Raw genomic sequence first — 50,992 nt, 5'->3', positions numbered from 1 at the left:
TTTATGAATGACGAAATGAATATGAAAATGTATCTTATCACAACGATGGTGTAGCGTCTCCCCAAAAATGTGCACCATCCGTCAGCCCAACAATGCAGAAGTAGCCCACCGCACTTCTTCCTTGTGGCTCGACACCCTCTCCCCACCTCATTAAGGATTCTTTTAATTGCTTTGTAATCTGTTATAGCAATTGTTCTTTACTAAACAATAACAATATTTAATTTTAGTTTGATAATATAGATATCTTTTGATTAATCGAAAAAATTCGAGTCGATAGGAGAAGCAAAGATTCGAGACAAGCGGTGGTCAAAAGCAAGACCGCAATCAACCAAAATCACAAAGGCCGTGCTATGTTCCTTCATCTCGATAATACACAAAGTTGGGCATCCTACTAGTGGGCTTGGTTAATGGATGTGCTATAAGTTTTAAGTAATAAACGAAGGCCCAAGCCCATTTAACATTGTCGGCCGATAGAAGGAGTTTACCGACGTCACCGATAGAGTTAATTTTATAATTAAACTCTAAAAAATGGCTCTTGAAAAAATAAAAAAATAGTAGTTCGTGGTAAAAACTATGATAATAATAGTAAAATAGTAGAGTACGTGGTAAAAACTATGATAATAAAGCCATGAATCATGTTTGGCATAAAATTATTTTTCTCACATCCAATATCAATTTTTACACTGCCGTTCAATAACAGTTTTATACACCATTATATGTCAAATTTGTGTTCTATATAAAGAAATACACAAAAAGAAGCGTGAAAATATTTTTCTGTAACTTCACAATTCATAAATGTTATGAAGTTATGATCACGAACTTACTTGGAGTATAATAATATGCTCATAAAATTTCGCTCCATTTTTTCTATTTTTCATGGCCTGATAAAGGGAATATAAAAGGTATTATGACGAAAAAAGTGAGAATTTAGTTTGAAATTCGAATGAATATGTATAAATCTGATTGAAATTATCATGGTATAATTCATGTTAATTTTGTGAAAATTAGAAACCTATGCATTTTTTTTGGGGTTAAAGATGTTCATCGTAATTTCATTTATCTTAACTAAGAATAGAAAAATGATACATTACTCAATAGATAAAATAAAACTATATAGAAAAATGATAAAGACATTGTAACATAAAGACACTGTGTCCAAAAAATCATCATGTAAAATGTACTGTGAATGATAACAACAACTAAATCTAATCAACTGTAATTGATCCTAAAATCTATTCAAAGCAACCAGGGTTGAATGCTTCCGCATATCTATATAATCATGCTCCAAAACACCAAGATCATGCACCATCCCATCATGTTCATTCTCCAAGACACTGCGGTCTTACTCATTCTCCAAAACATCATGGTCATGCTCCTGCCCCTGTTCTTCAACATGCTCAGTCTCTAAAACAGCATGGTCTTGGCCATGCTCCTGCCTCTGCTCCTCAACATGCTCATTCTCCAAGAGACCATGGTCATGTTTCTAACCCTGCTCATTCTCCAAAACACCAAGACATGCTCCTGCCCCTACTCCTCCGCATGTTCATTCTCCAAGACACTACGGTCATGCTCATTCTCCAAAACATCATGGTCATTCTCATTCTCCAAAACATCATGGTCATGCTCCTGCCTCTGCTCCTCAACACGCTCAGTCTCCAAAACAGTATGGTCATGCTCCTGCCCCTGCTCCTCAACATGTTCATACTCCAAAACAGCATGGTCATGCTCCTGCCCCTGCTCCTCAACATGCTCATTCTCCAAAAGACCATGGTCATGCTCCTACCCTTGCTCATTCTCCAAAACACCAAGATCATGCTCCTGCCCCTACTCCTCAGCATGTTCATTCTCCAAGTGGTCATGCTCATTCTTAAAAACAACATGGTCATACTCCTGCCCATGCACCTCAACATGCTCATTCCCCAAAACAGCATTGTCTTGCTCTTGCCCCTGTTCCTCTACATGCTCATTCTCCAAAATATCATGGTCATGTCCCTGCCTCTGCTCCTCAATACGTTCATCCTCCAAGACACTGCAGTCATGCTCATTCTCCAAAACATCATGGTCATGCTCTTGCCCCTGCTCCTCAACATGCTCATTCTTCAAAATACCATAGTCGTGCTCGTGCCCCTGCTCCTCAACAATTCTCATTCTCCAAAACAGCATGATCATGATCCTACCCCGGCTCCTCAATACGCTCATTCTCTAACACACTGTGGTCATGGTCATTCTTCAAAACATCATGGTCATGCTTTTGTCCCTACTCCTCAACATACTCATTCTCCAAGATAACATGGTCATGATCTTACTCCTTCTCAACTCTATTAATGAAAATTCAAAAACGTAGTATATTCGAATAAAAATTTAGTTAATTATCATTGTAATAGCTTCAAAGTGTAATAGCTTCAAATAAATAAAGGCTATTACTTTCTTATATGACATAATACTTTTCTGATTAAGTGTCGAAGTTAGTTCGTGTTGAAGATTTTTGTGAAATCTATTTAAATATTGGGGCAAATATTTTGACAAATAAATTGTAGGCTAACTAATCAATAAAATTTTACGAAACTCAATCTTGTCTGTACATTAATTAAAATGAAAAGTATAAATTGCAGAACCCTAAATATGTACTTTTAGCAAGCTGTGTCACATAGATTATCACATTATCACATCATCTAAAATTCTAAACTAATTGAATTTACGTAAAAACTAAAAAATCACTTCATTAAATTAATACATGCAAGTGTTGAAAAATTATAATAAAATAATTATAAAAATTGAATTTTTGTAATTTTAAATTATATTGAGCTTGTGGAAGCTTAATGAATATGGAAAAAGACCGAGGATTGAAGTGCAAATACTTGAGCTCACAGGAGTGAGTTGTAACGGTATTTGTTTGAATCCAGTTTATCCAAGGGAACGGTTTTGATGTAGGAGATCGTAGGAAATCGGCAATAACAACGTACTAATTTTTACTACTAAGTTTTAAGTTAAAGAGAAAATTCGAAATTGATTTGTACCTGCCATATTAGCTGTCAATTATCCTTTTACTAAAATAAGAAGATAATAGTATAGTATTAATAATTATAAAAAAAATTATAGACGTTCTTACGAAATTAGGTATTCTCTTATTCTTTTAATTTAGCAATAATTAAAATTCTAATTTGTATATTTCATAAAGATAAACTAACTAGATTTTCGGGACAAATTAACTAGATTTCAGTTAGATATGATAATTAAACTATAGATATTGTCACAACAAAATCAATAACTAATTTTCAGTCTAACACATATTTTTTGTTTCATTGAGTTCTAGTAATTAAGAAAAGGACAATAAGCCATCTATATAAACTAACCAAAATTAAGCTATAGCGACAGATTTTGAGATTAATTTCTCAAAATTACCCAATGCCTAATTAATTAGGCCTCTCGCCAAAGCTTCTTTTCGATCATGGCGGATTACGGTCTCCCCGAAAATCCCTTCGATTTCGAAAACCGGAACGGGCAGTGGGATGACGAAGTTGAAGTTAAATATGACTACGTGATTCTGAACGTGATCAACCGAGGTTCCTTCGGGGTGGTTTACCAAGCCCGCGACACGAGAACCAAGGAGACCGTGGCGCTCAAGGAGGAGCTCCGCGGCCTCACCCGCTCAACCAAGATGGAGATCGGAATCCTCGAATTCCTCCAGCCCCACCCCAACATCGTCGGGTTCAAGAGACCCTTGTTGGCCAACGGCCGCATCTTCGTCGTGATGGAGCACGTCGAATCCGACCTAAAAACCCTAAGGGAGCAAATGGAGAATCCCTTCCCGCCAAAATTAATAAAAACCCTAATTTTTGAGATACTAAAGGGCGTGGCGTACCTCCACGAGAATGGGGTGATGCATAGGGATCTCAAGCCGGCCAACGTTCTCTACGGGAGAGAGGGTAGGGTCAAGATCTGCGACTTTGGGCTCGCGGCCGATGTTAGACTTCCCTGGGGCCTGGGAGTGGGGACAAGGATCTACAAGGCCCCTGAGACTCTATGTGAATGGGAAGGGTGTACGGATAAGGTCGATATCTGGTCAGTGGGGTGCATGATGGCGCAATTTGTGTTGGATGCGCCCCTCTTTCATGGGCGGTCGGACGAACATCAGCTTGAATGCATACAGGATGTGCTCTGCGGCCGGACCAACCTAATAGAGCTCATAGTGTCTATTTCAGGGGAGACAATGCTCAGTCAATCGGGATTGAATTTGCTTAAGAAGCTTCTCGCGTACTACCCGTGCGAGAGGATATCAGCCATAGAGGCTCTCGAACACCCTTGGTTCACTGAAGTTTGAACAAAGGGTCTAGGGTTAGGAGTGAAGCATTTTCTTTGTTTTTTGTTTCTGGGATTGTTTACTAAAATACTATGCCTTGAATCTACACTGTTTGCTTTTAGCCAAAGGGGGGTCTCGCTATGTTTTTGTATTGGGTCCTATTTGTTGTATTGGGCCTAGCCCGTCTTGTGTGTCTATTTATATAGAAGTAGGACACATAACTAACTCTATCATAATACAATCTGTAGCTTTCTAAACTCATGGAAAAGAGTAACACAAAGTTTTTCTATAAGATTTCTAAAAAAAATACACAACTCTATTTACCTGCAATCAATTATTCCACTCACGCAGTTTAATAATTGCCCAATTGCTTGTCTGTAGCTTTCACTTATTCTATCTCGAAATTTACTCATTTTTCGCTAAGTGTGGTCCAGTTTGTTTGCCTTAATTTCAAGTTCGTTTATTTCTCAACTAGTTTCCACTCTAGTGTAGTCGTTTATATTTCATACTCACTGGGTCCACGAAAAACAGATTCAAAATATTTCGTAAATGTAACTTCATAGCCAAATAACCGGTGAAATTTCCCTACACAAAAATAATGGATTCATCGGAGAAAGCTGTGCTGATAAGAAACATGGAATGCAGAAGAGAATATTCGAGGGGCAAATGTTAGAAAGAATTTTTTTTTCTTGACACAGCAGAAAAATATCGGAGGGGTAGGCTCTGAAAATGTAACTGTTGTAAGTGGGAATAGATACATGGGCCTCGTTCATTTCACGGGCCCGACAGTTTGTACTCATGAGTATCAAACGTTTGAGTTTGACTAGAAACAAGCCATTTTTCTAGGCTATACAGGGGTATCAAACGAACCAAAAATGATATTAGAGGCATGGGAAAAAAGGAGTATCTATGGTAAGGAGTATCCCTAACAATATTCTTGATTGATATGATTTGATTCTCCATAATTTTCTCTTCATTCTAAAATTATTATCTAATTACTTGTTTATTTTATTCAGCCCACTATTTTATTTGCACTCCACTTATTTCAATAAATATTTATTCCTTAATCTGCGCCAAGAGACACGACTCAACACTAACGGGACAAAGATAGGAATATACTAGAGCGTTAATTGTAGCATTTACCTGTCCTTTTTACTCTTAGTTAATTCTTGTAATCCTTTTCTTTTAGAAATTCGATTTGCCGTCTCATAAATTATTTCAGGTTTTCAATAAATTTCAAAGAATGACATTGTTTGAGTTTCTTTTTTAACTTAAAAATTATATTACTTCAATATGGTAATGACTTGGAAATTATTGATATCGTTGAATACTGCATTGACTGAAAAATTACTCCAATTCTTAATGAGAAAATCTAATCAATTGAATTTGGATATTATTGATTTTATTGAATATCCTACTACAATATGGTAATTGGTAACGGCATGGAAATTATTCCCTGAATATAACACGATTGATTCTACAGCTATATATATGAATATATGATAGCAATACCTAAAATCTAATCACTTAATTAACATAGTTGATTTCTTTTTTTTCTCTCGACCTTCACATATATACTAGGTCTATTCTCGACTCCAAATTCTACCACTAATATTTAACATACAGCAATGAACAACGATGTGTTGACAGAGATTCTGTTGCATCTACCTGTGTAGTGTCTGTTGATATTTAGAACTGTCTGCAAATATTGGTGTCGCGTCATCGATTCTCAGTGTTTCAAAAACTGAGAAGACACAATCACAACAACAATTGCAAAAACTTCACAATCACAACAACAATTGCAACAAATCAGAAGACACATTGTTTCTACACGTTATTTTCTCTGGTAATGGAATTCGAGTGCAACACAACAGGCAGTCATTAGTCGCGTACGAGACCACCCGTTTTAACGATTTTCATGGGCCAGTTAACGGTCTAATCTGCTTCAACAACTCATATCTCAGGGGGCCCATAGCTATATGCAACCCTTTTCTAGGCCAATTCATGAATCTCCCATCATTTACACCCTGTTCCAACAGCTCGTGTCAAATATCCAAATGCTCAGCTGCTGTTGGTTACGACGATGAAGATTACAAAGTTGTGTAACTGTTGGAATGCAAGACACACAGCAGTCACCACGCCCATGTTTACTCAAGAATGACTGGTGCATGGAAGGAGTTGGCTGGAGACGCCCGCGTCGTCCTTGACAATATGGAATTATACCCGGATGTTAGAGTCCACTATAAGGCGGACACCCCAATAGCCCCGCCCCAGTTTTTGTCCACAGCCCCAAAATTATTGTCCACAGCCCCAAAAATTTGTTTCCACCACTATGATGGACACTTCCAATAGCCCTCAAATTTTATAATCAATTTTCATTTTAAAATATATTCAGTTTCAATCAGGTAAAATTAAAATTATCGCAATGTAAATAATTAGAAAACGAGGTAATAAGGACTGAATATTCGTTGTATTGAAAATTGTAAAATTATACAACGAATATTTAAAATAAAATACAAATAAAAACTCCGCCACCGTCTACTCGGTGTCGGAGTCTTCTTCTTCTTCTCCTCCTCCTCCTCCTCCTCCTCCTCCTTCTTCTTCTTCTCCTCCTCCTCCTCCTCCTCCTCCTCCCTCGCTGCTGCCGGCCGCGGTTGCCCCAGGAGCATCATCATCCAACCCTAGACGACGCTCAATCCGAATGATGAGCTTTTGGTATATATTCCTGATGTACGGGTCATCGGTGGCTAGGTATTTGCTGCAGACGTTCTGCAGTTGTTGCATCAACTGCACATCGAGGTTCTCCCTCAAGACCTCGTGGGGACCAGGAACCATGGGCTGTGCGAATGGGGAGGGCTGCGGGATGCGCGATCCAGACGCGGCCGACGATGGGCGGGAGGCACTTCTAGCCCCTCTGGCGCTGCGGATAGAGGCATGTTGTCCCCGGGGCCGTCTTCGCCTAGTGTGTGTAGCGGCAGTCTCTTCGACTTTCTCGTCGTTCTGCTCGAACGAATGCGAGCCGCTTCCGCTACTGTAGTCCCTGGCAAGGTTGTGTCTTGTATGCTTCGGCCCAGGAGCTCCAGTGACCTCTTGCACGCAGATGTCCTTGAATTTTGGACAATCCGCGAGGACTAGATACTCCTCCCACATTGTAAACTTCGGACCTCCTCAGCGACTCCGCCTTGATGGAGATGGAAGTCTTCCAGTCCCTCCCGCGCCTCGTGGTGGAGTATGTAGAATCGGACCTCAAGAAAGCGCGGGAGAAATTGGATAATCCCTTCCGCCAAAATTAATCAAAACCCTAATTTTTGAAATACTAAACGGCTTCGTTTTTCTCCACGACCAGGGCTTTGTGCACAGGGATCTCAAGCCGGCCAACATCCTATTCGGGGGAAAGAATAGGGTTAAGATATGCGATTTTGGCCACTCGGCCCAGCTTGAGTCCCTGTGGGGAGGTGGGGTCGGGACGATGTTTTACAAGGCTCCGGAGATTCTTGATGATTCAGACACGTATACGAGTGCGGTGGATGTTTGGTCCGTGGGATGCATGATGGCGGAGTTTGTGTTGGATAAGCCCCTTTTTCGCGGGCGGTCGGATGGTCAACAACTTAAGTGCATACGTAGGTTGGTCTGTGGCCAGACAAACCTAGTACGGATGTACATCATGTCTAAGTCTGCCTCGTTATTAGGCACGACGAGGCTCAGTGAATCGGGATTGGATCTGCTCGAGAAGCTTTTGGCGTTCGATCCGTCGGATAGGATATCAGCCAGAGACGCTCTCAATCACCCATGGTTAGAGAAGGAGTTTGAAGATTGAAGATATTTTGCATGTTTTCTCTACTTACAATGTGTGGAGATATTATTGAACTATTAATCAATATATACTACAGGTTTAGAATTACTCTTCATCAGTGACATTGTGCTCTTTTGTTTTATTTATCCTGCTTATTAGTATCATTAAAAAAATAAGTATTTAAATCAAGAAATTTGGTCAAAATTGATAACAAACAACTTGGAAACAAATTAAAAATCAGAATGTTTCAGTTTTTCTCAACTATTAAGTCAAGATATTAAAAAAAACAATTTAGTAATTAATATTATAGTACTGTTAATTAAAGATAAGAGTTTGGATAATTAAGTTATGGTTGTATTGGGCTATATTATTGGTAAAAATAAGAAGGGGCCCACTACTTCTAGCCCAACAAAGAGAAATAAATAATGGTTACTAAACCGTAAGAGTAGGGGTGTATCGGTACGGTATAGAACGTCATATCGTATACCGTATCGAAAACTGCGGTATGATAATATATCATACTTAATGGTTGACACGTGAGACATGTTTAATGAACTCTTTTCCTCTAGAAATCCACTGTTTTGCAGCTAATGAATTGAACTTTCAATACCTTGTTTATTACTCCCTCCGTCCCCGAATAAGAGTCGCTAATTTCCATTTTGGGCCGTCCCCCATTAAGAGTCACTCTTCATTTTTACCATAAATGGTAGTAGGCCCCACATTCCACTAACTCACTCCACTCACATTTTATTATAAAACCAATATAAAAATGTGGGTCCCACATTCCACTAACTTTTTCAACCAACTTTTCTCTACATTTCTTAAAACTCGTGCCCGGTCAAAGAGCGACTCCTATTAGGGGACGGAGGGAGTAGTAATTTTCTATGTAAAGTAGGATATGTTGGGAAATTACAGGTGAATTAGAGGTCGTTTGCTAAGTTTGGAAAATCTCCAAACACAGTTGATAAAAACTGCCTCGTTTTGAGGGATAATGGGAAAACGGTCGTATCTTCCAAGCCGCTTGGAATTTTTGAATGAACTTTTATTTAAATGAAACTAGACATCAGTGGCTTTCTGATGATATAAGAAACACCTCCTAACTCTTTCGGACCAGTGTGAAACGATTCCAAAATCTTCTGTTGTGAAAAGAGGATATCTATGAGATTTGCCCAAATTTTCCATTTTGAGTCTAAAGCTTTCAAGCTTTTCCTCAAGCGATGCTATGCTTGTTTTAACCCACATTGTGAGCTTTTAAATGTGTAATAAGAATGGTTTGATATCCTTAGCATGTCCACATTCCTAGTAGTAATCTATAATGCTACATGAGTCATATATTGATGTGTAATGTTGTTTTGTTCTTGGTGAGTTGATAACTCCATAATGTGTTACCTCGTGGTATTTTCTTTGTTGTTTTGCATTTTTGTGTAAATATTGGGTTTTGATAGTATGGTGCAAGGTAATTACCATATCATATATGATTGGCAATTCCAATAAGGTTGCTATTGCATAATTCTGAAGTTAGACAATTTTGAACGTATGAAAACATCTCAATCCAAGACAACCAGTTTCTGATATTTTTCTCCAGCAATTGCAGCATCCATCACCTCCACTGGATCTATTATTCTTCCCTTTTCTAGAAATATTTTCATCAAATTCTTCGAGTATCCGCTCACTAGCGCCACCCCTTTCTGGTTCCCCGCCACAGGCGTCGCCATCGAATCCCTCAAATTCCAAAACACAATCTCCGGCACACATTCTCCGTATCCCTTCTCCTTAAACTTCCTCACTATAGCCTCATAGTCCGTCTCCCATGGATTCGATGATGCCTGATCGAATTCCATATCACTGAACACAAACAACCTCTTTATCATCTCCTCCGCCTTCAGCTTCCCTTTCACCGCCACTTCAAGTATCACATCAAACACCTTCTGGAAATCAGTGTTCATTCCCCATTCCATACGTTCAACAAACTCTGACTTCGATTTCAAGCTCTCCCCTTCCACTTTTTGAAGCTTTGGATTTCTGCTGAAAGTGATGAGCTTCCCCTTCCATGGCTCCTCGCTCAATTCCGATACCAAAATCCCTAGCGCCACCGATACCTTCATCGGAATCCCTTCCATACTCCCTGAAACATCACTGATTGCTAGGCAATTGCTCAATTTCCCGATCTTCGCCATGTCATCCACCATTCTCCTCCACTGCAGCTCCGCCACTTCGCCTTCGTCTCCATCATTCAACGATTCAATTATCTCATGAGGAAGCAATGCGCCGGCGGCTATAGTGGCTTCGCCGGACTTCACTTTCTGGAGATACTCTTTAAACCTTTTTTCGTCATGGTTGTAGAATTGAGTCTTGTATGTTTTCATCGCGACGGAAGCGACTCTGTTGTAAGGCAGAGATCCCCAATCGTTGGCGCCGATGTAAACCTCCGGCAGCTGCAACGCCTTCCGCAGCGGCACGAGCACTTCCTTCCTCAGCCGATCCCTCACTCGATACGCGTAATGCGCCTCTTCCACCCCTTCATACTCTGGAAACTCCGCCACCGGAAACACCTTCTTCGCAATGGTTTCACACAGCAGCGTGATTCTGTCGAACGACGAATCGAGAGAGGGGCACTATTTCGCGGCGAGGCTGATTTTGTTCAATTCCCCCAATTTCAACATCTCCATATCTGATCTCAGCAGCTGCGCGAAGAGATCGGAAATGCAATTGTGCAGGAACCGGAAATCGGCGTCGTTATTGAATCTCTCCACCACTCTCCTCGCTCTCTCAATCCTCCTCTCTTCAGGCGTCGAATTCTTCCCACCGCGAAACTCCGCCATTGCTTTAAAGGCCTCCTTTCTTCTTCTCTTCTTCTCCTCATTTCTTCTTTTCTTCCCGATTCTTCTTTTCTTCCCCCTGCCGTTAAGCATATAAATTTGCCAATAAATTCCAATCCGTTTGGCCGATTTTCGCGACTCGGCTCCTTCAAGGATACGGAAGAGGATCTCGAGCAAATCCTTGAAATAGCCGAAGTCAGCGAAAGCGGCCACGTTGCCGGCTAGGGTTTTGGGGTGGTGCTGGTGCAGCCACAGCGCGGTGGTGTAGAAGCCCTCTCTGTCAGATTTGCCGGTGCCTCTGACTTTGCGGAGATTGCAGATGAGTTTGAGAGCCTTGAGCGGATCATGATCCCACGCGAGCTTCAGGCGATCGGCAACTTCTCCGGGCGGCGTTGTTGGCAAACTTGGAAATCACCATCAACAAGCCATGGTCATCGAGCTGAAGGATGTTGACATGGATGCAAATCCTGGGCAAATAATCAAGACAGTGAGTGAGCTTGCCTTGGATGACAAGATGCCTACACGGCGCTCCACGTCGCACAATGTGGTTCCTATGCTGAGCTGGAAGGATGTGCTCCTGAGAGGAAAGCAAGGACCGGGCAACATGTTGACAACACGTGAAAGTGTGGCCGGATGAAGACAAGTTTGTTATTGTGTCTTGTCTCTTTGTTTGAGCTGTCATATTGTTGCAGCTAGGGATTAGTAGACTAGTTCTAGATCCTTCCCTAGATGAATATAAATAGCCTCTGTAATTGTCACGACCGCCCCTTAGGGTTAATAAAAGCGGGCGATCGCGACTTAAAGGGGTTTAGATGAACGGCATAGAAGACTAGGGTTTTCAATAAAATTTGACTAAAAACTAAGTCTAATAAATAATGCGACCAAGAGTATTAGGGTTTAATGAATAAAGACTAGGGTTTAGCATTTATTCAAAAAGTGTAACGAGTTTCAAACATCCCATCATAAAATAGTTTCAGAATTTAAATGAAAAGTATTCTAAGAAAAATATCACAGCGGAAGCATCCAAGAGAAGAGTGACGTCATGTGTGAAGACACAACGACACTCGGAATTTCAAAACCAAAACAACCACAGTTCATTATTAGTTCCTGCTCAACACCGCCAACCGCCCGTCGCCGCTCAACCTACATATAGGGAAAACATATGCAGGGCTGAGTACTATGAAATAATACTCAGTGGCTCATGCCGAAAACATTGTAAATACAGTTTATGATATCATGCCGTACGTAAGTAACCGTCGGGGTTTTTCTTTAGAAAGGCCCGAGGCACTCAAAATCATTTTTCCATTTCAAACATCGACTGATCAGTCATTTTTCCCATAGACGTTAACCATATCTGCCAATACATGACAAGGAATGCGGCCGCAAACCAGGTCACTAGACCGGCCAGCCCGTACGCTAGCACACAGTCTACCATAGGTGTACACTAATCCAAGTAGGGTTTGCTGCCCTACGGGGACCCGAATTCGATTTATAAATAGTGGCAAAAACCACATCAGATAGGCACGTAAAAACCAAAACAAGGCATGAAGTCACATTTATTCTCATTGATAAAACATTAGGACATGGTCCTTATTTAAAAAGGAAGAGAGCCCACCTCGATCCTTTAGTTTTCAAGTTTCGCTTTTCCTTTGGTATCACGCGTCTCGCACAAAATTTCACCTTTGGATAATGTGTCCCGATTAGTCACTAACATGGACTAAAATCATGCATGTCCTAGATCACTCCCCTTTCCCAATCAACAATAGGAATCACATCATATCACCCATCTTTGCATATCACATCACCTCATCACATATGTAAACTCATGTATGTCATTCAAGCATACAAATATAGTTGTTTAACCAAAGTAGAGATCTGGCAGCCCTGCGCAACTTTTTTGTAAAAATTATTTAAAAATCATCCGACCTCCGATGGGGCTAAAACTTTATGACAAGGCAGTAGACTCATCAAATAACATTCAGTTTAAATTTCATGTCAAAATACCACTTTTAAGTCGGGCAAACCAAAGGCGTAACCTACTGGTCGAGAAAACACGTTTTTGGCAGAATCGCGCAGTCAACTTTAAAAATTCACCATAAATTCATCGTTTAGCCAAATGGGTCGAAATTTACACACAATATAGAAGACATCACGAAGTTTACACAGGAAGAAGAATCGGTCAAATCGGAGTTCGTTTGGTTGGTCAAAAATACATCAGAACACACTGTTCGGAAATCACAGATTTTCATACTGATAGCAATTCGAATTAGGGTTTATCCCTACTCATTCAAAATCAATCTTTTCATGGTTTTGATATACAATCATGCTCAAAAGAGTCCTTAAACACATATTTTCATGAAATCGCACATCAATCACCGAGGATTCAATAAATCAACAAGTAATTGCAATCAAAACGCACTCACACATATGATTTCACATTCCCACCGATTAAACCCTTAGATCTTCATTCCCTACACTCTCTACATGCATGAGGGAGTCAAAGAAAGTCTAGATGGAGAGGATTGAAGAATATGGGTTTGAATTTACCTTTTCTTGGATGAAATAATCGGTAGGAAGCAATTAAAACCTTGGTTCTTCAACAATCTCTTGGAAAATTGATAGGATCTTGAGTGAAATGGATAACAAGTGGGAGAAGAGATGAAAAAGGGGGTGGGGCGTGTGGTTTGAAGAAGTGGGCGTGTGATTTGTGTGTTAGGTTTAGGGGTTGATCCTTTGTTTATAGGATTAAGAAATATCCCACAATTAATTGAAGATTTGGGAGAATAATTGAAATAAATGATTGAGATATTTGGGAAGATTTTGGGGGAGGAAATGGCGTGTCATTGATGGAGAAATAAGGAGGATATTTTGTAAATCATGGCTATTTAATTAGCCATTGATTTAATTTAGTATTTTCACGGAGCAGAATAAAATAATACGGAGCAAGAAAATCAATAAAAGCCCTCCCAAATAATATGAAAATAAGCGTGTTATTCAATTCCTCCCACAAGGAATAATTTCCAAATATTGATAAATAAAGTAGGGAAAGATTTGCTAGGATATTCCAATTAAAACATGGAAGGAAATAATTGAGGGATCAAAATAATTAGTGAATAATTTCTTCTTCCACAAGCTAGGAGATTTCGAAATCTCCCTAATCAAAACAATAGGGGCCGATTTTATCAAGAAATAAATAAGATAATTAGGCTTTAGGATTTAATTTGGATAATTATCCCAAAACAAATAATTAAATCCAAGAAAAATAAATTCCTCTCCAAATAATAATAGTGGTCGAAAATTCCCTTCATAAAAGGGCAAGGTAATTATTTATGATCCTAATTAAATCTCACTCCCCGAAATAATATAATTCACCATGATATATTTCATTCCACATTAATTAATTTAAGCCACTTCATAAAATCAACGAATTTGACTCGATCAAATCAAAATTAGGTCACCATTTCAATCACATAATAAATCCGTCATTTAATTCGGCAATCAAAGCAATAAGTACAACATCTTAGGGTTCGAAAAATTAGGGTTCGAAAAGTGGGGCGTTACATCCTACCACTCTTAAAAGAAATTTCGTCCCGAAATTTGGTACTCTCATGGGAAGAGTTCTGGGTATAACTCCATCATCTTGACCTCAAGCTCCCATGTGGCTTCTTCGTGCCCGTGGTTTCTCCACTGCACTTTCACGTAGGCAACTTGCTTATTTCTCACGTTCTGGACTTTTCGGTCTAAAATCGTTTGGGGTCTCTCCTCATAGCTCAGGTCCGAATTCAACGCGACCTCCTCGTAGTGAATCACGTGCTTTGGGTCGAACACGTATTTACGTAACTGTGACACATGAAAGACATTGTGCACGTTCCCAAGGTTCGGAGGTAGCGCCAAGCGATATGCAACAGGACCCACTCCTTCAAGGATTTCATACGGTCCAATAAATCGCGGTTTCAATTTTCCCTTGACGCCGAAACGTGTTATCCCTTTCGACGGGGATACTTTGAGGAAGACTTTGTCTCCAGCTTGAAATTGCAAGTCGGTTCGCCGTGCATCCGCGTATGACTTCTGTCTGTCTTGAGCTTCTTTTATCCTTTCACGAATTTGTCGAACGATTGCAACCATTTCTTCGACTGCGTCGGGCCCGAGTACCCTTCTCTCGCCAACTTCGTCCCAGTAGAGCGGGGATCTACACTTTCTCCCGTACAAGGCTTCGTACGGCGCCATGTTTATCGTTGCCTGGAAGCTGTTGTTGTAGGCGAATTCGATCAAGGGGAGTGCGGACTCCCAACTTCCTCCTCGGTCTAACACTACGGCTCTCAACATATCCTCGAGGGTTTGGATCGTCCTCTCGGATTGTCCGTCCGTCTGCGGGTGAAACGCCGTGCTAAAATTCAAACGAGTCCCTAGCTCCCGTTGTAGGCTGATCCAAAATCTTGAAGTGAACTTCGGGTCACGATCAGACGTGATCGTCACTGGGACTCCATGCAGTCGCACTATTTCCCTTATATAAATTTGAGCTAGCTTATTTGATCCATAGGTTATGGGAATCGGTATGAAGTGCGCACTCTTGGTGAGTCGGTCTATAACTACCCAGATGGCAGTATTCCCTCTTTGCGTCTTTGGCAATGCTGTCACAAAATCCATGGCGATATGCTCCCATTTCCACTCGGGAATTTCTAGTGGTTGCAACTTTCCGTACGGTCGTTGATGTAGAGCCTTCACCTGTTGGCAGGCTAAGCAGCGCTCCACAAATGCCGCTATATCCCTCTTCATACCATTCCACCAAAAGGTCTTCTTCAAGTCTTGATACATCTTCGTACTCCCTGGGTGGGCGGTGTAAGGAGTCTCATGTGCTTCACTCATGATTTCGTTTTTGAGTCCTTCGTCACTCGGTATGCAGAGTCTCCCTTCGAATGTGAGAGCATTGTCGGATTCCTCACGGAAATTCCCAGATTCGCCAGTTCTTACTTCGACTCGAATTTCTTCCAATTTCGCGTCCATGCGCTGGGCTTCAACAATTCTTGTTCTTAGATCAGGTGTAACCATCAAGGTGGCAATTCGACCCTTCACTGTTTCGGGTGCCCTTACCACTTCCAAACGCATCTTGCTAAATTCGCGTATCAAGCTTTCTTCTTTGGTGAGAAAAGCAGCCAGTTGGGAATGACTCTTCCGGCTCAAGGCATCTGCCACTACATTTGCCTTGCCGGGGTGGTAGTTGATGCCACAATGATAGTCCTTTACCAATTCGAGCCATCTTCGTTGTCGCATGTTCAAATCCTTTTGCTCGAAGAAATATTTCAGGCTCTTGTGGTCCGTAAAGATCTCACACCGAACTCCGTAGAGATGATGTCTCCAAATCTTTAAGGCATGTACCACCGCTGCCAGTTCCAAATCGTGGGTTGGATAGTTCAACTCGTGTGGCCTCAATTGCCGGGATGCGTAAGCAATCACCTTGTTGTTTTGCATCAACACACATCCAAGTCCCACCTTCGAAGCGTCCGTGTATACCACGTAGCTCATTCCAGGCTCTGGCACGGCTAAGATTGGTGCGGTGGTCAGTTTATCCTTCAAAAGTTGAAAACTTGCCTCACACTCCGGGGTCCAATTGACTTTTACCCCCTTCTTGAGTTGTTGGGTCATTGGTCTCGCTATCTTGGAAAATCCCTCTATAAATCTTCGGTAGTATCCTGCCAAACCCAGGAAGCTTCGAATCTCGTTTGGTGTCGAAGGTGCCTTCCATTGTTGTACCGCCTCAACCTTGGCGGGATCCACTCGGATTCCTTCTGCCGACACAATGTGACCTAGAAAGTTGACTTCTTTCAGCCAAAACTCACACTTGCTGAATTTGGCGTATAGCTTCTCGGTCCTCAACGTCTCCAAGGTAATTCGCAGATGCTCCTCGTGCTCTTTCTCATCCTTCGAGTAAACAAGTACGTCATCTATGAAGACCAAGACGAATTTATCCAAGTATGGGTGGAATACTCGGTTCATCAAATCCATGAATACTGCGGGTGCATTTGTCAATCCGAACGGCATTACAACAAACTCATAGTGACCATATCTTGTGCGAAAAGCGGTCTTTGGTATGTCCTCCCTTCGGACTCTCAATTGATGGTATCCGGACCTTAGGTCCATCTTTGAGAACACACCGGCTCCTCGGAGTTGATCGAATAGGTCATCTATTCTCGGCAGTGGGTACTTGTTTTTTTTAGGGTCATTTTGTTCAACTCCCTATAGTCGATACACATCCTCATCGACCCATCCTTCTTCTTGACAAAGAGCACCGGAGTGCCCCACGGTGAGACACTGGGTCTAATGAAACCCAGGTCCATAAGCTCTTGAAGTTGTATCTTGAGTTCCTCTAACTCTTTAGGCGCCATTCGGTATGGTGCCTTGGACACGGGTGCCGACCCTGGCTCTAGGTCGATTGTGAACTCCAATTGTCGATCTGGCGGTGGTCCAGGCAAAGCTTCGGGGAAGACGTCTGGAAACTCTCGTACAACGGCAACATCTTCCACTTTCATTTCTCCTTTCTCCTCTCCTTGTAGATAGACAAGATAAGCAGGACGCCCTTTTCTCACCATCGCACTAGCTTGAAGAGCGGAGATGATAGACGTTCGCCGGTTCATCGAGATTCCATAGTATATGGTGGGTTCCTTCCCCGGGGCTTGCAGAGATATTTGTCTCTCCTTGCAACGAATAGTAGCAAAATTCGTAGCTGACCAATCCATTCCCAAAATTATGTCAATATCCCCCATTGCCATGACTTGTAGGTTGTGAGCGATTAACTTAAGTCCTCCCATAACAATTTCTACGTTCGAGCATGTTCGAGAAACCTCTATTACCCCTCCCACTGGTGAGGACACCATCATCTTATGTTCAGATTTGTAAGCAGGTAAACTTAAGGTGTCCACACACAATTCAGATATGAATGAATGTGATGCGCCCGTATCAAACAATACAACAATGGGTGTGTCGAGGATTTTGCCCATACCTGTCAGGTTTCCCTTCTCGTGACTCCCATGTTCAGTCTTGGGTTGTTTCTGACTCAAGGCATATGCTCTAGCCTGAGAAGGGAGTCTTGGGCGGTAAGGTTGTTGTTGTCGCGTAGGTTGATCGCGATTTCCCCTTGATTCAATTTGCAGTGCCCTTGGCTGCTGGCGGGATCCTTGAGTGTTCTGCCTCGACCCCATTCCCACATTCTTGCTCGGACACTCTCTAGAGAAGTGGCCATTTCCCCCACAGTTAAAGCACTTGGTGGTGTTCTGAATTCTACACTCTCCAAAATGGTACTTGGAGCACACATTGCATTGGGGTGGCTTGGGCCGGAAGTCGCCTCTCTGGTTGGATGAGTTTTGCCCTCCACCATACTGTGGTCGGTTCTGGATGGGCTGGTACCTCTTGTTGTCATATGGGGTCCGATTCCCCTCCCACTTCCTCTTCTCTCGAGAGTGGTGTGGTGGAGGTAGTGCCAAAGTAGTGTTTTCCTTCATCCTCTCCTTGGGCATAGCTGCCTCAATATCTAGCGCAAGGGCTAACGCTTCCGCGTAGGAGAGTCTCCCACGACTAGCCAACGACATCCTTATCTCATGCCTTAGTCCCTCACGGAACTTTTCAGCCAGCTTCTCGTCAGTATCGACTTGGTCAGGTGCGTACCGGGTCATGTTGTTGAGCGCACGGTCATATTCGGTCACAGTCATGCGCCCTTGGGTCAAATTGTAGAATTCAGATGCCTTTGCCTTCCGGTAGCTCTTGGGCACGTACTTATTATATATTTCTGTCTTGAAGCCTTCCCAAGTCATCCCCGCTGCTTGATCTCGGGGCATTGTCTTCATCCTGGTATCCCACCAGAAGTCAGCAGACTCGGTTAGTTGGTAGGTCACACAACTCAACCGTTCCCTATCATTGCACCCTAAGATTGCAAAAATGCGCTCCAATGCGCGTATCCATGATTCAGCCTGGGCCGGTTCTCCCATTCCATCAAAGACGGGAGGTTTTTGCTCTAGAAAAAGCTTCACAGTTTCACGGTCAACCGGAGGTGGAGGAGGCGGTGGTGGAGGGATGGGTTGTGTCACACTCTCTTCCATCGTCTGAGGGGTAGGTTCGGGATTGTTACGTCTTATGTTGCGTCTTGGCGGCATTCTGATTCAGTACCACACGAGTTACTATCGCATTTATTCAAAATCCAAGAATAGTCATGTGGCATAGTTGAAAAGTGGAGATCAAGGGGCAATTGCATCATAAAGAGCTTTTGCAAAGGTATCAAATACAATTGCACAGAATGATAACAAGAGAGCAATTGCAAAATAGCATAGCAGGAGGTGATTGTAGAAGAAGGCGATTGCTCAACAGGGTAGAAAAAGGTAATTGTTTAATAATGTAACAAAAGACAATTGTACAATAGAATAGCAAAACATAAGGGCACAATTGGGATAGAAAAAGGCAGTTGCACAACAGAATAATACAATTGCATAATAAGACGGCAAAAGGCAATTGTACAATGGAGTGGTCAAAAGATAGTTGCGCAATAGTACATCAAAGGTAATTGTGCAATATGATAGAAAATGACAATTACAATATAGTATAGCAAGAGGCCATTGCGTCATAGGCTAGCAAAAGATAATCGCACAAAAGATAATAAGGGATGGTACCAAATCATTACACAATAGGATAGCAAAAGACAAGAATTTCCCATAGAAATATGAAAAGTTGCCTCGAAGAGGTCTTAGTTCCATTATAACGAAAACAAAGGACAAAACGATGTCAAGGTCAAGCAAAAACGGTAAAGTATCCAAAACATGGGAAATCGTAGTAAAATATTATAGAATTATTATGTTTAATCCCTTCCATCCTCATCTTCCTTCTCCTCGGTCTCTCCAACGCTCTCTCTAATTGGGTCCTCCTCCTCTACGGGATCCTCTTCCTCGGGATCCTCTTCCTCACTTTCCTCCTCGACACCCGCAGGTGGAGGGGTCATCCCAAACCTCCCATTGACCTCTCTGTTGCTTCTTTGAGGGGCTGCGACACGCATCCCGAGTCTCCTTCTCTTAGGAACACGGGAGACGCGTGGCTCCTCGTCGCATCGATACTTCCGCATGCGGGCTGTACCCGGCGGATAGATATGTGGAGGTGGATCACGTGGCGGTCCATCAAATGCCGCTGTCATGGCCGGAAGCAGCACCTTTATAAGGCCAACCAAATCCCCTCGCGCGGTGTAATCGAGCGGGCTATACCATATGAAAAACTGAGACGCCTGAGCGGTCCACTCGCTCCAAGGAGATGGTAGAGTGTGGATGAGCTTTTGGATCCCCTCGTGATGGGTAGCTCCCCCATATGCATAGGCGTTCATCCATTTACTGTAAAACTCGGTGACGTAGGTCATGAGGAAGAGCTCCCCGTCCCACTCGTAATCTCGGTAGCGCTCAACCGGGTGGTCCCTTTCGCTGGAGTAGCGATTACGCATCAGAGCATAATACCGTTGGGCCATAAAAACTCAGCATCAGCACAAGGATCGAAAGAAATAACGGTGTATGAGGTTTCGAATGATGCTGAGAATATGATGGGTGCGTATATATAAATCTCCAATGATGGAGGTGTGCGGGTAGTATCATATCAAGAATGAATGGAATTTCATTTCCGAAAAAAGGTTCGTGCGTTTTCGCATTTCGTTAAGTCGCGATATATATCCCCACGCGTCGCTTGCCTTGCGTTAGGCTTTTCCTGCCTCCACGTTCGACACTATCTCAAAATTCTTCATTCATACATGATTTACAATTATGTATAGCAGCATGCTCAAGTTCTTTCACATATTGCCTCATAAAGCAATTGAATAATCACAATCATATAACTTCATTCATCCAACGTATATAGAGTTATCACATATTTGCCAATTTTTCCTTATCAAGTAAAATACAAGTTCATCGCATAACGACATTCATCATCTTGGGCATAAGCGCAAATATCAATTCCATATCCATGCATTTTCATCCATTCATATTCCAAGCAAAAATTTCGAAAATATCATATCAACTTTGTTCCCCATCGAAAATTTCAACTTCGGTTAATCAAATCCAAAACTCACAAAAGTATTTTTACCTCTTTTTTTTTGTGGTTGGGCGGAGACGAGTTGTGGTGTTGAGCTATCGATGTTTATCAATTTATCAAATTACACATGCATAGATTTTGACTCAAACAAGACTCTTGGGTCCAGAGCAGAAAGAACTGAGGCTCTGATACCAAACTGTCACGACCGCCCCTTAGGGTTAATAAAAGCGGGCGATCGCGACTTAAAGGGGTTTAGATGAACGGCATAGAAGACTAGGGTTTTCAATAAAATTTGACTAAAAACTAAGTCTAATAAATAATGCGACCAAGAGTATTAGGGTTTAATGAATAAAGACTATGGTTTAGCATTTATTCAAAAAGTGTAACGAGTTTCAAACATCCCATCATAAAATAGTTTCAGAATTTAAATGAAAAGTATTCTAAGAAAAATATCACAGCGGAAGCATCCAAGAGAAGAGTGACGTCATGTGTGAAGACACAACGACACTCGGAATTTCAAAACCAAAACAACCACAGTTCATTATTAGTTCCTGCTCAACACCGCCAACCGCCCGTCGCCGCTCAACCTACATATAGGGAAAACATATGCAGGGCTGAGTACTATGAAATAATACTCAGTGGCTCATGCCGAAAACATTGTAAATACAGTTTATGATATCATGCCGTACGTAAGTAACCGTCGGGGTTTTTCTTTAGAAAGGCCCGAGGCACTCAAAATCATTTTTCCATTTCAAACATCGACTGATCAGTCATTTTTCCCATAGACGTTAACCATATCTGCCAATACATGACAAGGAATGCGGCCGCAAACCAGGTCACTAGACCGGCCAGCCCGTACGCTAGCACACAGTCTACCATAGGTGTACACTAATCCAAGTAGGGTTTGCTGCCCTACGGGGACCCGAATTCGATTTATAAATAGTGGCAAAAACCACATCAGATAGGCACGTAAAAACCAAAACAAGGCATGAAGTCACATTTATTCTCATTGATAAAACATTAGGACATGGTCCTTATTTAAAAAGGAAGAGAGCCCACCTCGATCCTTTAGTTTTCAAGTTTCGCTTTTCCTTTGGTATCACGCGTCTCGCACAAAATTTCACCTTTGGATAATGTGTCCCCGATTAGTCACTAACATGGACTAAAATCATGCATGTCCTAGATCACTCCCCTTTCCCAATCAACAATAGGAATCACATCATATCACCCATCTTTGCATATCACATCACCTCATCACATATGTAAACTCATGTATGTCATTCAAGCATACAAATATAGTTGTTTAACCAAAGTAGAGATCTGGCAGCCCTGCGCAACTTTTTTGTAAAAATTATTTAAAAATCATCCGACCTCCGATGGGGCTAAAACTTTATGACAAGGCAGTAGACTCATCAAATAACATTCAGTTTAAATTTCATGTCAAAATACCACTTTTAAGTCGGGCAAACCAAAGGCGTAACCTACTGGTCGAGAAAACACGTTTTTGGCAGAATCGCGCAGTCAACTTTAAAAATTCACCATAAATTCATCGTTTAGCCAAATGGGTCGAAATTTACACACAATATAGAAGACATCACGAAGTTTACACAGGAAGAAGAATCGGTCAAATCGGAGTTCGTTTGGTTGGTCAAAAATACATCAGAACACACTGTTCGGAAATCACAGATTTTCATACTGATAGCAATTCGAATTAGGGTTTATCCCTACTCATTCAAAATCAATCTTTTCATGGTTTTGATATACAATCATGCTCAAAAGAGTCCTTAAACACATATTTTCATGAAATCGCACATCAATCACCGAGGATTCAATAAATCAACAAGTAATTGCAATCAAAACGCACTCACACATATGATTTCACATTCCCACCGATTAAACCCTTAGATCTTCATTCCCTACACTCTCTACATGCATGAGGGAGTCAAAGAAAGTCTAGATGGAGAGGATTGAAGAATATGGGTTTGAATTTACCTTTTCTTGGACGAAATAATCGGTAGGAAGCAATTAAAACCTTGGTTCTTCAACAATCTCTTGGAAAATTGATAGGATCTTGAGTGAAATGGATAACAAGTGGGAGAAGAGATGAAAAAGGGGGTGGGGCGTGTGGTTTGAAGAAGTGGGCGTGTGATTTGTGTGTTAGGTTTAGGGGTTGATCCTTTGTTTATAGGATTAAGAAATATCCCACAATTAATTGAAGATTTGGGAGAATAATTGAAATAAATGATTGAGATATTTGGGAAGATTTTGGGGGAGGAAATGGCGTGTCATTGATGGAGAAATAAGGAGGATATTTTGTAAATCATGGCTATTTAATTAGCCATTGATTTAATTTAGTATTTTCACGGAGCAGAATAAAATAATACGGAGCAAGAAAATCAATAAAAGCCCTCCCAAATAATATGAAAATAAGCGTGTTATTCAATTCCTCCCACAAGGAATAATTTCCAAATATTGATAAATAAAGTAGGGAAAGATTTGCTAGGATATTCCAATTAAAACATGGAAGGAAATAATTGAGGGATCAAAATAATTAGTGAATAATTTCTTCTTCCACAAGCTAGGAGATTTCGAAATCTCCCTAATCAAAACAATAGGGGCCGATTTTATCAAGAAATAAATAAGATAATTAGGCTTTAGGATTTAATTTGGATAATTATCCCAAAACAAATAATTAAATCCAAGAAAAATAAATTCCTCTCCAAATAATAATAGTGGTCGAAAATTCCCTTCATAAAAAGGCAAGGTAATTATTTATGATCCTAATTAAATCTCACTCCCCGAAATAATATAATTCACCATGATATATTTCATTCCACATTAATTAATTTAAGCCACTTCATAAAATCAACGAATTTGACTCGATCAAATCAAAATTAGGTCACCATTTCAATCACATAATAAATCCGTCATTTAATTCGGCAATCAAAGCAATAAGTACAACATCTTAGGGTTCGAAAAATTAGGGTTCGAAAAGTGGGGCGTTACAGTAATAGAGCATGAACCGATGAAAAATCTGAATACACAGTTTGAGCTCAAAAACAATGTCTTCTTTATATTTATTTATTGCTTCTTTACATGAAAGTTTCCTATTTCATCACGTGTCTGGCACGACGTGGAAGAAGAAATCCAAACATGGATTTCCCGACGTCAGAAGCGTCGGAGAGTTGTTTTCCGTCAAGCCTCTCAGCGTTGCTGTTTTGTTAAAATCTTTGACCATGAATGCATCTCCCGTGGCAGTAGGGGGGGCGGCGGCGGAGGTGAGTTTAGGTGGTTGTTGATGGATCTCCGGTGGTCCGACGAGGAGGGCGGCGGCCATGACTGGGGTTTTGAGAAAATGTATGTAGAAAATGTTGATAGAGTTTTTGAGAAAATGTGATATGTTTTGAAGCGAAATCGATTGGAATTTATAGCAGAAGATGGCCGTGGAGGCTAAGCATAATGAAAATAAAATTAAAACTTGGAAGCTACGCATAAATAAAACAATGTAATTAGATAAATCTTATTCGTGACATGCGAACGATTTAGTTCATAGTTATTGCACCGATATTTGATTTCAATAGTTCATAATTGAGATGTTCGGTTTGCAAGATTGTATCATGAATTAAATATGTATGGTATTGTGTTTGGTTAATGAGATTCAATTCAACAACTCAATCCTATATAGATAATTATGGGATAATTAAATAATGAAAATTATATCGTGCTATCTGGTTTTGTATAAGGTGAGTAGCTCCAACAAAACACCCGGTCGGGTGAAATGTAGAAAGCATTCGGAGTCCAGAAACTTCGCCCGGTCGGGCGATTTTGTGGTACGAAACGCCCGGTCGGGCGATTTCAGGAAATCAGGAGGAGTCCAGAGAGAACACCCGGTCGGGTGTTCTGACATCACCAAATCATCCGGTCGGGTGTTTTCCACGATGCATCCAGCAGCAGTTCGCCCGGTCGGGCGATTTTGTGGTACGAAACGCCCGGTCGGGCGATTTCAGGAAATCAGGAGGAGTCCAGAGAGAACACCCGGTCGGGTGTTCTGACATCACCAAATCATCCGGTCGGGTGTTTTCCACGATGCATTCAGCAGCAGTTCGCCCGGTCGGGCGATTCTATCTTCTAATTTCACCCGGTCGGGTGTTTTGGTGCTCCAACTGCTAATTAGCAGTTTACTCTCGGCAGTTTGAGGAATTAAATTAGGAAAAAGGAGGCGAGACAGAGGGAAACCAGAGGAGGAAGGAAGAAAAGAAGGAGAAGCTTGGTGGAGAGAATTTACGTGAGAAAGTTTAGAGAATTGGGGCTGAAGACTAAAATGCAAAGAAGAGAACTTCATTTATTCACCATCCTCAACTTCTCCGAAATTGATCCATGGTTTCATTCGACATTGTTGTTCCTAGTTTAATTACGATAGGCTAAGAACTCCATTGTTGCTCCAAACATGTTGTTAGACAAATACATTTCATGATTTATCCTATGTTCGTTTCTATTTCATACTTGTCTTTGCTACTTGTACATTGAATGAAATTATCCCCTAAGGTGCATCTCTTGTGATAGTTTTACTTTCTTATTTTGATGCCTCTTTAGCTTGAAATAATATGGACCAAAGTAGTATTGAATTATCATTTGAATTCGTTTAGATGACAAATTGATAATGAATGTTGAGCATATTTGAAACTGTTATATGAATCTAGCGCTTCCGTAGGGTTTTAGAATTGTGAAACTTGGTTTTATGAATATGTGTTTAGCTATTCCTTAACCATTGGTGTTTAGCATGTTTAGTGCCTTCGCCTTAGTTTGCTCTTGTGTGTCCCGTTTATCTTGAGATAGAATCGAATTATAAGATAAACCCTCTTGTTGTCTACAATTGTTTGGAGTAACAATTTCTTCTCTTCATTTGTCTTGCTCGTTTTATTCCTTTTAATTGTTTTAGCATAATATTGAAATCAAAATCTTCAAATCAAATTACCTCGTTAGTATGTGTTTTCTATGTTTTAGAGTTAAATAATATTTCCTTCCCTGTGGATCGACACCTTAAATTACTACACACGAAGCTGTAATCTTGCAGTGAAGTGGTAATATTTGAGTTAATTAATTGAACTTGAGTGCTATATGATCTTATTGTAATAAACCTAAAATTACACATCAATAAGCGCCCCCTGAGTTGGCTCGGAAAAGGGTAGCTTATGGGCACAAAATATCGTTTCGCGTAGTCAATGCTGATTAGACCCTTAACTGACCCGTACAACCAAACTCGGTCGTCATTGCTATCCCATAAATTTAACCCTAACTGCTTCAAGTGGTCGGAATCATACGACATTAATGACTTCATATTGTGTTGGACTCGAATCGAATTCCACCATTGGATAAAATTACTTCTAGACATACCGTGTTATCTAATTTGTTGTTGTTGAGAGTGTGCAGTTTTCGAAAAAACGAAGAATCGATAAAGTCACCCCAAAATTTGCGGACATCTCCGAGCCTCAAAAGAGATTGGATAGGCAAATGCAAGAGAATCTCCGTCAACACATCGTTGTTCATGGTGAAATAATAGAATTTTCCGAGAAAAGAATATAACTATCGATGGATATAAATAGATTTTGTTTAGCTCTGATTGTAAAGGGAATGAGTTTGCTATAGCGATGGACATCTCGTAAAATCCTGAATACGATAAGGAAACTAATGCAACTTTCTTTATAATTGTATATAGTGTTAGATTCGATATTCTTTTTTTCTAGTTTCAGGATTTTTACGAATTTATGTGCTTAATTTTATTTTTATTATTTTATTAAACACGAATCATAAATTTTATTTTCTCACTAATTTCACCTCCTAGTCCCCATGAACTTGATGTTAACCAAAAAAGTATGTATATATCTACCTAAAATTAAATACAATTATTTGAATTAAATGCGATATATAATGTGATCAACCAATTCTTATTCTTCGCCATAGATTTAAATTATTTAATTATATTCAATGGAAGTTGTCAATTAGTAGTAGCAATATAAGTAATAATAAGTTGCATACATTTCTAAAAAAAGTTGCATACATTTCTTTTAGTTTAATATCTCAAATATTTTGTTAATATTATTAATTCTTTAATTTAAAAAAAAGATTTATATTTTTTTCAAACTAATTAACTTTAAATAAATGAATAGTACTATAAAGAATTGATTTTTTATTTAGGAACCATGGAAATTAGACACGTGCAATAACTAGTCAGAAAGTACGATTATATACATGGAAATTCCATCTAAATACGCAACAAAATCAGAAGTAATAAGTACTTAATTAGAATTAAAGGTTAATGCGTAATCCCTACTCACGTATTCCTATCTGTTATGTTATGTGACAAATTAACCAGATTTCAGTTTGACACGGTAGTTCTTATATATGGAAAATTAAACAAAATAAACTACCATCACAAGAAAATCAAGAATATAGCTTGCGTAGTCACTGAGTTCTAGTAGGTTTAGGATAATAATCTCTCTTTATAAACTAATCAAACTAAACAAAAAAAGTTTAGATTTCACAATTATCAACCAATATTCTTAATTTCCGATCATGGTTGATTACGTGCTTCTGGAGGTGATCAACCACGGATCCTTCGGCGTCGTCTACAAAGCCCGCGACAATGCGACCGGCGAGATTGTGGCGATCAAGGAGGAGCTTCGTGGCCTGAGCGACTCGACCAAGATGGAAATCCAAATCCTCGACTCCCTCCGGCCCCACCCGAACATCGTCGAGTTCAAGAAGGTGGTGCTGGACGGGAGCGACGTCTTCGTCGTGATGGAGCACGTCGAATCCGACCTCGAAAAACTGAGGGAGGAATTGGGGAAACCCTTCCCGCCAAAATTGGTCAAAACCCTAATTTTCGAGATACTGAAGGGCGTGGCGTTCCTCCACGAGAACGGGGTGATGCATAGGGATCTCAAGCCGGCCAACGTGCTCTACGGGGGCGAGGGGAGGGTCAAGATCTGCGACTTTGGGCTCTCGGCCCGCGTTGGGTCCCTGTGGGGCCGGGGAGTGGGGACGAGGATTTACAAGGCCCCTGAGAGTCTTGTGGAGTGGGAAGGGTGTACGGGTAAGGTCGATATCTGGTCAGTGGGGTGCATGATGGCGCAGTTTGTGTTGGATGCGCCCATCTTTCAGGGGCGGTCGGATGATCATCAGCTTGAGTGCATACGGGCGGGGCTCTGGGGCCGGACCAACGTGATAGGTGTGGTGATGTCCGATACGAGGCTCGGTGAATCGGGATTGGATCTGCTTAAGAGGCTTCTCGCGTACTACCCGTGGGAGAGGATATCAGCTAGAGACGCTCTTGTTCACCCTTGGTTCACTAAAGAATGAAGCAATTCTTGGTTTTTTATTTGGGATTGTTTCCTAAAATTATGTGAATTTATCGTTGCCTAGCTATCTATGTATTACCAACTGATTCATTCGCATATATGCTACCAATTATCCAATTATTATTTTGTTTGTGTAGCCTTCTAGTTTTTAATCTTATTTAGTACTTATATAATGTATTAAGCTTCTAGGTTCAACAATTAGTAACAGTAGAGTTCGTGACAAATATAATATCGTGGCTAATGTCACAAATTATCTACTTTTCATTGGCTTAGGAAGTGAATTTTAATTAAATTTTATCAACTCTTCTTCGTCCTATGATATTAGAAAGAAGATGCACCTCATTGGTGAAAGCTCACTAATGATGTAACATCAATAAATATGTGAAGCTCACCTCGAATATACAGTCTGATACATACATGTAAATTATCATAATAACCAAACAAACAAAACGGTCCAACAAGAAATCTTATCTTTATAAATTTTGAAACTGCATATATTAATACTCCCTCTGTTCCTTTATAGTTGAGGTATTTTTCCATTTCGAGAATTTCCCTCATAATTGAGTCATTTCTATATATAGTACTCCCTCTGTCCGCCATTAGGAGTCCCGGTTTACCATTTTAGTTTGTCCGCCATTAGGAGTCCTGGTTCACTTTGACTATAAATGATAGGTACACCTCACTTTCCACTAACTCATTCCATTCAGATTCTATTCTAAAACTTATATATAAAAATGGACCTCACATTCCACTATCTTTTCTCGCCCACTTTTATTTATATTTCTTAAAACTCGTGCCAAACTCAAATGGGACTCCTAATGGCGGACGGAGGGGGTAACTTTTTTCTCTTTCTTACTTTACTCTCTGTTACTTTATTATCTCTATTTTATTCACTCTCTACTTTATTCTCTACTTTTTTCTCTCGTTTCCTTTTTTATCTATTTATTTAACACACTAAACATCCATTTTCTAAATTTATTGTGTATTAATTAACTTCATTATTAGGGAAGGGGAGTGTTATTATTCTATTCATCCCTTAGATCCTTTAATCTTCTTAATATGAGCCGTTAGATCTCATTCATCAACGGTCCAGATGATCTGCATTATTACACTATAATGGTGCATTATTGGTCGGTGTGCATTATTCAACTGAAAATCTGCATTATGACACTATAATGGTGCATTATTAGCCGGTGTGCATTATTCAAAGGGAAAATCTGCATTATTAAATGACACGTGGCACTAATCTAACCGTCGGATGACAAAATCGTGGGGCTGAGATTGAGAAGGAAAAAGAGAAAATATGCAAAAAGGAAATGAATACATCCCTCTATATATATATATATATATATAATAAAAATATAACATAGTTATAAATATAACCAATATCATTTGTGTTGAGCAATTAGATTATAAATTTTATAATTTTTTAAATCGGATCAGATTTCATAGTTCGGATTTTGGATTTCCTGGCAATTTGTATCGGATCAAATTCATTTATCGTCAATTTTAAATTTTCGAATGGCATGGCAAACAAGCATTCGATTTGAATTCTAAACGATCACCCCTACCGTTTAATATAACTAATTAAACTGCGTTAGTAAAATTAATAATCTTATTTGCCATTATATATGTGAAATCAAACATTCCTAAAATTCATTGGTTGGCCAGAATATTTTATAGGATTATGATTTTAAGTGCGAGAAAAATGACTAGCTACTCACCGTATACAAAACCAGATAGCACGATATAATTTTCATTATTTAATTATCCCATAATTATCTATATAGGATTGAGTTGTGGAATTGAATCTCATTAACCAAACACAATACCATACATATTTAATTCATGATACAATCTTGCAAACCGAACATCTCAATTATGAACTATTGAAATCAAATATCGGTGCAATAACTATGAACTAAATCGTTCGCATGTCACGAATAAGATTTATCTAATTACATTGTTTTATTTATGCGTAGCTTCCAAGTTTTAATTTTATTTTCATTATGCTTAGCCTCCACGGCCATCTTCTGCTATAAATTCCAATCGATTTCGCTTCAAAACATATCACATTTTCTCAAAAACTCTATCAACATTTTCTACATACATTTTCTCAAAACCCCAGTCATGGCCGCCGCCCTCCTCGTCGGACCACCGGAGATCCATCAACAACCACCTAAATTCACCTCCGCCGCCGCCCCTACCGCCACGGGAGATGCATTCATGGTCGAAGATTTTAACAAAACAGCAACGCTGAGAGGCTTGACGGAAAACAACTCTCCGACGCTTCTGACGTCGGGAAATCCATGTTTGGATTTCTTCTTCCACGTCGTGCCAGACACGCCGCCCGGAGAAGTTGCCGATCGCCTGAAGCTCGCGTGGGATCATGATCCGCTCAAGGCTCTCAAACTCATCTGCAATCTCCGCGAAGTCAGAGGCACCGGCAAATCTGACAGAGAGGGCTTCTACACCACCGCGCTGTGGCTGCACCAGCACCACCCCAAAACCCTAGCCGGCAACGCGGCCGCTTTCACTGACTTCGGCTATTTCAAGGATTTGCTCGAGATCCTCTTCCGTATCCTTGAAGGAGCCGAGGCGCGAAAATCGGCCAAACGGATTGGAATTTATTGGCAAATTTATATGCTTAACGGCACGGGGAAGAAAAGAAGAATTGGGAAGAAAAGAAGAAATGAGGAGAAGAAGAGAAGAAGAAAGGAGGCATTTAAAGCAATGGCGGAGTTTCGCGGTGGGAAGAATTCGACGCCTGAAGAGAGGAGGATTGAGAGAGCGAGGAGAGTGGTGGAGAGATTCAATCACGACGCCGATTTCCAGTTCCTGCACAATTGCATTTCCGATCTCTTCGCGCAGCTGCTGAGATCAGATATGGAGATGTTGAAATTGGGGGAATTGAACAAAATCAGCCTCGCCGCGAAATGGTGCCCCTCTCTCGATTCGTCGTTCGACAGAATCACGCTGCTGTGTGAAACCATTGCGAAGAAGGTGTTTCCGGTGGCGGAGTTTCCTGAGTATGAAGGGGTGGAAGAGGCGCATTACGCGTATCGAGTGAGGGATCGGCTGAGGAAGGAAGTGCTCGTGCCGCTGCGGAAGGCGTTGCAGCTGCCGGAGGTTTACATCGGCGCCAACGATTGGGGATCTCTGCCTTACAACAGAGTCGCTTCCGTCGCGATGAAAACATACAAGACTCAATTCTACAACCATGACGAAAAAAGGTTTAAAGAGTATCTCCAGAAAGTGAAGTCCGGCGAAGCCACTATAGCCGCCGGCGCATTGCTTCCTCATGAGATAATTGAATCGTTGAATGATGGAGACGAAGGCGAAGTGGCGGAGCTGCAGTGGAGGAGAATGGTGGATGACATGGCGAAGATCGGGAAATTGAGCAATTGCCTAGCAATCTGTGATGTTTCAGGGAGTATGGAAGGGATTCCGATGAAGGTATCGGTGGCGCTAGGGATTTTGGTATCGGAATTGAGCGAGGAGCCATGGAAGGGGAAGCTCATCACTTTCAGCAGAAATCCAAAGCTTCATAAAGTGGAAGGGGAGAGCTTGAAATCGAAGTCAGAGTTTGTTGAACGTATGGAATGGGGAATGAACACTGATTTCCAGAAGGTGTTTGATGTGATACTTGAAGTGGCGGTGAAAGGGAAGCTGAAGGCGGAGGAGATGATAAAGAGGTTGTTTGTGTTCAGTGATATGGAATTCGATCAGGCATCATCGAATCCATGGGAGACGGACTATGAGGCTATAGTGAGGAAGTTTAAGGAGAAGGGATACGGAGAATGTGTGCCGGAGATTGTGTTTTGGAATTTGAGGGATTCGATGGCGACGCCTGTGGCGGGGAACCAGAAAGGGGTGGCGCTAGTGAGCGGATACTCGAAGAATTTGATGAAAATATTTCTAGAAAAGGGAAGAATAATAGATCCAGTGGAGGTGATGGATGCTGCAATTGCTGGAGAAAAATATCAGAAACTGGTTGTCTTGGATTGAGATGTTTTTATCAACTGTGTTTGGAGATTTTCCAAACTTAGCAAATGACCTCTAATTCACCTGTAATTTCCCAACATATCCTACTTTACATAGAAAATTACTAATAAAACAAGGTATTGAAAGTTCAATTCATTATCTGCAAAACAGTCGATTTCTAGAGGAAAAGAGTTCATTAAACATGTCTCAAGTCTCAACCATTAATATGATATATTATCATACCGCAGTTTTCGGTACAGTATACGGTATGACGTTCTATACCGTACCAATCCACCCCTACTCTTACCGTTAGTAATCATTATTTATTTCTCTTTGTTGGGCTAGAAGTAGTGGGCCCATTCTTATTTTTAGCAATAATATAGCCCGATACAACCATAACTTAATTAGCCAAACTCTTATCTTTAATTAACAGTACATATAATATTAATTACTAAATTGTTTTTTTTAAATATCTTGACTTAATAGTTGAGAAAAACTGAACATTCTGAATTTTAATTTGTTTCCAAGTTGTTTGTTATATATTTTGACCAAATTTCTTGGTTTAAATAGTTATCTTTTTAATGATACTAATAAGCAGGATAAATAAAACAAAAGAGCACAATGTCACTGATGAAGAGTAATTCTAAACCTGTAGTATATATTGATTAATAGTTCAATTATATCTCCACACATTGTAAGTTGAGAAAACATGCAAAATATCTTCAATCTTCAAACTCCTCTAACCATGGGTGATTGAGAGCGTCTCTGGCTGATATCCTATCTGACGGATCGAACGCCAAAAGCTTCTTGAGCAGATCCAATCCCGATTCACTGAGCCTCGTCGAGCCTAATAACGAGGCAGACTTAGACATGATGTACATCCGTACTAGGTTGGTCTGGCCACAGACCAACCTACGTATGCACTTAAGTTGTTGACCATCCGACCGCCCGCGAAAAAGGGGCTTATCCAACACAAACTCCGCCATCATGCATCCCATGGACCAAACATCCACCCCACTCGTATACGCGTCTGAATCATCAAGAATCTCCGGAGCCTTGTAAAACATCGTCCCGACCCCACCGCCCCACAGGGACTCAAGCCGGGCCGAGAGGCCAAAATCGCATATCTTAACCCTATTCTTTCCCCCGAATAGGATGTTGGCCGGCTTGAGATCCCTGTGCACAAAGCCCTGGTCGTGGAGAAAAACGACGCCGTTTAGTATTTCAAAAATTAGGGTTTTTATTAAATTTGGCGGAAGGGATTATCCACTTTTTCCCGCGCTTTCTTGAGGTCCGATTCTACATACTCCATCACGAGGCGTGGGAGGGACTTGAAGACGTCCATCTCCATCAAGGCGGAGTCGCTGAGGAGGTCCGAAGTTTACAATGTGGGAGGAGTTCTAGTCCTCGCGGATTGTCCGAAATTCAAGGACATCTGCGTGCAAGAGGTCATTGGAGCTCCTTGGCCGAAGCGTACAAGACACAACCTTGCCAGGGACTACAGTAGCGGAAGCGGCTCGCACTCGTTCGAGCAGAATGACGAGAAAGTCGAAGAGCCCGCCGCTACACACACTAGGCGAAGACGGCCCCCCGGGACAACAGGCCTCTATCCGCAGGCCAGAGGGGCTAGAAGTACCTCCCGCCCATCGTCGGCCGCGTCTGGATCGCGCATCCCGCAGCCCTCCCCATTCGCACAGCCCATGGTTCATGGTCCCCACGAGGTATTGAGGGAGAACCTCGATGTGCAGTTGATGCAACAACTGCAGGACGTCTGCAGCAAATACCTAGCCACCGATGACTCGTACATCAGGAATATATACTAGAAGCTCATCACTCGGATTGAGCATCGCCTAGGGTTGGATGATGATGCTCCTGGGGCAACCGCGGCTGGCAGCAGCGAAGAAGGAGGAGGAGGAGGAGGAGAAGAAGGAGACGACGAGGAAGAAAGAAACTCAAACAATGTCATTCTTTGAAATTTATTGAAAACCTGAAATAATTTATGAGACGGCAAATCGAAATTCTAAAAGAAAAGGATTACAAGAATTAACTAAGAGTAAAAAGGACAGGTAAATGCTACAATTAACGCTCTAGTATATTCCTATCTTTGTCCCGTTAGTGTTGAGTCGTTTCTCTTGGCCACGAAGATTAAGGAATAAATATTTATTGAAATAAGTGGAGTGCAAATAAAATAGTGGGCTGAATAAAATAAACAAGTAATTAGATAATAAATTTAGAATGAAGAGAAAATTATGGAGAATCAAATCATATGAATCAAGAATATTGTTAGGGATACTCCTTATCTTGTTACCATAGATACTCCTCTTTTCCCATGGCTCTAATACCATTTAGGGTTCGTTTGATACCCATGTATAGCCTAGAAAATGGCTTGTTTCTGGTCAAACTCAAACGTTTGATACTCATGAGTACAAACTGTCGGGCCCGTGAAATGAACGAGGCCCATGTATCTATTCCCACTTACAGCAGTTACCTTTTCAGAGCCTGCACCTCCGATATTTTTATGTTGTGTCAAGATAAAAAAGTTCTTTCCAACATTTGCCCCTCGAATATTCTCTTCTGCATTCCATGTTTCTTATCAGCACAACTTTCTCCGATGAATCCCTTATTTTTGTGTAGGGAGATTTCACTGGTTATTTGGCTATGAAGTTACATTTACGAAATATTTCGAATCTGTTTGACAAAAAACACGTGGTGCCGAGTACAGATTCGCGAATGAGAAAATCGACAAAGAAAAGGAAAGCTTATTATCTAAGGCAGATTCTTGAAGATGAAGCTGCAATTGGTGAACGATTTGAAGAAGGAAAGGCGGCCAATTATTTCAGGCGAAAAACTCATCAGCTTCTTGAAGAAGAGCAAAGCCCGGCTGTTAAGATTTGGAGAATCTGAAGCAGCTAAAAATTTTTCTTTTTTAATCACGTGAGTTTACAAATAAAATATGAGAGAATAAAGTAAGTGAATGATTTGGCTTTCGGCAATAAAGTAAAATAGAAAATGAAGTATGATCATAAGGGCATAAACAAAAAACAAAAGACCCAAAAATCAGTTTAAAAGTCCACCACAATCCATTTTTCCCCTATCATGTTAGCATTTTTATTTTAGTCACAACAACTGCAATACGACAGCCCAAAATCAACCACAACTTATTTTGTCATTTTTAATATTTTGTTTTTTCATTTTCAATTTATAATTAAACAAATCACATATGCCAATACAATTTAAAAAACATAATAATGACAATATTTTAATTAAATTAAAATTCCTATATTTTTATTTGAATAAAAAATTGTACATTAAATAGAAGAAGAATGGAGGTATTTTGAGTATGAATAATGTATTAAAATTGAGAAAAAAAATGATTTCCGCCGCATTGCAGCTGAAAATGGCTTGCAATAAAGCCCCAAAAACAGTCACGCTGCCGGCCGTCCGCCGCCGCAGCGCCTATTTTTGCAGTGGCCAAAAAATTTGAAGGTTGCAATGACCCCCAAAATCAGTCACGACTACAGCTATTTTCTTAGGGCCTTATTGGGGATGCTTTTAAGAGAATAAAGTATGAGAGAAAAGTGCGTTGATAATTGCCGACATAGGAAATGTTTCACTTGTGCCAAAAAGGAATAGGTCTCACATAGGCCGGGACGGAGAGAATATTAATTAGCATATGGCAAGTTGAATGTCAATTCTTATGAGGGAGTATTTTTCGTGGACAGAGTGAGTATGAAATATAAACGACTAGACTAGAGTGGAAACTAGTTGAGAATAAACGAACTTGAAATTAAGGCAAACAAACTGGACCACACTTAGCGAAAAATAAGTAAATTTCGAGATAGAATAAGTGAAAGCTAACAGACAAGCAACTGGGCAATTTATTAAACTGTGTGAGTGGAATAATTGATTGCAGGTAAATAGAGTTGTGTATTTTTTTTAGAAACCTTATAGAAAAACTTTGTGTTACTCTTTTCCATGAGTCTAATAATTTTTTACTATGTAAAACCTTACAATAAAAATCTAGAATATTTTATTTCTATGGAAATTAAATTAAATTTGAAGTCATTGCTAAAAATTTGAAGTCTAACAACGACGATTTCACACTATTTTTGTTACGATAGAATGAGGCAATTTAGTAATCGAAACAAATAAAAACGTAAAGAGACACAGATTTACGTGGTTCATCAATGTTGTGTTGTATACTTCTATATAAATAGGCACACAAGACGGGCTAGGCCCAAAACAAAGAAAATGCTTCACTCCTAACCCTAGACACTTTGTTCAATCTTCAGTGAACCAAGGGTGTTCGAGAGCCTCTATGGCTGATATCCTCTCGCACGGGTAGTACGCGAGAAGCTTCTTAAGCAAATTCAATCCCGATTGACTGAGCATGGTCTCCCCTGAAATAGACACTATGAGCTCTATTAGGTTGGTCCGGCCGCAGAGCACATCCTGTATGCATTCAAGCTGATGTTCGTCCGACCGCGCATGAAAGAGGGGCGCATCCAACACAAATTGCGCCATCATGCACCCCACTGACCAGATATCGACCTTATCCGTACACCCTTCCCATTCACATAGAGTCTCAGGGGCCTTGTAGATCCTTGTCCCCACTCCCAGGCCCCAGGGAAGTCTAACATCGGCCGCGAGCCCAAAGTCGCAGATCTTGACCCTACCCTCTCTCCCGTAGAGAACGTTGGCCGGCTTGAGATCCCTATGCATCACCCCATTCTCGTGGAGGTACGCCACGCCCTTTAGTATCTCAAAAATTAGGGTTTTTATTAATTTTGGCGGGAAGGGATTCTCCATTTGCTCCCTTAGGGTTTTTAGGTCGGATTCGACGTGCTCCATCACGACGAAGATGCGGCCGTTGGCCAACAAGGGTCTCTTGAACCCGACGATGTTGGGGTGGGGCTGGAGGAATTCGAGGATTCCGATCTCCATCTTGGTTGAGCGGGTGAGGCCTCGGAGCTCCTCCTTGAGCGCCACGGTCTCCTTGGTTCTCGTGTCGCGGGCTTGGTAAACCACCCCGAAGGAACCTCGGTTGATCACGTTCAGAATCACGTAGTCATATTTAACTTCAACTTCGTCATCCCACTGCCCGTTCCGGTTTTCGAAATCGAAGGGATTTTCGGGGAGACCGTAATCCGCCATGATCGAAAAGAAGCTTTGGCGAGAGGCCTAATTAATTAGGCATTGGGTAATTTTGAGAAATTAATCTCAAAATCTGTCGCTATAGCTTAATTTTGGTTAGTTTATATAGATGGCTTATTGTCCTTTTCTTAATTACTAGAACTCAATGAAACGAAAAATATGTGTTAGACTGAAAATTAGTTATTGATTTTGGTGTGACAATATCTATAGTTTAATTATCATATCTAACTGAAATCTAGTTAATTTGTCCCGAAAATCTAGTTAGTTTATCTTTATGAAATATACAAATTAGAATTTTAATTATTGCTAAATTAAAAGAATAAGAGAATACCTACTTTCGTAAGAACGTCTATAATTTTTTTTTTATAATTACTAATACTATACTATTATCTTCTTATTTTAGTAAAAGGATAATTGACAGCTAATATGGCAAGTACAAATCAATTTCGAATTTTCTCTTTAACTTAAAACTTAGTAGTAAAAATTAGTACGTTGTTATTGCCGATTTGCTACGATCTCATACATCAAAACCGTTCCCTTGGATAAACTGGATTCAAACAAATACCGTTACAACTCACTCCTGTGAGCTCAAGTATTTGCACTTCAATCCTCGGTCTTTTTCCATATTCATTAAGCTTCCACAAGCTCAATATAATTTAAAATTACAAAAATTCAATTTTTATAATTATTTTATTATAATTTTTCAACACTTGCATGTATTAATATAATGAAGTGATTTTTTAGTTTTTACGTAAATTCAATTAGTTTAGAATTTTAGATGATGTGATAATGTGATAATCTAAGTGACACAGCTTGCTAAAAGTACATATTTAGGGTTCTGCAATTTATACTTTTCATTTTAATTAATGTACAGATAAGACTGAGTTTCGTAAAATTTTATTGATTAGTTAGCCTACAGTCAAAATATTCAATTGATTTTACAAATAATAAAAATCAGCAACAAAAACTAAATAAATTGCCCCAATATTTAAATAGATTTCACAAAAATCACCAAAGTGCTTGAAAAAATAACTTAATCGCCTCATAATGCAAACATTTGCAAGCACAACAATATGCTCGAATTATCAGAACAATCTGAGCACATTGTGGTGCTAGGAAACTAAACTACTGTTGACCTCGCCGCGAAGTGGTGCCCCTCTCTCGATTCGTCGTTCGACAGAATCACGCTGCTGTGTGAGACCATGGCGAAGAAGGTGTTTCCGGTGACGGAGTTTCCAGAGTATGAAGGGGTGGAGGAGGCGCATTACGCGTATCGGGTGAGGGATCGGCTGAGGAAGGGGGTGCTCGTGCCGCTTAGGAAGGCGTTGCAGCTGCCGGAGGTTTACATCGGCGCCAACGATTGGGAATCTCTTCCCTATAAAAGAGTAGCTTCCGTGGCGATGAAAAACTACACGTCTCAGTTTTACGAGCACGATGGAGAAAGGTTTAAAGAGTATCTCGGGAGAGTAAGATCGGGCAAAGCCATGATTGCCGCCGGCGCATTGCTTCCTCACCAGACAATCAAATCGTTGAATGGTGACGACGAAGGCGAAGTGGCGGAGCTGCAGTGGAGGAGAATGGTGGATGACGTGGCGAAGATTGGGAAATTGAGCAATTGCCTAGCAATCTGTGATGTTTCGGGGAGTATGCAAGGGATTCCGATGCAGGTATCGATGGCGCTAGGGATTTTAGTATCGGAATTGATTGGGGGTATAACACTGATTTCCAGAAGGTGTTTGATGTGATACTTGAAGTGGCGCTGAAAGGGAAGCTGAAGGCGGAGGAGATGATAAAGAGGTTGTTTGTGTTCAGTGATATGGAATTCGATCAGGAGTCGGCGAATCCATGGGAGACGGATTATGAGGCGATAGTGAGGAAGTTTACGGAGAAGGGATACGGAAAATGTGTGCCGGAGATTGTGTTTTGGAATCTAAGGGATTCGATGGCGACGCCGGCCATGGCGAACCAGAAAGGGGTGGCGCTAGTGAGTGGATACTCGAAGAATTTGATGAAAATATTTCTAGAAGAGGGAGGAATAGAGGATCCGGTGGCGGTGATGGATGCAGCAATTGCTGGCAAAAAGTATGAGAAACTAGTTGTGTTGGATTGATTGGTTTGGTTTGGTTTCATGTACTCCTATGTCCCGGATAATTCGTCTCACTTTGACCGGAAATGGGTTTTAAGAAATGTAATAAAAGTGAGTTGAAAAAGTTAGTGGAAAGTGTGTCCTATTTTTATATATTAGTTTTATAATAAAATGCGAGTAGAAATGAGTCAGTGGAATATGATGTCCACTAAAAAAAGTGAAATGAGACAAGTTAGGTAAAAAGTGAAATGTGACAAATTATGTGGGACGGACCGAAATGGAAAAATGAGACAAATTATGTGGGACGGAGGGAGTACTACACATTGTTTGTTTCTTAAGCTTTCATATTTTTTTGTTGATTTTGAAATTTAAGAGTGTCCACAATAGACCAGCCGCGGCGGCCGGCTGGTCTATTGCAAGCCGGAGGGGTGCCGCGGCTAGTTAAATTGGCTAGTTAACAAACTCCAACAAACTGATTAAACAAGAAGCCAAATCTTATCCTTGCACAAACAAACATACATAGTGAATAATTATAAACTAGAATTGAAAAATGGGATCGAAATTGGTCACACAAGAATAACGTTGTTGTTATTTAAGGTTTACCAAAAACTCTTCCTGCAACGATAGCAGCTTTCATGGCATTGTTAATGGATTTGATAACATCATCAACATCACAAGTGTTGTCTTTGAATGAAGGTGCTCTCGATTTCTTGAATGAATCCACACATTTGAGGAATTCTTTGTTGCATTGTTGGCTCAAGTAATCGTCTGCACCCATCAATCATTATGGAGTATTATCTTACAAATTAAAAGGATAATCATAATTTTTCATCCCAAATAAATAAATAAATAGGCACAGAGAGGTCCGTCGCGATTTTAATAAAAATTAATGATATATTATGAACAGAGAAAGTATCCCAACTTGGGAAATCTGTATTCCTCCCACATCCTAAATTAGGGTAGAACTTGACACATTATCATTTCCTTCTAATTTTGTGTGAAACCAAAACTCTTAGTAATCTATACCCCGAATTAAACCACAAATCATTCCACAACTAAAAATTTCACTATTACATTAAAATCACTTGATTCATCTTTCATAAAATTACTTTAATTAAATAACAAAAACTATATAATATAAATTTTCTAGATAAAAAATAAATTCTAAAATACAAATAAAAATAATCATTTGTGGCCTGGCCCAGCCCGGCACCCCGCAAATGTAACGGAGTCCAAGACCGGAAGGCATATTAGCCTCGGACTCACAACGCCAGAGAGGGTCCGAGGCCCGGTCCCGGACCCTAGCCCTCCGCGCAACACATGGAACCGCATATCAATCCCGGCCCCAAACATTTGGAGCGGTCCGACCCCGAAATTACAGCCCGTCACCAATGCCCGAAGGGTTTGATGGTAAATTACTTTTAATGGCCAAAATATCTAAATCTTCTTCTTTTCTATTTAAAAGTTGCGACCTGGCTCAAATCCGAAACCTTTGACATCAAGCAATAATGACTCTACAACTAGACGGCTAGGCTAATTCACACATATATCTAATTCTTTTTTACAAGTTATATCTTGTATTAGCATGAGATGAAGTAAACATCACTTAATTAAGGTGAGAGGTCACCATCAACACCACAGTCAATTTTAAGACATAAAATACTTCTACCTACTATGATTAAATGAAATAATCGATCTTTAATTAATTTATCGAACAAATAATTGACAAAATTGAAGAACTTACTTCCCATCTTTGAAATGCATTGATCATGATTCATACAACAAGTGTCCAATCGATCACATGGCTTCTCCCCTGGACATCCAGTGTATAACAGCCCACAATATTTCCCATATCGTAAAAATGGAGCAGCTGAAATTACCAAAAATATTTTAAAAAAATGTGACTATAAGAATCAAGAGAAAAGGAAATTTAATTATTAATCGAAAAAGAAAAAATTACCGTCACAAAACATTGATTCACATGTTTTGCTGCACTCTTTGAACTGCAATAGGTAGATTTATTAACAAATTGAAGAAATTATAGACATATATGTAATGAATTGGACCATAGATGTCTACTAATTTCATTATCGATATATTTCATCGGGTGTAGCATCTAATTAACGAGGGGAAGCGACTTACCAAGCTGAGTCCGGGATTTGCTTGAAGGCCGATGTTGAGAGCATGAACTTGAACAGTGTAGAGAGAAGAGATGAGAAGAGAAGCAATCAAGAAAATTAGTGATTGAGTTGGTGGATGAGCCATTGGAAATGGAGTAGAACAAAGTGGAAAAATGGATGTCTGAATTTCCTCAAAAAGCTCTGATTTTTATTGATATAAAGATGTAGTTGTGGGAACCCGTGACTGTTTTTTTTTGTTTTGTAGTTTCACATTTCTCACAAAAGGGAATAGTATTAACTTTTTCATCAACTTGAATAATTTATTCAGGCTGTTTGGTATTGAGATTTAAATAATGGAATGTAGGGGCTGCTTTTGGCCACTTCAATGAGTAAGGTGCAATTTTTAAATTTTTTTAAATTTCATCTCTCCCGAAAATAATCTTAGTGTAAACATTTAGGATAAACATAATTAAAATATTATTAAAATTAGAGAAGAAATAATTATAATAGTTACAAAATTTGTAATTATGGGCCTTACTTGGGTTTGCACTTGGTTGGGCTCAGCGGGTCATGTCATAGGCCTGCGCTGAGTGTGGATCTGTTTCATTTGACCCAATTTTAGAAGTATACGAATAGCTTTCAAACTCTCTAAATTAAATTAAAATTTTACTATAACTTAACAATTATGTCAAGAGTAATTCTAAAAATCAACTAAAATTATAATTTAAATGTCAGTTACATGTCAAAGCTTAAGGTCATGCTATTCTGTCACAAATTAAAATTCGTTAAATAAAACTATTCTATAAATAAAATCCATGATTTTAGAAATCGTTAATCGAATTGTAAAAGTCGAACGTGTCTTTTTTTCCAAAATTTAAGAATGCTGTTATGTATATGAAAAAAAGTACAAATATCTATGTTTGTTAGTTGCTGAATCACAAAGTGTTGTTCAGTCAATCATTGGATTAACTATTTTGTTGGATAATTGAATGAGTAATAAATTGATATTTAAATCATTCCTTTTAATCACTAATTTTTGCATAAGTTAGTTTGTGATTGACTCAATATATCCCGGGAAACTAAATCAGTTACACATCTATTCACAACCCAAAAATTTTATTGACTCTCCAAAATTTATCGCAACTGAACTGACCAAAATTTCTTATCTACAAAAAAAAATGAAAATCTTAACTAAAAGCACAACTCACAGACAAAATACACATAAATCAATCATATAACAAAACATTTCTCATTTTAGTTTTAACCATACCAATTTTAGTGAATTGTTTCCAAAACATTTCTATATTTTGATAAATATGTGGTTAATTAACCACTCTCCTTATATATTGACATTCCCATTTTCATTTTCGATCTCAAAACTATCTCCTTCTCTGTAATGGCGTCAGTGATGAAGAAATTAAAGAAGAAGGTGATGAAGCCAATCAAACGGTTGAAGAAAATCTTCAACCGCTGGAAATCGAAGCGCGTTTACTACTCCTCTGACTCCGACTCCGACTCCTCCTCTGACTCCTCCTCATCCTGGGCCTCGGATGGTAGCATATCGGCCACTTCCGTGCTCGGGATCAACGTGGGGCCCGAGCGTCGCAACATGAACATCCCGTACGGGTACCTCGCCCTCCCGGTGTTCCAGGCGCTCATCGAGCAAGGGAACAACATGTTCGGCCACTTGACCCCTCAGGCCTACACGCTCCCGTGCGAATCCATCCTCGTCTCCAATATCCTCACCCTCCTCGACCGGGACGAGGAGAGGTTTCGCGACTACAGCCTCGATGATTTTATCGTGCACTGCTTCGAGTCGCCGAATTGGCCCCATGTTTAGAGATGGATCTTTCCTCAACAAGCCATTCCATGCATTTTTTTAAAAATTTTGCAGTGTTTTTGGGTTTTTAATGAGATTCCTATTTTGTTCTTGGGGATTAATGTTTTGAAATTTGCTTTTGTGTTTGATTTTGATTATGAGTAAAATCATGCCATTTATTTGGGTTTTTTGGTGGAATTCTCGATTGTTTCGGAAAATGGAAAGTATGATGTTTTATGGTTTCGTGTTTGTCGTGGACTATATGAAAAAATATTTTAGGATCTAATCAGTTATTGAATTGGAATTATAATTTTATGAAACAGAATTTGAAGGAATTAAAATATACTTTAATTTGAAATCCTTAATTCGATAAAAATGAGATATAATTGAGATGATATGAATTTGCAAAATTTAATTTGTGCCGCATGTGTGCACAGTGTGTATATGTAAAGTGTGTGTATGCATGCAACCGTATGTTTAGTGTGTGATTGTGTGTTTTTGAGTGCATTGTGTGAAGGTGCTCGATTTTATAACTACTCCCTCCGTTCCACAGTGTGTATATGTAAAGTGTGTGTATGCATCCGATAAGGACACGGACCTAATAAAACTTGACCCCAACCCAATAATTTCATGCCGTGTCGTGTCAAAAATTGCCGGCTCTATTTCAAAGGGAAGGATGTTGGTGAAATACTATTATAAATCTCCATAACCTCTAATTCATTATCTTTTATTAGTTGAATGTTAGACAACCTTATAAAATAAAATGAAAATTTTAATTTCTTATTACAAATTGAGTCATTTAAAATAAATCAATAATGCGGCTCATTCATTTAATTTATATTTGCAATGGCATTATTGTTATATTTGCAATGGCATTATTCTTTTTTACTTTATGGTCACTTTCTTTGTTTTTATTAAACTTTAGGAATACACCTCCATTAAGCTATCCTCTTCCAAAACCCTCTTTAGCCATCCCATTTCATTAATTAAATGCCACGAACACAAACTAATTAGAGTAAAGAAACAACAAATGGGATGTTTCAAATACAATAATTTGTAGTATAATTTAATGCGACCAACAAAAACTAAAAAGGTGTAAAGAACGAGAAATGGGATTTCTAGAAGACTATAATTCTTAGGGTCGGTTATTCCAAAATTATGAAAAAAAAAAACTTTTTAGAAGTGGTATTATCTTATCTAGAACTTGGATGATAATATTTTTAGAATAAAGGTAGAGATATCGATGGGTAGAGTATGAACATTGAAAAGCATTCATAGTGCCAATTTTTATACCCATCCTTATAGTTATATCCTTTTTTGAGTATTGTACCAATCATGTGTTCACATTGCTCATTAGAGTTTAAAAATGACATAAAATGGTTATTTAAAAATAAGAATATAATTCTTAGTAAAAATATGACATTAAACAAAAAATTACAATTACTACTAACCTTTTTGGCTCAATATATATCATCATAATTTACATTTCAATTAAATGTTCAATTAATATATTTTAAAACTTATGAACAAAAAAAGGAGACTCCTAATTATGGAAATAATATAATTTAACACCACAAAAACTAGCGTATGTACATAACTTCATGTGTTTAGGATTCATTAAATTTTCATAATGTTGATCGTATAAGACATTTTCAGTGACAGCCATATTTCACGGTTAAAATAATGGAAAAATAAATTAAAAAAATGGATATTGACATCTAATATTATGAAACTTTCAAAAAGTTAGATTTTTTCCACGAATTTTAAAATTGGCAAATAATATCATGAACTTTACCCCGGGTTTATTTTTTATCACGAATGAAAAAATTCATGTTATTTTAATAGATTGAAGAACAATTTTGGAGAACAATTTTGGAGGGTGTGCTTCAAGAAAAACTATCTTCAAAGATTGAAAAACTTGAAACTCTCAAAATTGTTGTTGAGAAATTACGAAAACAAAACCGTATCGTAATATATTAGTGGGAATTTTTTCATTCGTGGTAAAAATAAACGGGAGGTAAAGTCATGATAATATTTGTCAATTTTAAAGTTTGTGGGAAACCCAACTTTTTGAAAGTTGTGTGATAATAGATGTCAATATCCCGTAAAAAAAATATATAACTAAATGGATTATATATTAGGGGCATATCCGAAATTTCGTAGAATAAAAGGGGCATTTCATGTATAGTCGTATTATGCTTTTCCTTTATTTTGCTTTATTTCATTTGCTTGTTTTTCGGCCTTACACCTTTAAACAGTTTTTTGACCGTTGCTTTTTTTTTTTCACCTCTCTCTCTCTCTCTCAAGTCTCAACACATACACTCACTCACAAAAAGCTTCGATCAATCTAGCTAGAAACAACTTTGGCATTGAGGTACGTGTGTTCCCTCATTCAATTCTCAATTCGGAGGCAATTTGTCTCTTTCTAGTTCTTCAAAATCTAGTGTTTAATGGATGAATTCATTCCTGCGCATTTCCGTTGCTGAATTGATTAAATTTTTTATTATATATTTACACACAGAGTGGTTTGTTCATAGATTAAACTCTTACTGTTGATTTCTAGCTGCCTTATGTTTTTTGCATTTTCGTGAGTTTACTTGTGAAATTTCTCTGTGTTCTTCACCACCTGTTTGTGAAATTTACTGAAAGAGACTGCGATTCTGTGTTATTGATGTCCATTGGCAGCTGAAAAAAATAATTTTTTTAAGTTAATCAGACATCATCTTCTCCAATAAATCTGATTTTCGACTTTATGTCAGTTTGAATAGGATTCAATGTGCTGTGGAGTTTAGAAGCATTGTTTCAGGCCTTTAGTTTGTTTACTGTTTGCTCATTTCACCTTTACTGATAAAGACTGTCTGCTGCACATTAGCACAAATATGCTTTTTCTAATCCCATAGGTATTCTTGCTTTTGAAGAAACACTAATTTTCTAACTTTGCCTTCCATTCTATCGAGGTAAACTCAATTGAAACCGCAATTTTTGTTACCTTAGTCTTTGTTGGTTTTATTAATGTTTGGTTGGTTGAAAATTCTGGAGCTAGTATGCTTTGAGAACATTGGAAATCGTCCTTTGCATCTTGCAATTTATGTTTCGGACTGTTTGGATGGTCTGGATTGCATTTCCTTTTAGTTATTACCTTTTCTTGGGTTTGAGGTAAAGGATTTTCAAGTCCTTTGATGTTGTTTAGACAGATTGTTATTGGTTTCCATTGCTTACTAGTAATTATGTTGCACATATTTGCTTTCTTTTTTCTCAGAGAGAGGAATTTCTTATGAATCTGGTGGGAATTGCGAGAAAGTCGCTTCATTTTGATTTGCATTTCGATTCAAGCCTGAAAAACTCTTAGAGGGGATACAGTGGTTAAGAGAGGGATAAGCCAAAGGCAAGAGATGGGATGTTCTATATCGAAGTTGGATGATGAAGAGGCGGTCCAGCTTTGTAAAGATCGGAAGAAATTCATTAAACAAGCCGTTGAGCATAGGATGAGATTTGCATCTGGACACATTGCTTATATCCAAGCCATGAGAAGAGTCTCTGCTGCACTTCGAGAATACATTGATGTAGATGGGCCTCGTGTGTTTACTTTGGATTCATTTGCAACACCAACATTCACACCTGTGAAGAAAACAAATCCCAGTTTCATCTCCATATCACCCAATTCCTTCTCAGTGGCACCAATAAAGTCTGAAACAAAATCTTCTTATAAAATAAACTACTACAGGTCAGGCGGGAATTCTTCTGTTTTGGTCGAGGAGAGACCACCTCATTCGCCAGAAACTCATAGAATAAACTACTACAGGCCTGGCAGGAGTTCTTATGTTTTGGTCGAGGAGAGACCACCTCATTCACCAGAAACTCATAAAGTTGATGCTTATTCTCCCATACACCGTTTTGGAATGGATAGCATGTTTGCAATGCAGTCCTCTCCCATGAACTCTTCGTTTTTCCAGTATTCTCCCAACAATAGGCCTAACTACCCTCCACCGTCGCCTCAAACATCTCAGTGGGATTTCTTCTGGAATCCCTTTTCTTCATTAGATTACTATGGGTATCCTACCAGGGGTGCACTTGATCAGGCAATGCTGGACGATGAGAATGCAGGGTTGCAACAAGTCCGCGAGGAGGAAGGCATACCTGAGTTAGAAGAGGAAACAGAATATGAAGAAATTGATGAAAGGATGAGCAGTAAAGAAGAGAATGTAAAACCCTGCAGCAACTTTGACAGAGAGCATGTTGTTGTAGAAGATGTTAACGATAGTGATAGTGACAGTGATGTTGAAACTGAGACTGAGGAAGAGCAGGAATCGGAGGAACATATGGAAGAACCACCATCTAAAGAACATGAAACTGTAGAAGTGGCGAAAGCTCAAAATATGCGTCAATTAAGTAAAAAGGAAACAGCTGTTGCTGATGGTGAATCAAAAGAGGAAACACCGGGCTTCACTGTCTATGTAAATAGAAGGCCAACAAGTATGGCAGAAGTTATAAAGGATCTTGAAGATCAGTTCACAGCCGCTTGCAATGCGGCTAGTCAGGTGTCTTCCATTTTGGAGGCCAGCAGAGCTCAGCACTCACCATCAGCCAACGATGTGACAGGTTCAAAACAATACTCGAATATCTTGTAAATTTTTCATTGGAATTTATGGTTTCTTTCATTTGTTCTTTAGTCCTACGTTTGGAAGCATAGTTAAATGTATTCTGCGCACCAAATATTTTAGTTCATCCTTCTATATGTGAAAACTTTAAGTCCATTATTCGTGATGCATCTATAATTTAAGAAACAATGACTGTGATATGAAGTAATTCTAAGATATTGGTCTTAGTTTTGTGAGATTAGTGCATCAAGTTGACTGTAGGCATGTTCATGAGATGATACTTTTCTTTCTTTTGAATACATGAATTCTTCACTATCAAATGTTTTCACAGGTCGACATGTGCTATAAGAGGCTTTACTGAATGTGCACTCACTTGAGTTTGTTTGTTTTGATGGCTATGTTAAGAGTTTACCTTTGTTAATGTGATACAATTGGTGATAGGAGTTACCTGTTTTCCTGCACATCAACTACGTGCTTCCTACAAATTTGATGTATAATTTACTACTTTTTCTTGTCTGCAGCTATGAAGCTTTTAAATCCAGTAGCATTATTTAGGTCGGCTTCATCTCGATCATCATCATCAAGATGTTTGGTCAGTGCTTCAACTTCAAGAGATGATGGCTATGAAAGCAGCAGTGACTTCTCTGACGATTCCTGCAGGTTTTCTGGGAGTCACCAGTCAACCTTGGATCGATTGTACGCTTGGGAAAAGAAGCTTTACAATGAAGTTAGGGTATGCATCTGAAACCAAAAACCCACCTAATTATGCTGGGTTCAATATTTACTATAGCTATATATCTCCATGTGTTTCCCCCAGAAAACACATTGAAATGCATCATCTTGCTAGAAGTGGACTTAACATTGTTTATAAAGATATTAAACCAAGAATTTAGGACATGTCCCTAGATGATCATCAGATTTGAAATGAGCAATGCTGCTTCCAGTCGAACTTCAAATCAAAGTATAAAATGTTTGTCAGTTCTCTATGTCCAAGTTTATTGAATATGTGCATCATGATCAAAATCAATGTATATTGCACATTATTTATATTGACTTACAAGAACAAACCTCATGCATTAACAATATCACATGTCATTAACTATAAAGCACCAATTCATACCCGATTTTCCCATTGCTTTATGATCTATTCAGTCTGCTCGTAGTAGTCAACCTGCTTCATATGTTTTTCTTAAGTGTTCAAGCTCAGGCCTTACAAGTAGCAGATTATAATTTTTCTGTATTCTAAACCACACAATTATTACAATTGCTCTGAAGGTTCAGAATTACAGAAGCTGCTCTGTACTATATATTAAATGAGTCTAGATTCTTCCTTGTTCCAAATGAGTAAAATATTTCTGTATTTTTATCACACAGGCCTGTGAGCGTGTTCGTAGAGCTTACGAAAAGAAGTGCAATCAACTTAGGAATCAGGACGTGAAAGGCGATGACCCTATTTCTGTGGACAAGACAAGGGCTTCCATAAGAGACCTTGATACACAGATAAAAGTTTCAATACACTCAGTTGAAGCTATCTCAAAGAGGATTGAAACTTTAAGGGATGAAGAACTGGAGCCTCAGCTCTTAGAATTGGTGCAAGGGTATGTTTCAGAACACATTCCTTACAAAAACTGGTTGTGTAATCAAAGAGAATTGCTTCTCAGATTCATTTAATCAGATAGTGTAATTTGAGAGAATTTATGGGGCAATGATGAAGTGAGAACTTAAAACTGTTGGACTAAATTGGCAGGTTAGCAAGGATGTGGAAGGTGATGGGAGAGTGTCATCAACTGCAGAAAAGCACCCTTGACGAAGCTAAGATTCTGTTGGCTGGAACACCTTCAAAGCTGTCGGGGTCACGGAGATACACGATAATGTCACCTTCCGAACCACACAGAATGACACGCTCTGCAGCCAACCTCGAGACAGAGCTCAGGAACTGGAGGTCCAGCTTCGATGCATGGATTGTTTCTCAACAATCCTACGCGCACGCGCTTAAGGGGTGGCTCCTGCGCTGCATCCGCTCTGACCCCGACACAACAAAGTTCCCATTCTCCCCTCGGAGGTCCTTACACGCCCCGCCTGTGTTCAACATCTGCATCGAATGGTCCAGGTTCCTGGACGCCATCCAAGGGGCCCCGGTGCTCGATGGGATGGACTTCTTCGCAGCAGGTGTCGGCTCGTTGTACGCACAGCAGCTGAAGGAGGACTCACGCCGCCAGTCTGGTAGTGCATCGAAGAGGTTTGGAGGGGAAATGGAGGTGGTGGATGCAGGGCACTTTGAAGAGGAGGTGGTGACGGCGGAGAAGATGGCTGAGGTGGCCATCAGAGTGCTGTGCGCTGGGATGTCCGTTGCGCTGAGCGCCCTCATGGAGTTCGCTGTCAGCTCAGCGCAAGGATATGCAGATTTGATCAAGCAATGGGAGAATAACAAGCAGCAGCAGCAGCAGCAGCCACAAACAATTCATGGGTCAGAAAAGTAGAGAGGAAAAATCAATGTAAATCTTGAACTAATTGTTAACTAATTATGTGTATTGAAATAGATTAGTTGCTTGCTTTTTTGATCTTTTATTTCCAAAAAAGGAATTAGTTTTGCTTGGAGATGAAAATAGTATGAATACCCTTGTTTTATACAGTATAATAAATATAATCACACCTGTTATACACGCTAATATTAAAAATACAATTCTATTACTAATCTCTTTCGTTCTTGTTTCTTTAACTGGTAGTTTTTCTTTGACTGATTTAAAATAAATATATTAATATTCAAAATAATTTAGATATTTTATTTGTTTTTTAAGTAAAAATTGATGAAATGACCCATTATCGGTCTGTTTAGTCAAATTAGTTCAATCAAGAATAACAATTGCAAACAATATAAAATTTGTTCAAGGAAGAATAAATAACACTCCTACTT

General features: G+C 39.6%; 10 protein-coding genes, 2 long non-coding RNA genes and 1 pseudogene across 13 annotated transcripts; 7 read left to right on the top strand and 6 right to left on the bottom strand.

The window, feature by feature from the left end:
- Window positions 1–3,448: 3,448 nt before the first annotated feature.
- On the top strand, window positions 3,449–4,321 carry LOC121785275 (cyclin-dependent kinase G-2-like). The gene has a single exon (XM_042183663.1). It carries the CDS (start codon window positions 3,449–3,451, stop codon window positions 4,319–4,321), a length of 873 nt encoding a protein of 290 aa, XP_042039597.1.
- A 2,812-nt stretch (window positions 4,322–7,133) lies between these two features.
- LOC121785274 (mitogen-activated protein kinase HOG1-like) lies at window positions 7,134–8,117 on the top strand. The gene is made up of 2 exons (XM_042183661.1): window positions 7,134–7,232; window positions 7,647–8,117. The coding sequence occupies exons 1-2, from the start codon at window positions 7,134–7,136 to the stop codon at window positions 8,115–8,117; spliced, it is 570 nt and encodes a 189-aa protein (XP_042039595.1).
- A 1,523-nt stretch (window positions 8,118–9,640) lies between these two features.
- On the bottom strand, window positions 9,641–10,915 carry LOC121785273. The gene is made up of 2 exons (XM_042183660.1): window positions 10,847–10,915; window positions 9,641–10,708 (listed from the first exon to the last, which is right to left on the bottom strand). The coding sequence occupies exons 1-2, from the start codon at window positions 10,913–10,915 to the stop codon at window positions 9,641–9,643; spliced, it is 1,137 nt and encodes a 378-aa protein (XP_042039594.1).
- Window positions 10,916–11,808: 893 nt separating this feature from the next.
- LOC121784018 lies at window positions 11,809–13,824 on the bottom strand. Its single transcript, XR_006046692.1, has 3 exons — window positions 13,460–13,824; window positions 12,528–12,592; window positions 11,809–12,055 (listed from the first exon to the last, which is right to left on the bottom strand). It is a non-coding gene; the product is annotated as an uncharacterized LOC121784018 (long non-coding RNA).
- Window positions 13,825–21,304: 7,480 nt separating this feature from the next.
- On the bottom strand, window positions 21,305–23,258 carry LOC121784017. The gene is made up of 3 exons (XR_006046691.1): window positions 22,952–23,258; window positions 22,019–22,083; window positions 21,305–21,546 (listed from the first exon to the last, which is right to left on the bottom strand). It is a non-coding gene; the product is annotated as an uncharacterized LOC121784017 (long non-coding RNA).
- Window positions 23,259–27,532: 4,274 nt separating this feature from the next.
- LOC121785272 (cyclin-dependent kinase G-1-like) lies at window positions 27,533–28,318 on the top strand. Its single transcript, XM_042183659.1, has one exon. The coding sequence runs from the start codon at window positions 27,533–27,535 to the stop codon at window positions 28,316–28,318; it is 786 nt and encodes a 261-aa protein (XP_042039593.1).
- Window positions 28,319–30,405: 2,087 nt separating this feature from the next.
- On the top strand, window positions 30,406–32,379 carry LOC121783851. The gene has a single exon (XM_042182026.1). It carries the CDS (start codon window positions 30,448–30,450, stop codon window positions 32,323–32,325), a length of 1,878 nt encoding a protein of 625 aa, XP_042037960.1. The 5' UTR covers window positions 30,406–30,447; the 3' UTR covers window positions 32,326–32,379.
- Window positions 32,380–33,023: 644 nt separating this feature from the next.
- LOC121785268 (mitogen-activated protein kinase HOG1-like) lies at window positions 33,024–34,003 on the bottom strand. Its single transcript, XM_042183656.1, has 2 exons — window positions 33,938–34,003; window positions 33,024–33,491 (listed from the first exon to the last, which is right to left on the bottom strand). The coding sequence occupies exons 1-2, from the start codon at window positions 34,001–34,003 to the stop codon at window positions 33,024–33,026; spliced, it is 534 nt and encodes a 177-aa protein (XP_042039590.1).
- A 2,579-nt stretch (window positions 34,004–36,582) lies between these two features.
- Window positions 36,583–37,455, bottom strand: LOC121785266 (cyclin-dependent kinase G-2-like). Its single transcript, XM_042183654.1, has one exon. It carries the CDS (start codon window positions 37,453–37,455, stop codon window positions 36,583–36,585), a length of 873 nt encoding a protein of 290 aa, XP_042039588.1.
- Window positions 37,456–38,657: 1,202 nt separating this feature from the next.
- Window positions 38,658–39,565, top strand: LOC121785265 (annotated as a pseudogene).
- Window positions 39,566–40,017: 452 nt separating this feature from the next.
- LOC121783492 (phospholipase A2-alpha-like) lies at window positions 40,018–41,967 on the bottom strand. The gene is made up of 4 exons (XM_042181581.1): window positions 41,684–41,967; window positions 41,502–41,544; window positions 41,286–41,411; window positions 40,018–40,309 (listed from the first exon to the last, which is right to left on the bottom strand). Exons 1-4 carry the CDS (start codon window positions 41,804–41,806, stop codon window positions 40,134–40,136), a joined length of 468 nt encoding a protein of 155 aa, XP_042037515.1. The 5' UTR covers window positions 41,807–41,967; the 3' UTR covers window positions 40,018–40,133.
- A 1,090-nt stretch (window positions 41,968–43,057) lies between these two features.
- LOC121785264 lies at window positions 43,058–43,501 on the top strand. The gene has a single exon (XM_042183653.1). The coding sequence runs from the start codon at window positions 43,058–43,060 to the stop codon at window positions 43,499–43,501; it is 444 nt and encodes a 147-aa protein (XP_042039587.1).
- Window positions 43,502–45,728: 2,227 nt separating this feature from the next.
- On the top strand, window positions 45,729–50,747 carry LOC121783633 (protein ROLLING AND ERECT LEAF 2-like). Of its 2 annotated transcripts, none has more exons than XM_042181770.1 (5): window positions 45,729–45,854; window positions 46,740–48,079; window positions 48,600–48,811; window positions 49,453–49,676; window positions 49,826–50,747. In XM_042181770.1, the coding sequence occupies exons 2-5, from the start codon at window positions 46,873–46,875 to the stop codon at window positions 50,556–50,558; spliced, it is 2,376 nt and encodes a 791-aa protein (XP_042037704.1). In that variant the 5' UTR covers window positions 45,729–45,854; window positions 46,740–46,872; the 3' UTR covers window positions 50,559–50,747. The 2 variants fall into 2 exon arrangements, with proteins under 2 accessions (XP_042037704.1, XP_042037703.1); XM_042181769.1 differs by lacking the exon at window positions 45,729–45,854 and adding an exon at window positions 45,872–46,636.
- Window positions 50,748–50,992: the final 245 nt, after the last annotated feature.

The sequence above is a fragment of the Salvia splendens genome, chromosome 21 (assembly GCF_004379255.2).
Source record: "Salvia splendens isolate huo1 chromosome 21, SspV2, whole genome shotgun sequence".
Lineage (NCBI taxonomy): Eukaryota > Viridiplantae > Streptophyta > Magnoliopsida > Lamiales > Lamiaceae > Salvia > Salvia splendens.
This window is presented reverse-complemented; position numbering and strand designations above follow the sequence as displayed.

What these genes read in the sequence shown, in the direction of transcription:
- LOC121785275 (XM_042183663.1), top strand. Translation starts at nt 3,449, where the DNA reads ATGGCGGATTACGGTCTCCCCGAAAATCCCTTCGATTTCGAAAACCGG.
- LOC121785274 (XM_042183661.1), top strand. Translation starts at nt 7,134, where the DNA reads ATGGGCTGTGCGAATGGGGAGGGCTGCGGGATGCGCGATCCAGACGCG. An exon ending in CTCTGGCGCTGCGGATAGAG is followed by an intron (nt 7,233 to 7,646) that starts GCATGTTGTCCC and finishes CTCCACGACCAG; the next exon opens with GGCTTTGTGCACAGGGATCT.
- LOC121785273 (XM_042183660.1), bottom strand. Translation starts at nt 10,915, where the DNA reads ATGGCGGAGTTTCGCGGTGGGAAGAATTCGACGCCTGAAGAGAGGAGG. An exon ending in TTGAGAGAGCGAGGAGAGTG is followed by an intron (nt 10,709 to 10,846) that starts GTGGAGAGATTC and finishes GCCGCGAAATAG; the next exon opens with TGCCCCTCTCTCGATTCGTC.
- LOC121785272 (XM_042183659.1), top strand. Translation starts at nt 27,533, where the DNA reads ATGGTTGATTACGTGCTTCTGGAGGTGATCAACCACGGATCCTTCGGC.
- LOC121783851 (XM_042182026.1), top strand. Translation starts at nt 30,448, where the DNA reads ATGGCCGCCGCCCTCCTCGTCGGACCACCGGAGATCCATCAACAACCA.
- LOC121785268 (XM_042183656.1), bottom strand. Translation starts at nt 34,003, where the DNA reads ATGGGCTGTGCGAATGGGGAGGGCTGCGGGATGCGCGATCCAGACGCG. An exon ending in CGGCCGACGATGGGCGGGAG is followed by an intron (nt 33,492 to 33,937) that starts GTACTTCTAGCC and finishes CTCCACGACCAG; the next exon opens with GGCTTTGTGCACAGGGATCT.
- LOC121785266 (XM_042183654.1), bottom strand. Translation starts at nt 37,455, where the DNA reads ATGGCGGATTACGGTCTCCCCGAAAATCCCTTCGATTTCGAAAACCGG.
- LOC121783492 (XM_042181581.1), bottom strand. Translation starts at nt 41,806, where the DNA reads ATGGCTCATCCACCAACTCAATCACTAATTTTCTTGATTGCTTCTCTT. An exon ending in CAAATCCCGGACTCAGCTTG is followed by an intron (nt 41,545 to 41,683) that starts GTAAGTCGCTTC and finishes TACCTATTGCAG; the next exon opens with TTCAAAGAGTGCAGCAAAAC. An exon ending in ATGCATTTCAAAGATGGGAA is followed by an intron (nt 40,310 to 41,285) that starts GTAAGTTCTTCA and finishes TGATGGGTGCAG; the next exon opens with ACGATTACTTGAGCCAACAA.
- LOC121785264 (XM_042183653.1), top strand. Translation starts at nt 43,058, where the DNA reads ATGGCGTCAGTGATGAAGAAATTAAAGAAGAAGGTGATGAAGCCAATC.
- LOC121783633 (XM_042181770.1), top strand. Translation starts at nt 46,873, where the DNA reads ATGGGATGTTCTATATCGAAGTTGGATGATGAAGAGGCGGTCCAGCTT. An exon ending in AGCTTTACAATGAAGTTAGG is followed by an intron (nt 48,812 to 49,452) that starts GTATGCATCTGA and finishes TTTATCACACAG; the next exon opens with GCCTGTGAGCGTGTTCGTAG. An exon ending in CTCTTAGAATTGGTGCAAGG is followed by an intron (nt 49,677 to 49,825) that starts GTATGTTTCAGA and finishes CTAAATTGGCAG; the next exon opens with GTTAGCAAGGATGTGGAAGG.